General features: G+C 36.9%; 3 protein-coding genes across 3 annotated transcripts; 2 read left to right on the forward strand and 1 right to left on the reverse strand.

The window, feature by feature from the left end:
* Positions 1-10194: 10194 nt before the first annotated feature.
* On the forward strand, positions 10195-20920 carry klhl20 (kelch-like family member 20). Its single transcript, XM_065276604.2, has 12 exons — positions 10195-10318; positions 11216-11582; positions 11685-11891; positions 15111-15269; positions 15442-15536; positions 15707-15822; positions 16019-16202; positions 16875-17018; positions 17118-17251; positions 17489-17697; positions 18839-18945; positions 19031-20920. The coding sequence occupies exons 2-12, from the start codon at positions 11247-11249 to the stop codon at positions 19113-19115; spliced, it is 1776 nt and encodes a 591-aa protein (XP_065132676.1). The 5' UTR covers positions 10195-10318; positions 11216-11246; the 3' UTR covers positions 19116-20920.
* On the reverse strand, positions 19483-23968 carry cenpl (centromere protein L). Its single transcript, XM_065276605.2, has 5 exons — positions 23937-23968; positions 23432-23591; positions 22628-22879; positions 21988-22539; positions 19483-21896 (listed from the first exon to the last, which is right to left on the reverse strand). The coding sequence occupies exons 1-5, from the start codon at positions 23951-23953 to the stop codon at positions 21822-21824; spliced, it is 1056 nt and encodes a 351-aa protein (XP_065132677.1). The 5' UTR covers positions 23954-23968; the 3' UTR covers positions 19483-21821.
* A 282-nt stretch (positions 23969-24250) lies between these two features.
* dars2 (aspartyl-tRNA synthetase 2, mitochondrial) lies at positions 24251-41393 on the forward strand. The gene is made up of 17 exons (XM_065276606.2): positions 24251-24725; positions 24862-24961; positions 25201-25267; positions 25725-25820; positions 25913-26008; positions 27412-27535; positions 27623-27669; positions 29497-29603; positions 33578-33647; positions 33837-34016; positions 34308-34415; positions 34812-34874; positions 38193-38345; positions 39827-40045; positions 40190-40300; positions 40685-40760; positions 41074-41393. The coding sequence occupies exons 1-17, from the start codon at positions 24527-24529 to the stop codon at positions 41268-41270; spliced, it is 2013 nt and encodes a 670-aa protein (XP_065132678.1). The 5' UTR covers positions 24251-24526; the 3' UTR covers positions 41271-41393.
* Positions 41394-72089: the final 30696 nt, after the last annotated feature.

Below are 72089 nucleotides of genomic sequence, written 5' to 3' on the forward strand. Positions count from 1 at the left end.
CAACCTACTACAATGAATGTGCACTGGTGTGTGTGTGTGTAAGAGCGTGCACATGTGTGCTGGGTGTACATGTGTAGCAGTATTTGTACGTGCGTGCGTGTGTGTGTTCAGCTGGGCCCATCATTTATTTCACTTGCCTGGAATAATATTCCTCTCCTACACAGGGCTATTATACAGAAATTGGTGGCAAAATTATAAAAACTTGCAATGTCTTATGGAGGTTTTTATCCCTTTGTCTCGTTGACCTAAAAGAGAGCTTATAAATAACATATGCGTGACAGTGGTGAGGACACTTTTAGTAGCTTTCACAAGCATGTGGTCATTCGAAAAATTCCTACTGAGCCATATTTAAAAAGGCTCTCAGTCAATGACAACTACTACACACATAAGAAAACAAGTAGCCACCCTTGGATCTTACATGGCTGAGTACTGAGTTCAAAGTGAGTGGCTTTAAAGTTTATTTGTTAACCATAAATTGTAGAGCATTTTACAAAAACATACTTTCATAATCTGAGATTTAACTAAATGAATAGTGAAGTATTTCATTAATGTGTTATATGATCATCTGAACCATTTGTCAGGTTGTGCATTAAAGTTAAAAAACACACATTTCTGTTTTATTACGATGTCATAATCATGTAATGCACCATCTGTCTCTCACCTTTTGTGCTTGAATGGTGCAGGGTGCAATGGGTCCATTTGGTCGCTGGCATACCAACATCTCATTGACTAAATGCCAGTGGGAGGGGTACAGAGACCACCCCAATGCAGTTCACCATTCCCTGTGCCATCATTAACACACTTGACTACAGAATAGTATTTTACAAAAAAGATTTATCTGATTCCTATCACATTATAAGTTGGCAATAAAGTTTTTTTTAAATTGCACATCTTTTAAAGGGGACATATCATTAAAATGTGACCTTTTTTATGTTTAAGTGCTATAATTGGATCTCCAGTGCTTTAATAAACCTTGAAAATATTAAAGGGGACATATGAAAAAAATCTGACTTTCCATGCAAGTGCTATATTTGGGTCCCCAGTTCTTCTATCAACCTAGAAAATTTGATAAAGATCAACCCAGTAATTTAGTTTTGGTACAGCAAACATGTAAAAAATAGGTAATTGAAATTTGTCTCTCCTTGTGATGTCAGAAGGGGAAATACCACCCCTTAATCTGTACTATCCAACGACGGCACTGCCATTTAGTGCAGGGATCAGATCATTTCATAGACTGTAAAAAAAAGATGGATGACGCGACGTCGCCTCCCACCATTGTAATGAATTGAAGCAAAAAATGTCCGACCACGGTCGCCGCCATGTTACGTAAAAACGTCAGTTTGGAGCCAAGGCATGCGCGAAAGGAATCGTCCGTGGAGCCAGAGGCAGAGCCACGATATCAAACTTCTGCCCAAACGCCCGCGCGACCAATTCAACCACGCCAATCATAACGTCACGCCCCGTTTCTATTGCATCAAATTACATGCTAAAATGAAACTTACCACAATAATGAAGACTTGAACATATATCAGCGTGATAACAACTACTTGAAAGCACCAAAACCATCTTTCGGAAACTTTTATTGGAAGTGTAAATAATTTTTTTATTTAGAGCAGAGTCCCATTCGTTTGAATGGAGTGGGCGGGTTTATGACTTGTACTGCAGCCAGCCACCAGGGGGCGATCAAAGAGCCAAGGCTTCCATTTTCAAGGCTTATGAGGCACACCCGGATCATTTGCATTTAAAAGGACACACCCAAAATGGCACATTTTTGCTCACATCTACAAAGCGGACATTTTAACATTCTATAATAAATTATCTATGGGGTATTTTGAACTAGAACTTCACATATGTACTCTGGGGACACCAAAGATTTATTTTATATTTTTAAAAAGTCTTGTGAAATGTCCCCTTTAAATTTAATTGTATAATTTAATTGGGACAGAAGAAAGAAATTGTGCCAAACTATCATAGCATTGAGAATTGAAGCGGTGAAATACATTATAGTGGTGGTCATACACAAAAGTATTTGATACCATAAAGTCATAAGTGAATGTAAATTAATTGAAATTTGTCTGTACAGGTAAAACATTGAAAGATAAATTCCAATAATTTTACGCCGTGGTTTGTAAATAAAACACGACTGCATAACTGCACGTTAAATTGAGTAATGTGATTTAATAATGAAAATCGATTGCACCTCGACCTCCATAGCACATCCTCTTTCTTTAATGATAAGCTCATAGTGCCAGAGACTTTTATTTTAGTATTTCCTCAGCAGAGCAATGCCAAGTTCTAGTAATATAAACACTGGAGGGAGTCTGTTAAATATATTATTTGCTTTAACTGACCACATGTACAATTCACAAATCTTATGATCGCTCCCAAGAGAAGGACATGACGGATTATATATACTGGACATGTTATTACCCACCTAGGATTTGTTTTATATATATGTACAAGTTAAATATACTTTTAGTGGGTTACTAAATGGTTCCTAAAAATCCCAAAATTTGTGCCTGTTTTCCTATTTCAATTTGATGAAACAGTCTCATGTGTCCAGTTAAGTGCACCCATCTAAAGGTTATATTATTTTGTGATTTACATAAACTCATTCTACATAATATAAAGAACATTCTGTGAAAAAATAACCTTGATATCGTTCATATTGAAGTAAGGCCATGACAATGATTGAAATTAAAATAAAATCAATGTATGAAATCTTTAATGCTCCAAATCTCTTGATTATATGATTAACCTTCACTATGTATTAGGTGAAACAAACCTAAACTGTAAAAAACAAATCCGTAAAAATACAGTAAATTTCCGGCAGCTGCGGTGCCAGTGTATTATATAAATATATAAATATTTTTTTCTGTAATTATACATTAACACTGGAAAAAAATTATTTAAAAAAACGGATAAATATAAACGATAAAATAATGGGCACAATAAATTACAGAAGTTTTCTGTAGTACAAAAATATTTTTTCCCCTGCAATTTTACATTCACACAGTAGAACAAATCTGTCAAAAAAGATGAATATAAACAATAAAATAATGGGCACAATAAATTACAGAAGTTTTCTGTAATAAAAAAAAATATTTTTTTTCTGTAATTTTACATTAACACTGGAAAAAAATATTTAAAAAACTGATAAATATAAACGGTAAAATAATGGGCCCAATTAATTACAGAAGTTTTCTGTAATACAAAAATATTTTTTTCTGTAATTTTACATTCACACAGTAGAAAAAATCTGTAAAAAAAAGATGAATATAAACAATTAAATAATTGGCACAATAAATTACAGAAGTTTTCTGTAATAAAAAAAAAATTCTGTAATTTTACATTAACACTGGAAAAAATTATTAAAAAAACTGATAAATATAAACGGTAAAATAATGGGCCCAATTAATTACAGAAGTTTTCTGTAATACAAAAATATTTTTTCCCCTGCAATTTTACATTCACACAGTAGAAAAAAATCTGTAAAAAAACTGATAAATGTAAACGGTAAAATAATGGGCACAATAAATTACAGAAGTTTTCTGTAATAAAATATTTTTTTTCTGTAATTTTACATCAACACTGTAAAAATATCCATAAAAACTATAAATATAAAATAAAATAATAGGCACAATAAATTACAGAAATTTTCCATAATACAAAAATATTTTTTTTCTGTAATTTTACATTAACACTGTAAAAAAATCTGTAAAAAAACGGATGAATATAAACAGTAAAATAATGGGCACAATAAATTACAGAAGTTTTCTGTAGTACAAAAATATTTTTCCCCTGCAATTTTACATTCACACAGTAGAAAAAATCTGTAAAAATAAGATGAATATAAACAATAAAATAATGGGCCCAATTAATTACAGAAGTTTTCTGTAATACAAAAATATTTTTTTCTGTAATTATACATTAACACTGGAAAAAAATTCTTTAAAAAAACGGATAAATATAAACGGTAAAATAATGGGCACAATAAATTACAGAGGTTTTCTGTAGTACAAAAATATTTTTCCCCTGCAATTTTACATTCACACAGTAGAAAAAATCTGTAAAAAAAGATGAATATAAACAATTAAATAATTGGCACAATAAATTACAGAAGTTTTCTGTAATAAAAAAAAATTCTGTAATTTTACATTAACACTGGAAAAAATTATTAAAAAAACTGATAAATATAAACGGTTAAATAATGGGCCAAATTAATTACAGAAGTTTTCTGTAATACAAAAATATTTTTCCCCCTGCAATTTTACATTCACACAGTAGAAAAAAATCTGTAAAAAAAACTGATAAATGTAAACGGTAAAATAATGGGCACAATAAATTACAGAAGTTTTCTGTAGTACAAAAATATTTTTCCCCTGCAATTTTATATTCACACAGTAGAAAAAATCTGTAAAAAAAAGATGAATATAAACAATAAAATAATGGGCACAATAAATTACAGAAGTTTTCTGTAATAAATTTTTTTTTTCTGTAATTTTACATTAACACTGGAAAAAATTCTTTAAAAAACTGATAAATATAAACGGTAAAATAATGGGCCCAATTAATTACAGAAGTTTTCTGTAATACAAAAATATTTTTTTCTGTAATTATACATTAACACTGGAAAAAAATTCTTTAAAAAAACGGATAAATATAAACGGTAAAATAATGGGGACACTAAATTACAGAAGTTTTCTGTAACACAAAAATATTTTTTTTCTGTAATTTTACATTAACTCTGGAAAACAATAATTAAAAAACGGATGAATATAAACAGTAAAATAATGGGCACAATAAATTACAGAAATTTTCTGTAATACACAAATACAGTTTTTTTCTGTAATTTTATATTATCAAAACATAATCTACAGCTGAGGTTTCACATTAAGCATTATAATGTGTAAAACATCTGTAAGTGTGTTTTGGTCTTGAAGCAGCTTTCTAATTCACTGTATACATGCAGGCCTGTTTTCACACCATTGAGCACTTGCTAAAAAAAGTCATTTATTCATGCAGATGTGTCACTACTGATTAATGATTGCCCTCTAGTGGGAGACACAAGCTTTGCCTCCAGAAACTTCACTTGTATGGTTCTCTCACCAGATTTCTCTATTATCTTTTAAAACCCAGACTCCTATTAGACTCCTATTCCATCTGGATTGGATTAGGTATGAGTTGGGTATGAGTAGGTATGACTGTTTATATGTTAAGAATTAGTAAGTTAATGTCATATATTTTATAACTTCAACTAAATGTAATTAAATAAAGGCCGTATAGTCCATAGTGCAACAACCAGATTACAATAAGTCCTATACCTAATTACAACAAAGTCCTTATCTCCTCTCCAGTTTTCTCCCCAAGAGTGGACCCTTCAGGTCCAGTGGCCCCTCCCCGTCACCCCAACCTCAGCCACCCCACCTCCTCCTCTCTCTCACCCTCATGGTCTTTTCTCCTGGTTGCCTGGGCAATGACTAACAAAGCCATCATTTCACCAATTTCCACAGAAACAGGTGCTGGCACAATGGCCGCTTCCTTCTGCACTGAAAGACAAGGTTAGTGAGGTTCATGGGAACTCGGGCGGACAATCTCGGGGCTGTCCAAGTGTCGTCCTTAGGCTCTGACATAAAAGAAGGCTAATTTGTTGTCGCTGTTTTCCCAGGAGGGGGGGAAAGGAGGGGGTACACATTTTTTGGAGAAACAGACCCTCTGATATCAATCTCGGAGTAGCCGAGAGGTCTTTTCTGATGTTGACGTTCAATGCTTTGCCCATGTAGAGTGACACATGTATTTGTACGTATGGTTTTAACACAAAACAGACGAAACAAAAGCTGAAGCTATGTCATTGCTCTGAGATATATATTTGATGTTGGTATCCTATTTACATTTTTCCAAGCGCCTACCCCGCTTCCCAGAGCTACAATCCAGAGGTTGGGTGCTGCTGGCAGTACTGCAAAGTATGTCGGGATGTTTGAGCGAGGGGAGGTTCCCTTTGCCACAGCTCTAAATGATGTTTTGTGGAGACACAAACTCTTTCAGAATGCCAAAGCTTTCACAACTGTACACCAAAGACAATAACAACTTTTAAAATGGTTTCTTTACAGCATCTTTTCCTATAAATATATTTAATCATCATAAACAGTTTGAATTTAAATAAATGCACTAATTTGTAACTCTATCTCTATGATCTGTTGTTGTATTTAATAAAGTTCACTCATCTCTATTTTCATCAAGAGAAATATGTATTGTTTTAAACTTTTTGAAAATAATCTGTAATTTTCTTATAGAAGATTTTTTGACAATATTAATAGCATTTGCACACTCTATAAATACTTTTTCCTCGAGATTTGAGGTGCTAATGCTGAGTAATCTGTGTCTATTGATAAGGTCTTGTTTACTTCTATTAGCGTTATTGTTTCCCAACAGATCAACCTCCAAAGCACTGCCTACAATTCAACTTGGGGGGCACCAATGCACAAACACTACACAAGAATATAAAACATGCAAGAGACACAAGAGCGGGGGAAGAGAGACTGAAGGAGAGAGTGGCAAAAGGAGAGGAGAGAGAGAGAGAGAGAGAGAGAGAGAGAGAGAGAGAGAGAGAGAGAGAGAGAGAGAGAGAGAGAGAGAGAGAGAGAGAGAGTGTGGAGAGTGAGACTTGTAACCTGTCTGAAAGCATTCCACTAAACAGTGTAGGATAGGCTTGAGTGAGTTTTATGTCTTTGTTAGTAAACTACACACCTTAAAGACAAAAATGCATGCACATGGCCGCTTACAAAAGGAGCCTTACAAGGAGGTTACAAAAATCTTTTCCAACATTTAATAAATAAATATAAATATAGATATCCTAATAGATCTATCTAATAGATTTATTTTGTATGCGATTAATCTTTGCACATTCAAAAGTAGTTTTATAATAAATAAATGACCCACACAGAAATCTGTACGATTATATTTAAAACACACGTTTACATTTGTCAATATATTTTCCATGTTTAAGTGTTATATTTGGGTCCACAGTGCTTCTATCACCCTAGAAAATGTGAAAATCAACCTAGTAACTTAGTTTTGGTAAACCATTCTCTGCAAGCATGTGAAAAAATAGGTAATACAAATTTAGCTCCCCTTGTAATGTCAGAAGGGAATAATACTGCCCCTTAATCACTATCCAACCACAGCACTGCCATTTAGTGCAGATAGGGAGAGAGAGAAAAAAATTTGACAGCACAACTGAGTTTCAATTTCAACAAACCACCATTATGGCGATCAGTGTTTGCATTTCATCAGCTCATTTGCATTTTAATGGACACACCCAAAACATCACATTTTTATTCACACCAACAAAGTGGCAATTTTAACATGTTATAATCAATTATTTACATTGTATTTTGAGCTAAAACATTATATGTACTCTGTGGAAACCAAATATTTATTTTACATATTAAAGTCTTGTGAAATGTCCCCTTTAAAAATGAACTTGATGAATTAAACATTAAAATTAAAAATTAAACCTGCAGCTGCTCAGTGCACTCAAAATCATCTAACGTTACATTTCTGCCAAAGTTAACAGTGAAATTCACATCCACACAATCAAATCTTAACGTTACATTTATTATTTAAAACATCTAATTGCAAACTCTTTCCAATACACAAACATCTATGATTGTTCCCAGAGGTCAACAATTCATGTTCCTGGAGGTCCGGCAGAGTTTAGCTCCAACCTACTATCAAACGTGTAGGAAGGCTGAATCCTCTGGAGGTCGCAGATGCAGTCTGCATACGTCATCAAGCCTGGTTTATTTCAGTTAACTTAACTGAGCATTCCATTCGCAAGTTTTAATCACGTTACAACAATCTATGATTAACTAAGAATAATAATCAACTTTATAAATGTTAATATACTGAAATAAGACCATGTTTATGACGTAAGCAGCCTACAAATGCGAACTCCGATTCGAGACGTGACGTATAAATTTGGTTTTGGTGATTTCTTTTGTAAAACTGTCCGTACGTTATACAAAAATGGAAACTGCTCAATTAATCTAAAATCGGGCACTTCCCCAAGATTTAATGTGTTTAGAGGGGTGCGCCAGGGTTGCCCGGTATCGCCTTATTTATTCTTAATGGCTGCTCAACTCCTTACTACTTCCCTGTTGAATAGCCAATTACAAGGGGTTCATATAGCAAATAAACACATTATTATTACTCAATTAGCTGATGATACCACACTCTTTTTAAAAAACGACTCGCAGATCCCTATCGCTCTTGATCTTATTAAAGTGTTCTCAAAAGCCTCTGGCCTTTCTTTGAACTTAGATAAATGCGAACTTCTTCCCTTAAAGTCTTGTTCTACCCCATCCCTGCATAATATTCCTGTTAAGTCTCAAGTGAATTACTTAGGTGTTACAATTTGTAAAGATGCCAATATGAGAGGGAAATTTAATTTTGATCCAGTAATTACTAAAGCTAAGAAAAAATTGAATTCCTGGCTCCAAAGAGATCTGTCTCTACGTGGAAGGGCTCTCCTCGCCAAAGCGGAGGGTATTTCTAGATTGACCTACCCTGCTCTTTCTTTGCATGTGGATAAGACATTTTTGGTTAAGATTGATAGAATGCTTTTTGACTTTTTATGGAAACACAAAAGACATTACATTAAAAAATCTGTGGTCATAAATAGCTTAGAACATGGCGGTCTTAACTTTCTTGATTTTGCTTCTTTAAACAATACTTTTAAGATCAATTGGTTGAAGCAGTTCTTGAATGATTCTGATTCTTTATGGAATGCTATTCCCAATTATATTTTTTCTAAAGTTGGTGGTCTCCCTTTTCTGTTAGTCTGTAATTATAATATATGTAAATTGCCCATCAAATTGTCTAATTTCCATAAGCAGGTGCTTCTGGCCTGGCATTTGATTTACAAACATAATTTTAGCCCCCACCGGTATTTTATTTGGAATAACCAAGATATCCGGTACAAAAATAATCTTCTTTTCAGGCTGGTTTAATAATAATATTATTTTAGTTTCTCAACTTGTAAATTCAAATGGGCATTTGTTTTCTTATTCTGAATTCTTAACTAAATATTGTATTCCTGTTACCCCACGAGATTTTGCTATAGTGATGGATGCCATCCCCAGTGGAGCTATTGCCCTTTTGAAAAACTCAGGTGACTCTTTACTTTCTTCTACCTCTTGGATACATCCTTGTGAAACGGCAATAGGGAAGATCTGTTTTTTATCTAGTCCCTTTGTTAGGAATAGAAAGATTAGACAACTTTTTCAGAATGATATTATTACTGTCCCTGCTATAATATCATATTGGAACAATTGCTTTAATAATATTCCTTGGAAGGAAGTGTGGTCTCTATCCAACAAATATTTAATCACTAATAAGGTTAAAGAGGTATCATTCAAGTTGTTACATCGATTTTACCCAGTCAATCTTTTTATTAAAAAAATGTTTCCTGAATTGGATCCTCTATGCTCCTTCTGTGGAGTGGAAGATGAGTCTGTACCTTACCTTTTTTGGGACTGTGTTCATGTAGCTACCTTTTGGAAGAAATTTTGTTTATTTGTGCGTACTTCTTTGTTAGTCAATTTCTCTTTGGAGTTTAAAGATGTCTTATTTGGTTGTTATAACTCTGATAAAAATTTAAAAGACAAATATTTTCTTGTAAATTTATTTATGTTTCTAGCCAAGTTTTTTCTACACAAATGTAAATTTTTATCTGTCAGACCTCTTTTTATTATTTTCTGCAATGACCTGAAATCTTATTTGGGTACTATCTCTTCTTCCAACAATGCCAAAGCTTTAAAGTCAGTTACATTGTGCTCAAAGTATAATATTTATTCTTTTCTATAATGAAAGCCCAAGGATCTCAAGGCACTTTTATATTTTGATCTTATTTTAAATTTTATTTTTCCCCTGGCTTAATTTTATGTTATATTATTATTTTTGTTATTTTATTTATTTATTTTTATTATTACTTTATCCTTTTACTTATTTTTTGTTTTGTTGTGTCTATTTTAATTGTTTTTTTTCATTGTACTCGTTCTTTATGTACTGTTTATAATTGTTTTTGTTGTTGAATTTGTAATTGCTGCTATGCTTCTTCAATAAAAAAAAAAAAAAAAAAAGATTCGAGACGTGACTTTTATTTTGAAAGATGTACTTCCGGTGGCCGTCGGGAAATTCTTCGGGAAATAAAAATAAAAGTGTACGGTGTCCCGCAAACCCAGGGCTTGTCTTCAATTATCTGGCTATCTCTTGACGACTTAAAATTCAATCTGGACCGATTTAATGGACAGTTAAGGTAATGGAAGTATGTAGTTTATGTAAATGCAATCTTAATAGACGCTATTAAAAACGACAGGGACAGTAAAATCCCAGCATTTGGGGAAACTAGAGCTAGTTGTCACCGAGTTAGCATGATTATGTGTGTACATTTCGTCCCCGTTACAGATATGCTTCAATACAATTTAATGTGCACAATTAATGATTAGACAGTTTAATTATTTGTAATTAAAACAGCGTCTGCACTTGTGTACGGTTAGCATTAGCAATATTTTGCGCCCTGTCAGATTGATCAACAGCTTGTATGTAAGTTTATCGCCGCATATAATTGCCTATGGCACCCCTTCAGTAACGCCATGTAGTTCATCTGCGCAGATATTTGTTCTTTTTTGTAGCAGTAATATCCGACACATCATTTTAAATAAACAATTCACTGTTAAAAGGAAGCAGATATTCGTTACAGTATGTAGGAAGAGATTGTGTTTTTATTTTACTTTGTTTAATAAAAACAAGTCAGACTACATTCAAGATAACTGCTTATTTTTTACCTTAGTGTATTTTTCTATAGTTTAAAAATAAAGTGTGAGTGTCACATTTCAGTGTCACTTTTGATCGTGATTTCAAATTTGTTTACATAGCACATGGGTGTGTATTGCTTTTCTAAAAATATCTTCTAGTTCTCATTCGCCTGTTTTCCTGCTAGAGTTTTTTCCCTGTTTTTAAAAGTATCTTAACAATTACAGCTCAATGCATAGATCATGCATTCATAAGATTATTATGCTCCACTTGGTTTGCACCGTATTGGCGCATTAGCTTGTGTTGAACCAGCAAGCAGCAATCATTTTGCACAAATCATAACATTTATTGCAGGAACTTGTTCTTTTGACAAATAAACCATTTCTGTTTGTTTTCAAAGGGGTACCAGTGCACGCCAAGATACCACAGGAATGGATATCACGAGTCGCTGCACCCTGGGTGACCCCAACAAGCTCCCAGAGGGCGTACCCCAGCCCGCCAGAATGCCCTACATCTCGGACAAGCATCCTCGACAGACCCTGGAGGTCATCAATCTGCTTCGGAAGCATCGGGAGTTGTGCGATGTGGTTTTGGTGGTGGGAGCCAAGAAGATTTATGCGCACCGGGTGATCCTGTCGGCCTGCAGCCCTTATTTCAGAGCCATGTTCACGGGGGAACTGGCAGAGAGCAGGCAGACGGAGGTCGTCATTCGGGATATCGATGAACGTGCCATGGAGTTGCTCATCGATTTTGCGTACACCTCGCAGGTACCTATTTGATGTCATTAAGTGTTTAACTGTGCAGTGAATTTAAGATAACCAGCAAAGGCTGTAGCAAGTTCAGTATTATACCTCTGTGATGGCCTGCAGGTGACAGTGGAGGAGGGTAACGTCCAGACGTTGTTGCCCGCTGCGTGCCTCTTGCAGCTGGCAGAGATTCAAGAAGCCTGCTGTGAGTTCCTGAAGCGCCAACTGGACCCCTCCAACTGCCTGGGCATCAGGGCTTTTGCCGACACTCACTCCTGCAGAGAGCTCCTGCGAATAGCTGATAAATTTACCCAGCATAACTTTCAGGAGGTAATGGCTGCCCTCTACACACCCTCCATTGTGTTGACTGTGAATGTGCTCTGACTTTGATCTTGAACCTTTCTTCTTTGTTTGTTTTCATTTGTTTTTGCTCACATTTGGTTATGCGGCACATTCACGTTAAAAAAGAAACAAGACTGCATTCAAGTGGTTGTCTGGTTATATACGCCTTTAATAGCGATTTCCCCATGACTAATTTTAGCCATAAACTCTACTTATGAAGTCTCCTCAGCTAGTTTAGGGTTTCCCTGATGACCGTGCTATTTTTGACTCAAGGAAAGAACTCTTACTGCTAGTGTCAAATTTACGCCATGTAATATCTTAAATGTTCTCACCCCCTTAAAGGAGTTAGAAGAGCAGTCCATTACTTAACTGTAGCTATACTTGAAAAGGTTTAACCACAGGGTTAAAGAATTATACATTAGTTAATCTTTACAACAGTAGACCAGTTCTAGATCAACGTAATATATTTTTTTTATACTGGCCCGGTCAGGCGTGGTTCAGGTTTTCACTTGCCCTGCCAAAATTTTCACTAGAATTTTCACAAGAATGTCACTGTCACATATTTTAAAATAATAATTCAAAAGTCAGATATAATTGTATACATTTACAACAGACATGTTCCAACGAAAATGGTTACCAACTTTTCCGCTTTACCTGTAAATTGACAGCAAACTGTGCAAAATATACCATCGATTCTTTCGTCGTGTTTTACCCAAGTAAATGTCTGCTTCCAAGATGGTATTTAATATACATTGATGAAAATATATTTTTGTGATTGAGGGTGAAGCACTGGCCCGATCGGGCAAGTGTCAATACTTTTTACTGGCCCGAACGTCTCTCACGCTTGCCCCGAGCAACCGGGCAGTCCTTTATGTTGAGCCCTGCTAAAGTATATTTTTCCTGCTATGGAATCTTTCGGACTGCTTTGCTCGGGTATTTATTGAAAGGAATGATTACTGGGACGATATCCAGAGTCCCATTTTTTGGACTTTGAAGTATGGCCAGTCTTTAAAGTGATGTGCTCGGTGATGTACCCTTTGTGCTGATGGCTGATCTGAAATCGGTGCAAATAGCTGCAAAATTCACACAGTGATGGGCGATACAGAAAACATTCAGACAAAAATCTACCCCAAACAATAAGCTTTTGTCCCTATAATCACATTTGCAAATACCTGCTGCATACTTGTAAGCACATCTTGATGTAAATGGCCATGGCAGAAAGACGAGTACTGGATTAGTAACTGAAATGTGCGCAACGCAAAATAACAACATAAGTTAAATAGTTAAAGACTAAACTTATTAGCTGTTTGTGATGTTAATGTGAATAATCTAATAAAATATCACTGTGCTACGTCCATACTTTGTTGGAAAACAATAAAGACAGATGAATACATTTCATGTAAGCAATGGAGAATATAACACATTTTTTTAAAATAACGATTTGACTAAAAGTGCACATGGGTGTTTTTGTAAATATCTGGCATAGACAAGCGGCACGAGTCCGTGTGGATTTATGATTGGCGCTGTTTCATAACATGCATGTCATTATGAAATATGCTGTTAGGACTGTGATGAAACTCAGTATTACTGTTGATAGAGCAATGACTTCATGAAATAGTGCTCGGATATCCGATATGTTGGGTGCCATGATTAGAGCTTTGTTGTTGTCTGTTAGACGTATACATTATGTAAAAAGTAAGGCTAAGAGATTAAATCTCCTATGACAACTTGTGGGTGATTCTCACGAAAACTTGGTTTTAAAAATGTCAAGCATGAAAATGTAAAAATGGCTTAAATTTACTTTTTTCCCACCAGACATTGAAAAACAAAGTCTGGATTAAAGGGGAACATTAATTTAAACACTTTTACTTATCATTTAACACACTTTGTAACATAATTAAAAAAATTAGTCCTAAAAAATCTCATTACCGCAACAGTCAGAAAACATCAACACTGACATAATTTTCAAAATGACATGACAAACCTGAAAGAACATAATTTGGAGATTCTGCACATGCATTTAAAATCAAAGTATTATGCTTCTATTAATTAAATTAACATTTAATAAGCATCTGTTGCGGTAATGATAATCAAATGTCGTGTAAGCATTCTGACAAGACAATATTTCAAATTAACTGTAAAAAAATGATCTTACCTGGTAGCCATCTTGAAGTAACTGGTCCATGTGCTTGGTCACTCAAAATCAAACTTTATTAAAATTCTGTATGTGTGCTTAAACTGTTCTCAAAAAGTGTTGCGGAGGATGAGAACATCAGGCATGGACACATCATTTTCCTAATTTTTCTTCATTATTATTATACATGAATATTCAGTAAATATTTTTTCTGTCATCTAAAGTAGTCTAGCAAAACATCCATTTATTTTTTTTCTAAATAATTTTGTGTTAATTTGATTAAATAACAACATAACGCATGTTCAAACACAGCCGGACACATTGCGGTAATGAGAATTTCAGCGAAAAATGAGATAAAATTGACAAATTATAAATTCTTATGTTGAAATCACACATTGTGCAAGGTAGAACACAGTATTGTGTTAATTCTGATGCTTTTTAATATTACTATATTACACATTTTATAGCTAAAATCATTAGTGCCGTGGTGTTTCAATGGTTTCGTGAGAATCACCCTTGTAATGTTATATACAATCGAGGGCAAAAAAAGCAGGCAGTCCCACAAATATTTTGGGTACTATGAAAAGGTTCCTGCGGTGCTAAAGGCTTTAATGGGTATCGTTAACTGTGTGCTTAGTTACCATTATTTATCAAAATATCTTCTTTTGTATTCAACAAAATAAAGAAACTCTACAACATGAGGGTTAGTAAATGATGAAATTTTTAAGTGAATTATTTCTTCCCCTTAGCATTCCTAAAAAAGGCTATAAAATTCATAAAAAGGACACAAATTGTACCTGCTGTGTTGATTGTATTTTAAAACAGTTTACATAATTCAAAACACAAGAATGCTTTTCAAAGATATGTGTCATGTTTAGCTTTTTGTTTTTGAGGTGTTGTAGTTGATGAAGTTTTCTATCAAATAAGGTAGTGTCCTCACGTTACACTGGCATTTTAAGGGGTTAAATGTGTACTCTGTAAATCTGTTTGGATCAAATAATGGTAATGGTATGCCTGGTAAAACTTATTGTTGGCTGTTATATTCATTTTATTCATTTTTTTCTGGTCTTTAGGTGATGGAGAGTGAAGAGTTCATGCTTTTACCAGCTAACCAACTAATAGACATTATCTCCAGCGATGAGCTCAATGTTCGGAGTGAAGAGCAGGTGTTTAATGCTGTCATGGCCTGGGTCAAATACAGCATCCAAGAACGCAGGCCTCAGCTACCACAGGTCAGACATAAACACTACAGACATACTGTTTTTTGTTGATGTTCATAATTTTACCTGGGTTTATGTGTGTGTCTGCATGTCATTTTATGCTAAGAATCAGGTTTATATCAATGAGATGAGTTGGAGTAATAAATAACATGAAACCTTTTGTGTGGTATTGTCATGGCAACAGGTGCTGCAGCATGTGCGTCTCCCTCTTTTGAGCCCGAAGTTTCTGGTTGGAACCGTGGGTTCAGATCCTTTAATTAAAAGTGATGAAGAGTGCAGGTGCGTGTACAGCCGGCTTTGTTGCCGATATGAGTCGGATTATCAGTCAGAAGTGGATGCTGTGTTTACTTTCCTTTGATGCTAAATATTTTTAATTTTATCTCTTTAAAGCTAATTTTTTTAAAGTTGTGATGGCTCACAGATTAATCAACACTTTTATTTTATTACAGGGACTTAGTGGATGAAGCCAAGAACTATCTCCTACTACCCCAAGAGCGCCCACTAATGCAGGGACCTCGAACTCGACCCAGAAAGCCCATTCGTTGCGGAGAAGTACTATTTGCTGGTAGGTGTTCAGCTTTCAGCTATATAATACACTTTTTACATAAAATATTATATTATTATGGTCTGTAACCTCTTGTGATTCATGACAATGAGTACCAAATAGCTGAAAAAAGCAGAAAATTTTACTCCAAATGTAAACCCATATGTTATTTCCTCTAGTAGCACTGTGTATTTGACCATATTGTTTCGTCTGCTAGTGGGTGGTTGGTGTAGCGGCGATGCCATTTCAAGTGTTGAACGTTACGACCCCCAAACCAACGAGTGGAGGATGGTGGCGTCCATGAGCAAACGGCGCTGTGGAGTTGGTGTTAGCGTACTGGATGATCTTCTGTATGCTGTTGGCGGACATGATGGCTCATCGTATCTTAACAGTGTGGAAAGGTTTGCAGCTCGATTTAGCCTAAAATAAACAAATCTGTAAATGAATCACACTAAAGCCCAGAGTATGGTCTGTTTTTTTATGTGTACACGAACGTACACAGCCAGTTGAACGCACGGCCTTGCAAAGCATAGTTTATTTGACGTGTACATTGCAACACATTCGACACATGCACATTGCGACTTAATGCAATGCACGTCCTGGGCTACATACTATATTTTCCAGTACACAAATGCGCGACATACGCATACAATGTATGTGGAGTTTTATAAATGCGGCACTGCACATACCCTCGTGGCCCCCTGGGACGCTTAAAAAATTGACCATACTTCTGCCTTAAAGTCGAAGGCTTATTTTACTTTCCCAGTGGTGACGTATATCCAAGTGAAACGGCTTCTGAAATGATAAAAAGTTAGGGTTGGGCTTGAATTCGTTCATTGAGAATTGATTGGATCTTTAAAGTTGGCTCATGTTGCAAATTACTGTGATCTTTTCCTGGACTCCGCCCACCTGCCTTACCGTATGACCGGAAGTAAAGAGAGATTGTTATGATTATGAGGGCACATGAAAAAAAAATGAATCTCACAGATAAGTCATTTGTATAAAAAATACCACAATATTCTAAATCATTGAAGGCAAATGTAAGATTGCTGCCCTCTGCTGGTTTTTGACAGGTATGACCCTAAGACTAACCAATGGAGCAGTGACGTGGCCCCTACAAGCACTTGCAGAACCAGTGTGGGTGTTGCTGTACTAGGCGGGTACCTGTATGCGGTGGGAGGTCAGGATGGTGTCTCCTGCCTAAATATTGTAGAACGGTCAGTAGATATCTGAGTATTCATTATTAATGCGGTATCTGATAACTACTTGACAGTCTGAACAATAGGGGATGTAATAAATGATATGCTATTTTGCAGGTATGATCCAAAAGAAAATAAGTGGACTCGTGTTGCTTCTATGAGCACTAGACGGTTGGGTGTGGCTGTTGCCGTACTAGGAGGTTTTCTTTACGCAGTAGGAGGTTCAGATGGCACTTCTCCTCTAAATACAGGTAAAACTTACTGAAGCTTGAATTAATCCAGATGTTGCATGTCTTTATTAGAAAGAATAATAATAAATATAGGTGAGGGTTTTGACAGCATCACATTATCCAGATGAATTTCACATCCCTCTGAAATATTTGATTCCTTTATTAAAATATAATCTTTAATTTTGACTGAGTAATGTGATGCTGATGTAGAATTGTGTATATGGAGCAAGTTAAACAACTATGTTGCCATCCCCACAGTGGAGCGTTACAATCCTCAAGAAAACCGCTGGCATACGGTGGCACCCATGGGCACCCGACGGAAACACCTGGGCTGTGCCGTGTACCAGGACATGATCTACTCTGTGGGCGGCAGAGATGACACCACAGAACTGAGCAGTGCCGAACGATACAATCCTAGAACCAATCAGTGGTCCCCCGTTGTTGCCATGACGTCCAGAAGGAGCGGGGTACGTGTTTGGGATTCTGAAACCCAGCCCATTCTCATGATTTCCTTATAAATAAAGTTGTGCAATACATACGCCAAATTCCAATTTTGTGTGCATCTGATATGCCAGTCTTTCTTTTTTCAGTCGTTCACTTAATGGCGCATCTTTTTTTATTTTTTTTAACAGCGCAATCGCACCAAATCGCGGAAGTGAACCACTGTTAATTACGTATTATATGGAATGTCCCACCAAAACAGACGTGTGTTTGTGTGCGTGCACTTACCTTGACAACAAAATGCATAGAATGCTTGCTTGACTTTTGTTCTTATTTTTTTAAACCTTTGGTTTTGTTTTCAAAGAAATAATACAGAAACGCACTTGCGTCTTTCTGGCCCAAACATACTAAAGTCTGTCCGCCGACGTCAATTTTTGCGGAGGCATTCAGAAATCATCTCTCTGCTTGGAGTTCGTCAATCTTGCTTGTCGTCTTCCTGTTTTCCAGGGTTGCCAAGCAACATGAGAACGCGCCGGCGGCAGCTTGATGATGCAAGCGTACCGCGGTTCGGATGCAAAAATAATATGTGAACACAGTCCATGGGGGGCATGGGGAGGGGGAAGCAATCGAACTCTGGTTCGGACCAGGCAATTCGCACCAAATGTGAAACCGTCCTTAGTTTTGGTAAACCATTCTGCAAGCATGTGAAAATATAGGTAATTGAAATCTGTCTCCCCTTGTGATGTCAGAAGGGGATAAAACCTGCCCCTTAATCTGTACTATCCAACCACGTAACTGCAATTTAGTGCAGAGATCAGCTCAGTTGCATTTAAAAGGACAAGCCCAAAAATTGCTCACACCTAGAAAGTGACAATTTTAACATCCTATAATAAATTATCTATATGCTATTTCAAGACAAGAACTTCACATACGTACTCTGGGGACACCAAATATTTATTTAACATCTTTAAAAAGTATTTTAAATGTCCCCTTTACGATAACCGAAAGGACTGGTGTATCATTTGCATGCAAAACTGGAATTTGACACATGAATTTCACGACTTTCCGCACTGCATGCTATTTACGCACACTTCATGAGAATAGGTTGCTGAAACCACAACTGTGATGTTTCAATATCAGATAAAACAGTAATTCCCTTTCATTCAGGTTGGTTTAGCTGTAGTAAATGGCCAGCTGATGGCGGTCGGAGGATTTGACGGTACAACGTACCTGAAAACGATAGAAGTTTATGACCCTGATGCAAACACTTGGAGGTAAGTGTGTTTGCTTCTAAAACACAAGCTTTAATCGCAGTGTAAGGGACTGGACAGTTTCCTAACGGTTTGTTTGTCTTTCAAGGCTCTACGGTGGCATGAACTACAGAAGGTTGGGTGGTGGAGTCGGCGTAATAAAAATGACTCACTGTGAATCACATATATGGTAACGCCGTCAGCATCCATCCCACAGATGCCTCACCATAGCTTGTGCCTCACAGAGACATTGTGCATCATGAGAGAGTTAAAGACTGATTTCCGTCTCCGGTTACTGAGATGGCATAAGCCAAGGAACACCATCTCTTAAAGCTGCTCTGAGGAGACTCATCTGTACAGCCATAGACCATCTTATTTTTTTTAAATCTGGTTTCTCTTTCATACTTGAGCATAGCCAAAGGCAACTTCTTATTGGAGAGAGAAGAAAAACAAGAATTCATTAAGTATGCGACAACACCATGTGGCGGGCTAAACTAAACATTTGTTGCCCTGGAGGGAACTAAGTTTTCTGGGCTGTTTGACTGCATTGAAGAATAACTACAGAAACACAAAACACATTACTTGGAAGTGGTGTGAACGCTGCTTGTTCCTATGTACAAGCATTGCCTAATTGATGTTCTGGTTGTATGAATTGGATGCACTGTGATAGCTTTACCGTTTCTTTCATCGAGTTGTACACTGCGCATTATCTGTTCCTCTGCATTCTTACCAGATGCAAGCGGATTAGTCGATCCTATATTTTATCTTCTCCTGTCCTAAAAATGCAGTTGCTCCCGTCTAATGAAGGCTGTGCGAAAGTAATAAGTTATTTTAAAACAGATTTGATCAATTTGTTTACTTTTATAAAATAGAATGCATCAATGAATCAGTCCATGCACTTTAATCCACAATATTTTCTTTAAAATATTGATGGATATGTTGTTTTATGCATTTTGTTTGTTTAATGTTTATGACCCATTTCTTAAAATTGAGCTTAAAGGAAAACACCACCGTTTTTCAATATTTTACTATGTTCTTACCACAACTTAGACAAATTAATACATCCTTATCTTTTTTCAAAGCGTGCACGTAGTCTTTGTACAGCGCGTCGTGAATGTGTTAGCATTTAGCCTAGCCCCATTCATTCCTTAGGATCCAAACAGAGAAGAATTTAGAAGCCACCAAACACTTCCATGTTTTCCCTATTTAAAGGCATGAGTAGTTACACGAGTTAGTATAGTGGCACAAAACAACACGTGGCGATTTTTTTAAGCTGATAAAAATGACCTCGGGCACAGTAATATTGACGGTTTGATCAAGAGAGGAGTAGTCAGGAGTGATGATGTTACTGCGTGCCGAGGTCGACGTGCTGCAAACTAAGTGTTCTTCATCCATACAATATAGTTTTCATTTTTTATTTGGTTAAAAAATTACCACGTTTTATTTTGTGCCACCATACTTACTCGTGTAACAGTCTTTAAATAGGGAAAACGTGGAAATGTTTGGTTGCTTTTAGATTCATTCCTGTTTGGATCCTAAGGAATGAATGGGGCTAGGCTAAATGCTAACACATTTACGACGTGCTGTACAAAGATTAAGTGTACTCATTGAATAAAGATATGTATGTATTAATTTGTCTGAGTTGAGGTAAGAACATAGTAAAATATTGAAAAGCGGTGTTGTGTTCCTTTAGACAATGGGGTTGCGGTTGTGGCCTGCACAGATGCCATAAACTAAACATTGGTATTGTTACAGAAAGTTTATGAATATTTTAGAAGTGGGCAATTGGCCCTTTTTGTCATTTGTACATTTTTTTATTGGACAACATTATTATTATTAAAGAATCCAATTCCAAGTTATGTATTTTCCCACATTGTGTTCTAAACATAGTGTTGAAATACACATGGTTAGATGATCCTACACTATTTAATTTTAAAGATCTTTACCAACTGTCTATACATTTCAAAACATTGAAAGATAAAATAAAATGAGAAAATAACTCTGTGTATTCCTGTCACTTTGATGAATCTTAACCATGAATTTTAGAGCCTTCAATTGATCTTTTAATCAAAATGTCTTTATTTTTCTCTTTAGAAATTGGAGGATACAAATAGAGGAAATCAAGTTAAGTTTGGCTTTTACTTGGAGACTAATTGCATTTCATGCACATCCTGTGTGATCATTTTATGATATAAAAATTACGACTCCCACAAAAAAAAAAGACAAACCAGTCTTAAAATCCCAGTAAAACATTTTACCTGCTTGCAACACAAATGCATGCTCACAGATTCTGTTTTTAGAAACATAATGAGCTAACAAGTGTCCTACTGAAAAGATTTTATGCCAGTAAGTTTAAATGAGCTAAAAAATAAAATGCAATCAAAGATTACAATGTGATTGTGATTTACATACTTTTCAGGACTGCAGAGGTCTATATACAGTTTAAACATGGTACTATATAAAAAATTCAAATGCGAATAACTATTTATAAACCTATACATGCAAACGTAGTTATAGGGAAACCTATGTACACAGCTGACAATCATTTTTATTTATGACAAACTAATAGTCTTACCAAGGCTTAAGGACAAATATACTGTTAATTTGCATTAATAAAACAATAGCCATTTAAAGGGATAGTTCACCCAAAAATGAAAAATCTGTCATTCACTCACTCTTATGTTGTTTTAAACCCGTTTTAATCACAAAAGAAGATCATTTGATTGTAAGCACACAGTTGACGGTAACCATTGACTTCCATAGTATTTGTTTATTCCCACTATGAAAGTCAACAGGTACCGTCAACTGTGTGAATAAAAACAAAAGCTAGAAAAACATATACATATTTTACAGAAAAAATAAATATCAGAATATTCTTAAAAAAATATATATGGCAGATATTAGGTTGGCATTTTCAAAAGGGCACATTCTGTCAGCAGTGTTAGTAGGGTGGTGATGTAGTCGCTATTTCCGATCTAAAGAAAGAGAAAGAAATACGAAAGATTACAAAATCACTCATCATAAAACTGTGTAAATAAATAAAAGAATACAGTAATCTAGCATTACCTTAATTTTCCCATCAACATGCACTGATCCAAGAGCAGTGGATACCTTAACAAGCATTCCAGCAGACAGGTAGATCTTAAAATGTCTAAAAAAATGTGTCTCCAGCCCATTCATGAATGACTGAACCTCCGTGATATCAATCCTGTCGTCTGCGCTTTCCTCTGGGTGAATGCTGTTCCAGAGCCCCCATGCATCTTGTGGGTTTATGTTGTACGAGACATCCAAAGGAGGCTGAGTTGGTAGCTTCCACTCCAACTTCAGATACCTGATATTACAAGTGGGATGGCAGCCGGTCCACAGAGCAGCCATCCAATTGAGAGTGGTCGAATTCAAGCTCAAAGAACCGAAGTTACAATCGAAAGCCCTTTCGAACCAAGACTTAACCAAGGCAGTAAGAGACTCTGGTCCACTGGTACAAAACAGAGGTAAGCTGACAAAATCGGGAGGCAAGGACCTCAGGTACTCCGGATCACCGTTGACACATGTGAGCCAACCACGCCAAACCACTTTTGGTGCATCTCCTGCGGCAGCAAACATAGGCTTGGATTGGATCTGAGAAATAAAATATGAGAATCTAAATAAGATTATCTGGTGCATGTTTTGTTTAGAGAACATCGAGTAAAATACTGCACACACTGACCTGAATGAAAACAGTCTCAGCGTCTTCCTCTGTCTCAGCCATGCCAATAACGGCAGTAAAGGTGACAGTAAATCCCACCTCTAAACCCACTTCAACTGCAACTCCTTGCTGTTTCTCTGCCACGATAAATGCTGAGAGATGTCTTGAATATAACTTCAGTTGTGTATGTTTAAAGTTATGCAAGGGGGTGACATAAGACAGCTTCCACTCATTTTTCACCAAAAGAGCAATGTGCTCCGGATCAACTTTTTCCTGTATAAAAAAAAACATACATTTAACGCTCAAACCACTTAACGAAGAATGCAAGATTATTTAGGTTTTTACTGCAAATGCACTGATACCGATATTCGATTACTTGGAACGACATCTACCAATATTGAAAGTGTTTCAAAAGTTGTGAAATCCAATATGACGTTTTTCCACACCTTTTAATTACCAGGATATAATCTGCTCGGATCATCGGCTGTTTTAAAAAAAAAATCGTCTGATGACCAATAGTGGAAAAAATGCTTTTATCCGTCGATAAAGTTTATAGGCCGATTAATCGGTGCATCAGTATTTACTGAATTAAAAGTACAATTTGAAATTTTCTGGTAGGGATGCCCCCTTTGATTTGCATGTGACTGATGCATATTTTAACTTGCAACTATTGTCCAATTCTGATATCATTCCTGTGATTTGTTTTGCAAGTATTATTTATTTTATCCAGAAAAAAAACTTTGGATTATAAAACAAATATTCAACTCGGTGCCTTAGTTATATTGGCTGATAAAAAATACAGATTTCCAATGTAACTGAGCTCACTGTAATGATTTGTGATTTTGCAGCCCCTCTGCTGGTTGGGACCCTCAGGACTGTTAAATGTCCTGGTGACTGCCAAAAATATGAAGGTGCTTCCACACAGCTCCGACCATAACTCTTGCTTCTTCGAGTCCTAGGTCTGCAGGCAGGAGTATTGACAGCACTGCATGAAAATAGATAACAGAGCACATTATAAAGTATACTCATACCATACTACTAGAGCAACCTTCTGCCTTAATAGCAGTTAAGTTAAATAAACAGTAATTTATCCAATATAATATACTTACAGACTGATCTTTAAAATACATTTCATTCAAACACAACTGTATCAGAATACAAAGCGCAGACAATCGCTTCGGTTACCAATTGGCTTACGTCCAAACAACCACAATATAATTAATGTATACGTAAGGCACTCATACGTGTTGCGCCCTAAATTGCATTTTAGAGTCAAGTTATATGATAAAGCACATTATAAAAACAAGTTAAAGACTTTAATTCACTGTACCTGCCTCTCCCCTCCATGATAAACACAAAACAACGAACCAAAAAACCGGAAGATGATTTGAACGTCCCGCTTTCCCATAATGCAAAGCGGCTAGAAAGGAATGCTAATCGATCGCTGCTAGCGGGGTTAAAGTCTGTTATATATTGCTGCACTTAGTCAACTATATATCAAATTTAACAGTGTTAATAAAATGTATCAACACGTTTATATTATGATATACGCGTATAATATACATAATTCGTTATCATGTTTCTAAAATGAATATCGATTAGCTTGAGATCTACTAATAGTGTCTAGGCGAATGAATTCTCATTCACAACCGGGGTGGTTTGTCTTTGCAGAATATCCGTGCATTTGCAAGGTTGTCGCAATTAAAACCTTTTTATCAGGTTATTTTTAAATGCCATATTAATCGAATATTAATGAATATTTAATATTTATCGTATTTATGGCTGTCGTCGGCACAAAGACATAGAAAAGAGAGAAAATGAAAAGATTACAGTCAGTGTATACATTTTCAACAGTCAATACTTTAAACATGTTCACACTTTGATTAGCTTGAAACAACAACACCTCTCATAGACGTTGTAATGGCACATAAATACAGATCGGTTTTTCTCAGATCAGTTCAGCATGTGTTCAGGAGTTCACACAGAGAAGTGTGTGTGTATAACAGAAGATTATTGTCCGCAAACAACAACCACGTCTGCTTCATAAAACCAAATCAAACTCCAAGATCATTAGCATGTGCTTATACCTTCAATAGAAACAGCTCTAGTCACACTTCAGGTAATGTGACCTTCGCATATCATATCTATTCATAACAGCCCGAGACTAAAGTATAGTTTTAATGATATTACAATGTTATCTTATGAGACAGTTATTCAATATGAAGTGTGTGTGTGTGTGTGTTATTTTCTTGTAGGCCAAAGCAGTTTTTCTTTGAGAAGCCACACATGTGGAGAACTGTGTTCCAGTCATGTAGATAAAGAAGTTACTCTATGTGGCTGGATACAGTATTTGAGGTTTGACACATTTACATTGGATTATTCAACATTTTGGATTGTACAAAGATATGTTTTAAGTAGAGCTAAAGATTTATGAACAGCATTTAAGAAGAGAGGGTTATTTTTAATAATGAATTGTTAAAAGTGTGCAATAGTGGGATGTTTATGTGAAAAGTTAATGGTAATTAATTTTTATATTTGAGCTATATGTCTACATACGTTAATCTGGGATTTGTTTTCTCTACTTGACATTGCAGACAGGATCTTTTTGTGATCTTGAGAGACTTCAGTGGATTGGTGCAAATTCTTATCCCACAGGATGAGGTACTGTAGGATGTAGAGCTGCCTAATGATTAGTCACGACTAATCGTTTGCAGAATAAAAGTTTTTGTTTACATATTAAATGTGTGTGTAATGTGTTTAATAATTATGTATGCACACACATGCATGTATACATTTAAGAAATATTTGCATGTGTATAAACATTTGTAGATTTACACATAATTTATTTCATATATAAATATAAATATTTATTATATCAATAGATTTTTTCCTAAAAATTATACATACATGTGTTTGCATTTATATATACATAATATTTGTTGATGTGCTGTGTATAATAATTAGGCAAACAAAAACGTATTCTGCAAACGAATAGTCTTGACTAATCATTAGGCAGCCCTGTGCCGTCTTGTAACTTATATACTTTCTTAAAAATTCAGTTTGAAATGTTATACTTTACTCATATGTGTTGTTTTTCTTTGGCGCTTTAACCCTTTAGTCTGAGTTGAAGAATGCTTTTCTTGGCCTCACAGTGGAGTCGGTCATTATGGTGAAGGGAAAGGTTCGGCGTAGACCAGAGGGACAGGAAAATAAGGTTGTGATCTGTATTAATAATATGTACATAATGAACAATATTGGACATGTTTTTTTCTATGTGTGAAATGGTAATTTTGTCTTCAATATTAGAAAATGTTCACAGGAGAAATTGAAGTCTGTGCTGAAAGTATGGAAGTGTTGAATACCTGCCGAAAACTGCCTTTTGAAATAAAAGACTTTGTCAAGGTAAGTGTCTTTCTGAATATTTAAAGGAAAGTATTACACATTTTATATTTTGTACTGTATATAGTTAGTAAGTTAGCCCCCCCCCCCCCCCCCTAAACATTGCTTCTTAGGTCAGTTGGCAAATGCACTTAATGTTCAAAATGATGTTGCATTAACATGCTTGTTATATAATAAAGATAAACAATTCCAGCATCATGGATGTGACATTTGCAGTCAAAATTTGAAAAAAGCATGTGTTTATATTATGATAAACCCCTGAGTTTAGACATCATAAAAATAACATTCTATTTATGAGTTTTCTATTTTTTAGATGAGAGAAATGTGCCCATGCATGCTTTATGGATGTGACAAAGAAGAGTTTTTGGGAGACAAGATACTTTCTAGAAATTCTAGAATTAAAATGCACAGACCAGAAGCAATAATACCCAACAAATGGAGAAGGGATGGCTCTTTAAATTTTTTTTTATATTTATTTAAATTTTTGTATGCACATTTATGAGGAAGAAACAGCTTTATGAACGATGTGACATTTCTAAATTTGCACTTAACTATGGAAAAAATGCTTTAAAGGGCACATTTCACAAGACTTTTTTAAGATGTCAAATAAATCTTTGGTGTCCCCAGATTACGTATGTGAAGTTTAAGCTCAAAAAACCCCACAGATCATTTATTATAACATTTTAAAATTGCCACTTTGTAGGTGTGAGTTGATCTCTGCATTAAATGGCTGTGTCATGGTTAGATAGTGCAAATTATGGGGCGGTATTATCCCCTGACATCACAGGAGGGGCTAAATTTCAAATTACCTATTTTCTCACTTGCTTGTAGAGAATGGTTTACCAAAACTAAGTTACTGGGTTGTTATTTTTCATGTTTTTTAGGTTGATAGAAGCACTGGGAACAAAAAAAAGTCAGATTTTCATGATATGTCCCCTTTAAAAAACTTTTACAGTGACTTTGCATGGGTATTTAAACCACCAAATATAGACATCTTGGGTAAAAACTTTACAATGTCATGTACATTTGAGATAATTACTTTTAGATTAAAAATCTTAATGGTCTTAAATGGTATTAATTTCCTTTTTTTCTTGTCTTTTACTTTCATCTTTTCTTTTTGATATGGACCTAAAGGTTTGAAATAATGAATAAATGCATGTATGAATGCATAAATGAATAAGTGGATGTTCTTTACAGTCCTGAGAGAGAGAGAGAGAGAGAGAGAGAGAGAGAGAGAGAGAGAGAGAGAGAGAGATTGTAAGATTCATCTTCATAAATAATAATTTCCTCCAAAATGAGAAATAAATATAGCTTTCAATAGATGATTTAGTAATGTTATTCCAGGGATTGAGAGTGAAACATATCCTTGATAGGTTTTATGTTTATATCATATGTTTGCCTTACAGAAATCAGAAGCCCTCCGGATGCAGTACCGCTATCTTGATCTTCGGTCATCCATGATGCAGTACAATTTAAGACTACGGTCACAAATGATGATGAAAATGAGGGATTACCTTTGCAATTTGCACGGTGAGGATTTACACTGACAGTTTAATACTTTCCTCTCTTGTTACAATATATTCTAATAGTTAATGGGCATTGTGTGTGTTTTTAAAGGATTTGTGGATGTGGAAACACCAACTTTGTTTAAAAGAACACCCGGGGTAGGTATTTATGATGTGTAAATTAGATGTTGTTATTATTACTACAACATAACTGTAAGACCAGGGGCCCGATCTTCGTACGTCGCTTACTACATCTGAGACCAAATGACCCATCCGAGATGATTAGTAGTAGTAGTATATTGAATTCTCTGAGATCATTGTGCATTCGTGCACCTCATGAAAGGCAATGCATATTGATAGTAGAGACATTGATCAGCAACGCTATGATTTTCCGGTTGTTACAAAGAAGACCAAAGAACACGCCAAATGTTTTTAACCCCTGCAGTGCTTGAGCTAACGATTGAGGGTTATTTATTGTAAACTTTTTTTATGACACTAAAAATCTTTTAAAAACAGTTAAATGCTGTTTTGTCTGTTTATAACAGCAACCAAAAAAGCATCTCATGTTATGTCCTGGCAATAACTGTCTAAACTGACAAAAAATCTCTAAAGTTTTTAAACCCACAGCCAATGCAACACTTTTATTACTTATAAATAAACTTTATGAATTGTAGTTTATTATAAGATGTTGTTTTCCCCTCTTTTGTGTAGTTATAGATAATGCATCAACACTTTCAGCAGTTCCCGAGAATGTGGTAAATGAATGTTAAAGTTTAAAGTGCAAATGTTTCTGAAATCCTCTCAGATGACAGTCCTTTAGAGAAACTACCTGCAAGTGCCTAAATAAGTTTACTTCAATTGCATTATTGTCACGTACGAAGAACGGGCCTTAGCTATAAAAAGTTAAGATCCATGCTTTATTGATTTTGTTTCTCCAGAATCTATGCTGTTATGCTTTACTTTGTATTTTTACAAAAAAATCAAATAACTCCTACAGCTAATGTGAGAATAATGTGCTGAAGCTTAACAGCAAGAAAACTTTTTGGTTATTCAGAAACAATGCAGAATGATCCTGCAGTCTTACGTGGAACAAGTTTGAATGGAGTTCCCAAATATCAATCGATACGACAGCGGGTGCAGAATATTTCTGCTAGATCAGAACCAGAGACTGTATGACGTGATTCATACTCTTTGTTGTGCTGGAAACTTTATTATTTGTTTGAATGTTCGATTCATATGCATAAGTGCTGGACAAATTATTTATCGAATCCTACTAGAATGTGATTATGGATGGTATTCAGTTCCTGAAACAAACTTTCATCCATCTGTCTTTAACAGCGCTGTAGAAAATACCAGTAGATATTCTTGTTTACTGTATGCACTGTCAAAAAGATTTGTTGTTTCAAGTTAAAAAGTTGATGTGTTCATGCTGGCTTAAAATTTTGAGTTAATTCATTTTAAAAATAGTTGTCAACTTAAAAAAAATAAATGTGGATTCAACTAATATTTTTAAGTTGAATTAACTCAATATTTGAAGGCAGCATGAACATGTATATGCTGCATAACCTTTATTTTTACTTGATAAGCACTTAAAATATTTCTTTATGATGTATTAATTTAGTGATATATAAACAGACAGATGGATAGACAGACAGACAGTAGGTAGATACATTAGGTAGATATATAACATAACACCACCTTTTGGGAGCATGTTGCATTTTATAAATGGTTTATTTATTTAAGTCGGTGTCAGTTGTAATTAAGTCTGACAGAAACTAATGCACACTTGATCAGGTTGTCCTAGTTCACTGAATGTCACTAAGATGTTTTTGGCATGGGATTTTCTCAACCCTGCTAATTTATTTTTGCTCTTTTATTATGCGAGCGAGTCATTTATCAGATTGGCTTGAGATTTTGGCCGCCTCAGTTCTCAGCAAGACGCATATAAATACACAGAGTTTATTCAACCATTACTGTTTCTCTCAGGGTGCCAAAGAGTTTGTGGTGCCATCTGGAGACCCTGGAAAGTTCTACTCTCTTCCACAGAGCCCGCAGCAATTCAAACAGCTCCTCATGGTGGCAGGCATAGACCGGTAAATGTTTTCTTCCATTTCTGTATTTTCCTGACATTCATATACTGTTGTCAGATGCTTGGCAGGTTCATTAAACCTGGCTTTCGCTGACTGACAGCACAATGGAAACAAATCTACATCGTGTTGGCCGACAGCTCTCTCAACGCCAACTCACACAATCAGACCGTATTATTCTTAGCTTTGAACAGCTTTAAAATATGATGTATTTATTTATTTATATGATTATTTATTTAACATTTATAGAAAAAAATGCTTGGATTTCACCCTCTTTTTATAGTTTATAATTCAATGCAGAGATTGTGAGGTGGTGTTAACTTGTATGTCACTGTGCAGATTAGATTAAATATTTGACACCATCGACAATAATAAAAATTGTTGACGTTTTCATTGTCGGTTACTGTAATTGTTCGATCTCATAGGACCTAATATATGATCTGTTGGTTTATTTGGACATCTTAAAAATGCTGGGATAATTTAATATAAGCAAAACAATAGACTTAAACTGAAGGAGAGACCCAAGTCATATCTATAGATCATTAGAACATGTATATCACAAAAATTATAAAGCATGGGCTGTAAGTAGCCTCCCAGCAACATGTTTACATTTGTAAACATTTTTATCGCAGTGGCAGTTTTGCACCAGCACACATTTTACACAAAAGGTAAAGACCTACGCTGCGCCCGAAATGCTTACTTTCTTACTGTATAGTAGGCAAAAAGCAGTAGGCTAGGCGCGTAGTGTGTCAGAATTTATAGTATTCAAAAAACAGTAGGCAAAAAGTACATGGATGACCTGCTACTTCCTGCAAGATTTTCATGCGATGGACACTTACTATACCGTGAACTAGAGGTGAAATGATGATCAGTTTTGCCAATTAATAGGCACCGATTAGGGCTGTGACAGATCACAAAACTCACGGTTCAGATCAAATTACGTTTTTTAAGGCACGGATTGGATAATTTTTTGGATCAGCAAAAAAAAAGGGTGGGTGGGAAAAATCGAATAACAAATAAAGAAATTACAAACATTTATAAAAAAGAACAAAGATGCACATTAAGTAAGGTCTAAAATTAGCATAGGTACATACTTCGAATTAAATAAATAATAACACTGTCTTTATTGTATAAATTAAATATTATTTTTTTTGTCTTGGGTTGTTTGATTAACTTTAATGACACAGACTTAAGTAGGTTAAAGGTACAATTTGTAAGATATTTGCAGTAAAATTTTCAAAAACCACTAGTCCGGTGTTATATATTTTGTCCAGCTGATTACTAACAATATCTATAATGTTTTCAACTACTTGTAAATTATGAGAAAATTGCTGCCCTAAACAGTGACATGGGGCAGTGCAGTCCTTGAATTTGAGGGGGATTTGCACCTGGAAAGTCCTTGAAATGTCCTTGAATTTGAGGTTAACAAAGGTGTGGGAACCCTGGTCGTCCTCTACCATGAACCCCTAGGACAGGAGTTAAACAACCAGTTAATAGGGAGGAAGAAAGAGGCGTTGTTTTATAAAAAAATTCAAATGCAAATCCATATATTATACAGCTGTAGGCAACAGTACTATATGAATACTGATAGAATGAAAGAATTTGGACATATTACATTCACCATGTTGATACATCACATGACATAGGTCTTCATAACAACAACTTAGTCATCAACTGGAATGACATTAACCCTTAAACAGCCAAGAGTGGAAAACGATGAGCAAAAAAATCATTTCATGACATTTTTTGTATCATTTGGACTTATGTAAAAGATATTCATTGGAATTTTAAAAATATTTGATATATTCAGGATTTTATGAGTTGTATCTTCCAGGATACATTACATTGCCCTATAAAGGTATAAAAAAAGGATTAAGTCATCAAAATGTATTTTTTATTTGCAGCAAAATTTATGTGATTCTGACTTCCTCTCTTGCTCTAAAACATGCCATACATATTTTTTTAACAATGCATGTAAATAACCCAACTAAATGTAAGTAGGCCTAACTAAGAATGAGCAGTTTTTAAATGTCTTCTTGGCGTCGTTGGTGCTTTTTCTGCTCCACCTGCAAAAAATATATATTTTTTAGATAATAATAGTTTGGTAAATTATTTAAGAATTGATTAATTTTGCATACTACCTGAACTACCCCTCAATGTAAACTATATGTGTCTATATGTGTTTCATGCAGAGGCCTCTTATTGGCTGCAATTTAGAGGAATGCCTGCCTGGCATGGGGAAAATTACCTACATTTCTTGGTTCTAATACACCACTGTATTATTATTATTTTTTTGTCACAAAAAATTTCATCTTTATCACTTTTCTCAAAATCTGAAGAATTCATTGGTATCGGCTCTATAACTCAAATTCCCTATCATTTCTTATACCATAAATTTAGCTGTTGTGAAGCCGCGAAAGAAAATATCCAGTTAAAATGCTAAGATGCAGTCACCTTAATATACGAATATCAGTTTAACCTGCAAATTTGATCATTAATTACATTTTTCAACTCAAAATACAAAGATAGGCAATATTGTGGTTAATCCCTTTTTTATACCCTCATCAGGCAATGTATCTCAGGGGATTCGTATATTTCAAAATGTGCTAAATAACAATATAAACAACATATTACTGAATTTTCTTCTTCAGCACCTTAAGACAATGTTCACAATTAATATTATCAGTATTAAGATTAATATTCTTTAAAGTAAGATTAATATTCATTTACTTACCACAAAATCTGACTGTCCTGCAAAACTGGTGGCCATGTTGGATTTAGGTCAGGCTGACCAATCGATAAAAAAAAAACTTGAAGCAAATAATGTTACCCACATATTCAAGACAGAACAAGGTTTGATAAGTGATATAAGGATTTGATTAAAAAATCTTTTTTATGCCCCAAACAAGACACTGAAGAGAGCGTATCCCGTGGTGCACATTGCCTGTTTAAGGGTTAAACAACCACATAATATGAATACTGATAGAATGAAAGAATTTGGACATATTACATTCGCCATTGTTGAAACATCACATGACATAGGTCTTCATAATGTTTAATGTCATTCCAGTTGATGACTAAGTTGTTGTTATGAAGACCTATGTCATGTGATGTATCAACATGGCGAATGTAATATGTCCAAATTCTTTCATTCTATCAGTATTCATATTATATAGTACTGTTTTAACGGTCATCAAATTCAGTACTGTTGGTCTCTACACCAGACAAAATAAAATATTTACGATCCAGCCCCAGACGCCAGATCACGTAGGAAAATATAAATTTACTCGTTTAACAGTTAAGAGGTTGATCGATCATTGCTAGAGAAAACAAGCAGCATGCACTGTTATATCAAAATTGCATACTAGCAAGATCCCATAGACCTTGAGCTTCCATAAAAATTCTCTTTATCTATCAGCTCATGAGACAGCTCATGAGGCTTCACAAATATAAGACGAAACAACCATGTAATTAATAAGATATAAAATATAGAAATATAATGAATGACTAAATGAATAAATAATAAAATATAGGAATATAATAATGAATGAATAAACAATAATATAATGATACAAAGGATAATAATACAATTAATTAATAAAAAAAGAATAATCAAATAAACAATTATATGAATAGTTAATAGTTAATAAGATGATTATGATGATTATGTAAATAAATGATTAAAAATAAACTAAAAAAACACAATAATAAAAAACATTCTGCACGTGAGGATCTAAGGTGAGATCCTTCGATACCTACTGTCACAGTATGTGATTTCGGACACAGTGTTAGTTTGCAAAACAGTATTATTGACCACAATATTTTCATTTTGGCATCATGTCTGTTTGAATGAGTAATTGTGCTAAGCCACGTCTGGAGGCGTGAGTTTATGAAAAACCTGTCAAAGGAAAATGATAACGCTATACATGATATTAAAATGTAAGTCAATATTGGCCGCTGGTTATCTCTTGCAATCTTAGGTACTTTCAGCTCGCTCGCTGTTACAGAGACGAAGGCTCCAAACCCGACAGACAGCCTGAATTCACACAGGTAATATATGTGAAGAAGGTCATAAACAAAAACAATGCATCATGCCTGACAATATCTGCATTTCAGTTCTCATGCAGATGAGCTTTTTTTAATGATGTGCCTCATTCATACTCCCACATGTGCTTGGGAGAGCTGCTAATAGGCTTGAATTTTTCAACTCCCGTTTTTCTCCTCTGTACTGACACATAGGTGGATATTGAGATGTCCTTTGTAGACCAAGCTGGTATCATAAGTTTGATCGAAGGCTTGCTTCAGTACTCCTGGCCAGAAGACAAAGGGAAGATCAACGTTCCCTTTCCCTCCATGACTTATGAGGAGGCTATGCGAGACTTCGGGGTGGACAAACCGGATACAAGATTTGGAATGAAGGTGAATGCGTGTTTTTCCTTGTTGCACATCATCTTAGATTAGGTGTGAGACAGGAGCGAGGTTGTTTGCGTGCTGTCTGTCCTTGGCACCACGCTGCGCTGGAACGCTGTTTCCCCACACATCACAGATTCTCATGCAGCGCTCAACAATTAAAAATGAATCTCTCATGATAACAAGTTGTCATGCACCGCTGTGTGTCCTGAATGCATAACTAACCATTGTCATTCTCTCATCTCCTGCTGTTTGACGAGTTTCTGTGTCTTTAATTCGGATGCGCTTTCTTGTAATCAGCTCGTGGATGTCACAGCGGCTTTCCAAGGCACACGGATCGAATTCATCAAGGATGCGCTACTTAAACCCGCAGGCTGCGTTCAGGCCATCTGTGTCCCGGAGGGAACGGTAAGCGTAGAACCTGATGCGTGAAACACTAAAATGTGTTTGATAACCGTGTTTTCATTTGTATGCCACAAGTTAAGTTCAAATCAGTAATCGTTAACTAAAAAGTATTTTCCAAGCATAGGTATAGGATCTATGCATATAAAGTTGTGCATAATATAAAAGTCTCTGTAAACTGGTTATTTCGAGAAGTATCGTGTAAGAAATACAGCTTCCGTCTGCTAACTCTTACAAGTTTTTATATGGTTATGTTTTTATTTATTTATATGGTTTTATAAATCTAAAACATTTCTGCAAGTATACAGTTTTTTTGCACTTCATCAGCTGCTGTCAGGCCTGTGGTGAGGTTGAAGTTGTTTAGTATTTGAAGCCTAACTGTGTGTGGTATTTCATCCACAGAAACACCTGAGGGCCAAAGACTTAGAGTTCCTGAAACAAGCAGTCATGACACAGTATGGTCAGGTTAGTTCGGTCTTTGTTTGCCTGCTCTCCTTAGGCTTTTGGTGTGTTGCAAGACTCATGAAATGTTTATCTGAAAACAAATCAATGAATCTGGGTGATTTTGGTGGTCAAAGCTTCAAGTTAGTGGAACACATCATACTTAACCTGAGGCTGGGCCAGAGCCCACTACAGGGAGCCAGCTCTGCATTGTGTTATGGGCGGTCTATTATAATAGGAATATTTAATGTGTTCTCCATCATGTATCCATATGATGTAGTTTTTGTTTAATGCTTATACTGTAAAAGTTCAGAAAGTACTGTAAAACAGTTCGTAATGTTAGTTTATAAGTAGTTTCTCTTTTTGTAATAATGATTGATGTCATAGCTTTCTTGATAACTTGCTCTAATAATCATTTGTACATTTGCTTATACTTGGGGATTTCAACAATTTCCTTCCCTCCTCAGATCATTCAGGTGTTAAACTTATATGATACCTTTAATAATGCACACTGCAAAAAATGACTTTTCTTCTTAGTATTAGGGATGCGCCGATACCACTTTTTTGGAATACGAGTACGAGTACGAGTACTTGCATTTCAGTACTTGCCGATACCGATACTGAGTACTTAATAAAAAACATGATTCAAATTTACAGGTAACAGCTTTAGTCATATAATTTAACAAAAAAACAAGTGACTAGTTTTCCAGTTTGTTGTAAACTCTGCCTCTTTGGACAACACAAGAGGCATTAACCCCTTACACGCCACTCAAACATAGACATTTCTCAGACCGTGGTATCGATCCCTGGTATCGGGGGACTTTTAACGAGTACGAGTACTTTAGAAAATGTGGTATCGAGGCCGATACCCGATACCAGTATCGGTATCGATGCATCCCTACTTAGTATTTTTGTCTTGTTTTTAGTACAAATATTAAAACATTCTTACATCAAGATGCATTTTCTTGATGAGCAAAATGACCTAGATAAGTCTAATAAAAATAAAATATCAAATTTAAGTGAATTTGTGCATAAACAAGCAAAAAATCTGCCAATGGGGAAAAGCTGTTTTTTCTTGAGTTGTCCCTGAATTTTTCTTGAACTTGTTTTATTTTTCTTGTTTTTTTGAATTAAGTGTTTAACTGTTTTCCCGCCATTGACGAGTTATCTTGCCAATTAAGAGAAAACATTTGCATAAAAAGTGTTCCTGATGAATTTTTATGTTAATCTGAAATATCGTGATTATTACACTTTCCCAATTTATGAAAAATCTGAAGCCAAACGTGTTTTGAGAACATGGATCCATCATGTCTTGTTACCATTGTGCAGGCTGGTGGTGGTGGTGTAATGTTGTGGGGGATGTTTTCTTGGCACACTTTAGGCCCCTTAGTGCCATTTGGGCATCGTTTAAATGCCACGGCCTACCTGAGCATTGTTTCTGACCATGTTCATCCCTTTATGACCACCATGTACCCATTCTCTGATGGCTACTTCCAGCAGGATAATGCGCCATGTCACAAAGCTCGAATCATTTCAAATTGGTTTCTTGAACATGACAATGAGTTCACTGTACTAAAATGGCCCCCACAGTCACCAGATCTCAACCCAATAGAGCATCTTTGGGATGTGGTGGAACGGGAGCTTCGTGCCCTGGATGTGCATCTCACAAATCTCCATCAACCGCAATATGCTATCGTATCAATATGGGCCAACATTTCTAAAGAATGCTTTCAGCACCTTATTGAATCAATGCCACGTAGAATTAAGGCAGTTCTGAAGGCGAAAAGGGGGTCAAACACAGTATTAGTATGGTGTTCCTTATAATCCTTTAGGTGAGTGTATATATATGTACATATACAGTGGTGTTAAAAAAATAGCAGTGCAACATCAGTAACCTGATAAACCACTGTAATTAGTAGTGGTAATATTTCTGCATTGGAAATGATTTACTTACAGATGTAGTAGTGCAACAGAAAAACAACAGAGCCATTGGTATTGATATCCACACTACTTGTTTTGAGTTATATACTTATTAATTAAAAGTGGCTTGATTAAAATAATAGCAGTGTGAAGTTAAATTAGAAAATAAGTTCATTCTGTGAAAATAAACATCTGGTCCTTTTTGTCCTTTATTAAGAAAGAAGAAATGTTTCGCCCATTGTTATAAAATCTATCTGCTGTTGAATTTCTAAGTAAAATGGGCCGCTCCAAACATTGCTCAGAGGAAGAACATACTTTGATTAAATTGTTGATTTAAGGGGGGAAAACATATAAAGAAATGCAGCAAAGTTTAGCATACTCAGCTAAAATGACCTCAAATGCTTAAAAATGGCAACAAAAACTCAAAGCACATGGAAGAGAATAAGCAACTGCTGTTAAAACAGATAGAAGAATAGTTAGAATTCAGTCATTCATCACCTCTAGAAAGATCTGCTCTGCGTCGTGCCTAACAACGCCCCTTAGCTGTTATAAAATGCACTGGTAACCCACTGCTTCTTGGGGTTTATTGCTTTAGTATTGGGATGTTTGTCATACTACCGTGTTGTGCCTATTTATTATATACAAGGGAACATGGATCACTTTGAATACATCGGAATACTTGAAAAGATTATGTTGTCCTTTGCCGAAGAGGAAACACCCCAAAAATGGGTGTTTCAAGAAGTCAACAACCCCAAACACACAAGCAAGAGGGCAAAATCTTGGTTCCTGACAAAAATAATTGAGGTTATGGAGTGGCCAGCTTAATCCCCTGATCTCTACCCCATTGAAAACTTGTGAGGTGAAACGCAGTTTCTGAAACCAACCTACAAGTTGACAGTAACGGTGGATCCTGGGTTGAAATATCTGTTTCTAAGTGCTAGAAGTTGGTTGACTCAGTTTGACACCGATGTGCAGCAGTTATCAACAACAATGGTTATGCAACTAACTATTAATAATTCAATAGTTTAAAGTGAAGTTAAATCTTAAGAAATTTCTTTAGGTGTCTACAGAGAAAAATGTTGACACTGCTATTTTTTTTTGAACAGCTTAATATTTGTTTTCTTAGCTGCCCTTTAAAAGAACACGACAGACTTGTAAATTATGTTTAATGCTTTGATTTGCAATTGAATGTGTCATGTTTTCAATGCATTTTGCACTTTTACTTTTATTAATACACTGCTATTTTTTTGAACACCATTGTATATATTTGACACTTGGCTTCATTTTGGTCTGAGATTGTTGGAGAGACTGACGATTGCTCAAAGGCACAAGTTGTGCACTGTGTTGATTGTGGAAATGGACAACGTAGACAGGTGGAGAAAATGGATAATCATTGCTGTTTTTCCTCCGTGTGTCATGTAGGAGGTGAGCGTGGCTTTGGTGAGGGCAGATGGTTCAATGAAATCCCCTCTCAGCCGACTGCTCTCGGATTCGGCCAGACAACAGCTGCTCCAGATGGCACGGGCCAATGCTGGAGACTTGATCTTCATCACAGCCGGACCCCGGGAGAACACGGTGCGTAGTGCCCAAATCCTGTTTCACACCCATGCAGGTGCCCGTGTAACCACCCTGGATCGGGCTAATATATAAATCATTAGGGTTTGGTAAAGATATATTTATTTAAACTACAGGCATGCTTGGACTTCAAATACATCAAGCCATCTCGGGTTGTATTCTGGTGTCATTTAGGATGTGGATTTTGTTGCTGATTTCAAATTGTAAATATTGTTTATGTTCTACATTAAAACTTTGCTAAAACAACAAAGCTGGTGATGGTGGCCTAAGACTTTTGCACAGTACCCATTTAACTTTGACAATGAAAGGAGAATATAGCCAGCTATTTTTTACTCTGCTCTAATCTCAATCCAACTGTGGTGAAAACTTAAATTCCCAGCACCCCCATTTTACGGTCCTCCAGTACCTTCTCATCAGTTCAGTCATTGTGCCCTGAGGTGATTGATGACTAAGGATTTTTCGAAATATGGCTTTAGAAGAATGCTGACATGATCTAATCACTTTTAAAGAATATTCATCTTTTTCTCGCTTCAGCCCTCGCTCGAGGCCGGTGCAGATGGTGAGCTTGGCACAAAGCGAGACGGCTGCTTAGTCACAAAGCTGAGAGTGGGAGATGGTTGAGAATAACTGTCAGGATTTGTGTGCTGAGGTTGCGGTGTCGGATGGTGATACCGGTGCAAAAAACTAGAGATGTTTGTGCTGAGGGGTATTCATTTGCATGTAGATGCCTTTAAACACCTTATTTAAAAATTTTATTTGTCTGCTGCAGCCCACCACTGTTAAAAAAAAACTCTTTATTGCATGAATTAAAAACAAGGAGAGATGTGTTCAGCTCTATTAGTATTTAGATTTTTGTGTAAAGGTTAGATTCTACTCTCTAGTGAGTAGAGGTCCTTTCAAAGCCATACGTGATTTGCCGTTGAAATGATCGTGATGTTGTAGTGTCTTTATAGTTGTGTTGAGATTTGGTGCTCATGTAGAAAAGGGAGGGAGGTTGAAGGTCCTGATATTATTCCCCCATTCCCAATAATTTTCACTTGCCTACCTGTATGGCCCTGTCCCAAATGGCACACTTGTGGACTTCCTCAAAGTCTACAATTTGATGACATCATGTAGTGCATACCTTAGGGACCGAGGGCGCATCAAAGTCGTATTTTGGGACAGACTCGAGCGTCATGCCGGAAGTGTGCCCATCAGTGAGAACTCCTCCCTTCTGTCATCTGATTGGTCTGACTGCGCTTTCGTAAGGACTTTTGGGTTGGTAAAGTGCGTCAAGCCTGCTGCAGTGCAGGCTGTTTCTCAAGGGTGCAAAGGGGGCACTGATGAGCACACTTCCAAGCATTAACATGACAGATGGGACACCCTACGGACTCGTAGACTAAGCGAGTATGCACAATTAAAGGCCACGAGACCGAAAGTCCACATGGGGACAGGCCCTATAAGGTTTAAAATAAAAATAGCTCTCTTTCATCTCATCTTAGTGCCCTCTCCTTGGGAAACTGAGACTTCAGTGTGCAGACCTGCTTGAGAGCTATGGCGTGCCTGTCCGTGACCCCACCGTCTTTCACTTCCTGTGGGTGGTGGACTTTCCCCTTTTCATACCCAAAGAGGATAACCCAGAGATGCTGGAGTCTGCCCATCATCCCTTCACCGCCCCAGTACCCGATGATTCCCATCTGCTGTACACCAATCCCCATAAGGTTTGTATAGTGTTTTATCATTGCTCTTTTCAATGCAATGTCTTTAAAAGACCTCGCAGAATCAGTTTTAAGAAAGGCTTAAATGACAAATAAATGATGTCATTCAATGTTACTAGACGGTGTATGGTGTATCTTCTTCATCAGGTGCGAGGCCAGCATTATGATTTGGTTCTGAATGGCTGTGAGATCGGTGGAGGCTCCATTCGCATCCACAATGCCCCTCAGCAGCTGTACGTCCTGGAGTCGATCCTCAAGGTAATGGAAGCAAAGAGTGAAAAATAACCCACTGGGCAGAGATCATTTAATGCTACTCCAGCAAAGAGTAAAAGCGCCTGCATTGGACATTTCCAATAGCACCATTTTCTTATTTGTGACTCCTACGTAACGCCCCCACACCTCCGACCACTAACCGCTTGGTAGCCGAGCCATCCATTAGGCTATATTTAACCATCTTTTAAAAAAATGCTTTCGATCTTAAAAGCCAAGGGAAAGAAAAGTTGTTTTATACTGAAGCACTATAGATTTGTGCATTCTGTACATGCAGAGACCATGAACGATTCCCTTTCAAGCTGAGAAGGCTGCAAGGTCTACTAGGCAATTCATCTGATCATTTGTTTTCTATTTGTGTCTGTGTTACAGGAAGACCCTTCCCTTTTGGCCCATCTGTTGGAGGCTCTGGAGTCCGGGGCTCCTCCGCACGGCGGTATCGCGTTAGGTGAGCGAGCATTCGATGCATTTTACCTTGGACGCCGTCAAGGTTGTGGAGGTACCACTGTGACCGAAGCAGCTGTTGATTATAATCTCCTATTGGTTAAAGTGGAACGGTCACGGTCAGAAGCTGAAATTGCTGGCCGTGTCTACAATGTGTAAACTGATGCATGAAGTGCCCTTGAATTTTGGTTTCTTTTTGATCTGTTTTATTTTGTGATGCACAAATTGCAATGTTCATTCATTTGTAGGTTAGGAGTATAAAACATAACATAAAAAATTGATGCATACATTATGAAATGGCTCATTTTATTTTGCAGGGCTGGATCGACTGATCTCCATCATTGTAGGAGCTCCCAGTATAAGGGACGTCATTGCTTTTCCAAAATCGTTCAGAGGCCACGACCTCATGAGTCACGCTCCAGACTTTGTCTCCGAAGATGACTTAAAGCCCTACCATATATCAGTGATCTGGCCCAACGTGGATACAAAGGGTCAGCAGGATAATTCAGCTTAAGCACTTAAACTGTATATATGAGGATGTTTGCGATTTCCGTGAGGACTATGTGCTTGCTGTTTATGTGGGCTTTTTCATTAGTGCAGACAAATCAAAAGTCAACAGATCGATCATAGGTCCTCATCAAAGCTGTATTTAGTGTTTTCAAGTTTAAATCTTTTAAATTAAAATATTTCAAATCTTTAAAGCAGCTGTCCTGGCATTTAATGACACCTATCTGATGATGGTTGTACCCTCGCATTGTTGTGTTTAAGGGTTAGGTTTAGGAAAGACTATTCTTATGTTTATTAGGGAGGTTGCAAAATCTATCAGGGTAGCACAAATTGTCCAGCCCCACTATTGGATATTGAGAGTGCCTGAATATTTCAGTAGGGGGCAGTGTTGTTCCACTGCAACTGTTTACACTCATTTCCCCCCTTCAGATGCCTTGCGGCGTAAGCATACCATATCTTGCATTCTTCCACATACCGAATAAAGCTATATTTCAGTTTTCCTCAGTGATGCCTTATCTGCAAAACCAGAGGCTCATTTTTCATGCCCGGGTACATCTACTCATTACATCCGGTGTTATTTTAAAGCAGACCTTTGCTTCGGAGCAAAAAAACGGCCACCCGGCTGTAAACACAGTGTTGTGTGTGCGACATACAGCTTTTGCTGGTTTTCCTAATGATAAGTTAAGTACGCACTCGCCGCTTGTTTACACGACCGGGTGTACTTTGAAGTACCAGCCCACGTCGACAGCAAAGCAGGTAGATGTTTATATTAATGCTTTAAAGAAAAATGTACGCTTTCAGAAAAAATGGCCCTGAGCTGTCAAAAGGGCAGGACAATTTTAAAAGCTCTTAAAGGGACACTTTTTTTAATATATGCTAATTTTCTAGCTTCCCTAGAGTTAAACATTTGATTTTTACCGTTTTGGAATCCATTCAGCCGATCTCCGGGTCTTGCGGTTCCACTTTTAGCATAGCTTAGCATAATCCATTGAATCTGATTAGACCATTAGCATCGCGCTCAAAAAAATAAAAAGTTTCGATATTTTTCCTATTTAAAACTTGACTCTTTTGTAGTTAGATCGTGTACTAAGACCGACGGAAAATTAAAAGTTGGGATTTTCTAGGCCGATATGGCTAGGACTATACTCTCATTCTGCCATAATAATCAAAGACTTTAAAGTGCCCGTATTATGAAAAACTCACTTTTTCTGGGTTTTGGGTTGTTCATTTGTGTCTCTGATGCTCCCACACGCATACAAACTTGGAAAAAAATCCATCCATGCTGTTTTGAGTGAGATACAGGTTTCTGAATGTCCTCTGCCTTGAGTCTCAGATTGCAGGAGTTCAAACTCAGCTCCGTTGTGACGTAACAAAAAGTTTCGTCACATTCAGTTTGAATTTTCCCGCCCACCACCCCACTCGCAGGTCTCCACCCACCAGGTAGCTAGAGAGCATAGAGCAGTCACTTGAATGAGACCCTCTGTGCTGTTATCATCTCTCACGGAAATAACAGCGCTATTTGGATATTATGGATTATACTCCCACCTACTTTTAAAAACAAAGTTTTAACGCGTGGTAATTGGAACCCGGAGTAATCTTATATACAGTGTGTTACGACGCAAACAGTCCTCAGATTGTAGGCGATAAGAACTTCATGCGAAATCTGATGTAAACAACAGACTATGGATCTATATTTCACGGATTATAAGCATTTGTGGACAAAAAAGGTAATTGGATGTATTTTATTGGACTTTCATGGATCATTCACACATCTGAAACAGACTGGATTCAATTCGCGATCGCGTTGTTTCATCACAAAAGGTAAGAAGTCACGTTATATTTTGCATGTTGTCATCTTCTGTCACAAAATACTACATTTATGATGCCAGAGCTAAAAGCTTTTTTTTTTGTAGTGGGGCGTGATCAAAGGAGCAGCAGCTCATAAATATGTAAGACTAGCTCAAAACGGCACAATCTGAACTGCCCTGAAACAGAGGCTACTAGAGATGGGTAACAATCTTTTCCTACAAGCTATTTCGAGCAAACAACTTTTGAAACATGCTTTATGGAACTCATACACCTATATAACTTGTGGAAAAGCAGTCATAAGATGGGCACTTTAATGCTGTAACATGACTGCAGGAGGTGCAATGATATTATGCAGTGCCTAAAAACAGTCTTGGGTGTAACTAGTTACAAAGTAACTAGTTACTGTAATAATATTACTTTTTTCAGTAACTAGTAGTGTAAGGCATTACCCGTCTGAAAATGGTAATATTATTACAGTTTTCCCGAGCTAGTTACTTAAGTTACATTCGCCAGTAGCACCTTCATCACACAAGGCACAAAACACAGAGAACAAAAGGGAAGGGGAGGAGGGCGTGAATGGAACAGTGATTGGTCTAAGTTTGGCACAAGGTATCATTTACCATCACCGATTGGTCGACACCCGGCAGCCAGCAGCACAGAGCGGCAGCGGCACACTCAAAGACAGATCGGGAAAAATGGAAGCGTCAACAACGGCAAGCTCTTTTTCAGAGGAAGGTTCCCAGCAACAGAAAGCTAGTTTCGACGGGTGGAGATTCGGTCACATTTTATTATGTTCAACGGAAGGAAAATAACTTGACGGTGAAGTGCACACTCTTTAATGTTTTTCCAAACGCTGTGCCCCACGTCCAGAAGCGGGTAAGGAAGCCAGCATTTTCTTGGCCGTGGCTTGCCCAAATAAACATTCTTGTCCAGAAAAAAAATGTAACTAGTAATATAACTAGTTACTTTCTCCAGGGAGTAATAAAGTAAAGTAAGGCATTACTATTTTTGAGAGTAATATGTAATACGTAATATATTACTTTTTTGAGTAACTAGCCCCAACACTGCCTAAAAATAGTCCCCAGCTATTGAATGATACCAAGGGGACTACTTTCAAGCACTGCGTAAAATCATAATCAAGTCCTTGATTATTACGCCTGAATGAGAGTATAGTTCCTAGCTGTACCGGTAAGTTTCTGTCAGTCTTAGTACTCGATGTAACTACAGAAGAGTCAAGTTTTAAATAGGAAAAATATCAAAACTCTTTGGTTATTTTTTAGCGTGATGCTAATGGTCTAATCAGATTCAATAGATTATGCCAAGCTATGCTAAAAGTGGTACCGCCAGACCCGGAGATCAGCTGAATGGATTCCAAAACAGTAAAAATAAAATGTTTAACTCTAGGGGAGCTCGAAAATGAGCATATTTTCCAAAAAAGTAGAGTGTCTCTTTGTACCATTTAGATACAGTATAAATTTGGCATATTTGAGGGACTAATATGCACTCTATTGTATTAGTATGTACCTCTAAAGTACTAACATGAACTCTTTAAGTGCAAAGCTGTACTTTTTGAGGGGTACCACTCCAGGTACCGCTTGATTGGGGTTGGGGCTAAAATCTGCAGGATGGTAGCCCTCCAGGAGCAGGGTTGGAGACACCTGATCTGGATAGACAGTGTTTCTAATGTCGGCCACTATTGCCACCAGCATCCTCTGAGGTTTTAGCAGACCTTTTCCCCTGCCCTGGTGTTTTGAAGGCCTGCCTGACCTGATTTTTATGTTGTAGGAACCTACCTGGTCACAGTCTGCAGAAGTGATGCAACGCATTGAACGGTTTATCTCTCTTTCATTTTCATCTCCTCCTTTCTTGTGCAACATCTCTGCTTCTCCAATTCATCCGATTGGCCTAAATAGCCGAAAAATCTATGCGTGACGCACAGCAAGCGCAAAAGGGCAGATAAAGGGCAATTAAAACCATGTCGAATTTGCATCGTGGTGACTTTCAATGACTAGGTAAAGAAAGGTAATTACAATAGATTCCAGCCGAGACGCTTTTAGGCCTCCGTAATTTGTTTCTGTGTAATTTTCCCCTGTTTTGTAATCTCGGGGGACCTGCGCTCTGGGGAGAATAAACGGTTTGATGGGAAGACCCTTTAGGTAAGTTGCAGACAGAGTGGGGGATAATGAGCTCGCTGCCTTTAAAACTTTTGTTTCTAACAGCTTATTTTTTTTTCAAAGCACTCAGACTAGATCCAAAGAAAATAATTGGCTGCTGCTTGTTGCATCAATAAAGGAATACAGGTTGCCTAGCCCATGAGATGCATGTAATTTATTGCTTCAAACGTGTGACTCACAGATTTCTTTGGTGTTATTTTATCTATTTAGCTTGAAAACTTTGAGAGTTTTTCAGCAACACACAATTAGCGGCTTTAGCAGGCAAGGCTTGAGTGTTTTGGCGTGAATTGTAAATGGAGTTAAAAGGGTTGAATATACAGTGCTAGCCATTGTTTGTTGAGTAAACATCTGAAAAAGCATGCCGTATACCTTGTATAGAAGGACTGAAATGCCTGTAGAGATCTGTTAGTATTCTGATTTATCTCAGTGGCAGTTGCTTGAATGCTAAATGTAGTCATGCAGATATGTGACCTGCATGCTGCAATTGTTGCTTGAGGGCATTCAATGTATTTTAAGCCAAGCTAACGACAATCAGTAATGAAGGTTTTGAGACTGCACATTATTTTATTTACAGCTCAGATTATCGGTTCGAAAAAGTATGCGAAATTTCAAATTGTGTACTTCTAGAGGAACAGATGGTTTCTCCAGTTAATATAGACCACACTGAGCAAACCAGCCAAATACCCTTTATGTTCAAACGTGTCGTGCATCCCAATTCTAAGGCTGGATCCTTCGTAGGACGTGGACATTGAAGGTGGGGACTCGGTTTTGAATAATGCCTCATCCGAAGTCCACAAAGCGAACTGAAATAGAACAGTCTAGCGCATTGGTCACCAATCCTGTTCTTGGAGATTTTTACTAGTTCACCTCCAACCCTAATCAAACACACCTAAACCTGCCAATCATGCTTTTCATGGCTACCCAAAATGTGGAGGCAGGTGTGCTGAAGCAGGGTTGGATCTAAAGTAGATATCCAGGAACAAGGGTTGGTCCCCACTGGTCTAGCGGGACATTATTTGAGAGAATATGACACATTGATGCAGATTAAACTACCCAACAGTATATCAAATTTAACAATCTTAGAAAAATATCAATATAAAATTCAACATGCCCAGTTTTACATCAATAATATTAATTCACATCATTAAGAACATCAGTTATAATAGTAAAACAGTAACAAAGAATCTATAATTTGCAAAATATACACACTTATTTAACTACAACTATGAATGTTTATTTTAAAATACCCAGAAGTCACATGCACGCATTGAATCTATGCTTTTCTATGTTATAGATCCTTCATTTCGCTGTAAACGAAATTTGGAGGCCACATCTGAAGGCTTTTGCAGGAGCCACCGAATTGGGACAGACTTCGTCCTGGCCAGTGACGTCATTGGGCTTTGAATATGGCCTTCGGAGGACGCAGCCTTTGAATTGGAAACACACAAACCCAAAACATTTTGGTCACCCTAAATAGGACATAAACCTCGCCATCTTAAATGAATGAGAAGTGAGCCAAACTTAGAAAAGTCTAATTAAACTTATATATATATTATATGTATGTATATGTTTTCTGTTATTTTAGTTATTGCTTATTATGTTGATGTACTTTTAAGTGTTTGTCTTCCCAATAAGTTTGCTTTGTATTTATTACATGTTATTAAAAAGGAGGGTGACGACTAGATTTGTTTGTTACAGTGCGTGTCCACTTGCACGTAGTGTAGCGAGGAATTTCAATTCATTCATATGGAAGTTGAGCACCTCGCTCACGTAGTGCATTGTGGGACTGACAGCGGAGCAGAGCTGGCGTGAGAGCAGCAGAGAGCGTCAAAAAAACTTCTAGACTTTATGCAAATATAATTCGAAAGACACCAGGCGACAGCCAATCAGTGTGAAAAGTAGGCCAGCCAAGATTTTGACCTATGTTTCCAACTGTTTGTGGAACTGGTGGATTACTGAGCTGAAATCATATCTCATTTACTTAAATGTGTGTTTTATTCAGGGCTGCTTTTGGGGAATTGTACAGCCGTTTGAACTTCAGGTAAATGGACTGCATTTATATATCGCTTTTAACAAACCTATGGCCATCCAAAGCGCTTTACAAGTTGCCTCACATTCACCCATTCACTCACTCATTTATACACCGCCGGTGGTGTCATCCATGGAAGGCGCCATATAGCTCATCGGGAGCAGCTGGGGTTAGGTCTTTTGCTCAAGGAATTTATATGTAAAACCTAAAGCTAGCCAGCTTACTAGTGCTGCCTTGTATTAAATGACAGATATATGAGGTATTTGCTAAGGTTTACCTATAACCGCTTGAATCATGATGCTTACAATAATATTTATCATCGTATATCTTTAAAGTTAAAAAGGCAACAGGAGGGATAAAGCTATGGCGCCACATCAAACCATCCAGTACTTATTAAAACTCATTGTAGATGCTTGCTGGCAGATTCCTAAGGAAGGTGATTACATTCTACATTAAATGCAGCTTTATAAACTAAGACTCAGATAGGCTACCCATTTTCCCAGATTAACATTACCCTGTTGGTGTTTTGAGGATGTTATCAGGAATTATAGCTATAAATAAGTTGTTGTAATGTACTCGCAGGAATAGATGGTTTCATCTGACGCACGTGATACACGTCTGGATCCGAACTTTACTTCCTGTTTCGTTTTTTTTAATGGTCTGACTAGTTGCTAAACTGATCTCTTGAACAAATGCCTCGTCGAAAATAACAAATGTTTTGGTTTCCTAGGTAATCTATGTGTTGTTTTTCTGCTTGTTATATAAGTAAACTACATTTAAAGTACTTTGTGGTTATTTATTATTAGCGGAGTTTACCGGAAGTTATGTGCGGACCGCAACAGCTGCTTGTTTATGTTGTTACTGCTGAAACCGTCTATACAGGACTGAATGCAAGTGTTTGCGGTGATGATTATGTTTCCCAAGTGACATGTGACTCCAATGTAACAAGTCTAGCGGACCCACTGTTGACATAAATCAGTAGCATCACTTTCTGGCAAAAAAGATTGAGTATTTGTCCTCCATGCTTAAATCCATCAAGTTGCATTGTGACTTGAATAACAGATTGTCCGTCAGGCCTCCTGATGTCATTTTCTGTCAATATTGAAGCAGCTTGCGTGTACGCGAAGGGAATTGCTGCTCGGTAGCTACACGCCTGCTGAATTATTCTGAGCACAAAAATAAACACATCCAAAAATGTCTAATTTAAAGACATGCTGACTGGTTTGGACAGGGAGGAGAAATGTTGATCAGTCGGAGACATGTTGCTAAAATAGAACATGGATCGATAAAGCAAGCAGTTTTTTTGCTTACAGAAACCGCACGGTGTGGTTTGAATACATTACATTAGATCAGAAATGGAGGCAGAATTTTTCCATTTCTTTATTATGATTTTCCGAGGCACGCAGTGAAGGTCAAAAAACCTTGAATGGTTGTACAGTAAACAAGTAACATACTTTAGCCGGGCCACAGCAGGAAGAATCCAGCAATTCTCCACGTTGTAAAGTAAAGAGTGAGAACGAAAACTTAACCTCATGATCAATATTCATTTCAAGTGCCTGTACAATTTATTCACTTTATCTTGCTTGTAAATTTGAACTGTTAATACATTTGGCCGTTTTGATGTCTTGTAAATCCCTGAAACCAACAGAGACTCGTAGAGTTTTGTACATTGCAGTGTTTACATGCAAAACAGCACCATGTGTATTTATTCAGTAAATGCCTGAAGCTGCAATTCATAACTTTTGCCTCTCCATCTCTGTTTGAAAAATAAAATTCTGCTTCAGTATTTAATGGCTTAAGATTTTGAAAAGTCCTGCTGATATTAACAATTGTTTTAGCACGAGCGGCTCTTCACAGTTTGAGCTTTTGTTGTTTTAATAACAGATGATTCCCCAGATATATAGACATAATAAATCGACATGTTACAGATGGTCATCGCTTAAAACTTTACAGGTTAAACACCGCCATCTATGTGGCAACACTAAATTCTCCAGGTTTTTTACACAATGCTGGATAAATATTTAGTCAACATTGAGTTAAAAATAACCCAGCAGAATTAAGAGTTAAGTTTAAATGCTAAACAAGCTAAACTTTTCACCATGCTGATGCAAGTACACATGGTAGAAGAGTCTTCTTTCTCAGGAAAGTGATTTTTTCATACAAATTCGGATTTCCGTATTTTCTGACCTTGGTGGGATGACTTGTCTAAATCATGTAAATGTGATGAGTTGTTTTTTTTGTGAGGGGGTATGCGCTCATTGTTTGTAGAGGTGCGCTTCGTCGTCATCCAACATGTATCCCAGACATTAGGTTTGTTCGACTTCATGCGGCGCCGCAAAAAAACGACAGGCAGGTGACATCAAGTACCACGAGAGTGATTCGAGAAATCATACATTAACTCTTTTGTCACCATTGACGAGTTATCTCATCTATAAAGAGAAAACATTTGCATGCAAAAAACGTGTTCCTGATGAGTTTTTATGGTTATATGTAATACCGTGATTATCCACTAGATGGTCCACTAGACTTAACCAATTTATAAAAAACTGAAGCAAAAAAGTATTTATTAATTTTAAACTCCGTGTATGTTTTGACAATCGTTCTGAATCTGATCTCTAACAAAATTTCTTCACAAAAATGCAATGTTTTCAGCTTTTTGCTAATTTTTTTTTTTTAAAGAAAAATTTAAAGTGTTTATAAGAAGAGAAAAAAATAGACATGATGAAAGTTTTTTTCCCCGTTTTGTTTGTTTGTTGATTGTTTGTTTGAAAGATGAGGTTCAGAGGGTTGTTTCTTTCATTTGATATATTTGTATTTTAATATATTTTTAGAAGAAAATTTTCCTGGAAAGCATTTTGTGAAACTTTTGGTGAAAATCGCAACAAATGCTGACGGGCAACTTTTCAAATAAAGGCTGGGGAGGGATGAATTAAAGTAGCTCTTGCGCTACTTATATGTCATCCGCCTTTTCTGTGTTCTTCATCATACACGTGCTTGTTGAGGATGCGCAGAGCGACTACATTCAGGATGTAAAGTCAGTCGAGTATAAGAGGCTGTAAAACCTTATCACTGTAGAATTATGAGGCATCAATGATTTCAATTAAAACAACATTTATAAAAAGACTGACATTGCAAAGTGACCTGACAGAATTTTATTGAAATGTATTGGAACAAATGATGGACATGGGCTACTCCTCGCTTGTAAGTTATGTTGGTCTACAAGCCTACTGCACGTAATTATGTAAAAACTGCAAATATTGCATCAGATACTGTTAATACAAATTGGTTAATGGTGACAGATTGGCAGCTGGTCCACCCAGTCAGAAGTGACAAAAAATTTTTTTTTGGGTAAGCAGTAAAATCATGCACACATGAAATTATTCGCTTTAACAATAATCGCTCAAATAAATCAGAAATAACTATTTATGTAGAAAGTTTATCATTTGCTTGTGTTTATAAAGCTTGCAATGTTAACAGTTAAGGGATTTTTAAAATATTTGAGCGACAAATATGCCAAAGTGAGCTGTTATCTGTGCTCATAGACGTGCACACTCATGGACACAAACTCAAAAGTGCACACAAGAAGAAAAAGCCTGCAAACACAAAATTTATCTGCGCTTGACAGAAGTCAAAAGGAAAATCACTTCAATAGCTTTTAAAAAATTACATTTTATTTATAGAATGAAAACAGTGTTATATTAATTTGAATATATTTCTGCACCTTACTTTATTTGTAACTTTGTTCTTTTCTATTTTAATACGCTTGTAATTTCTTGATTTTTTTCAAGAAATTAATTATTTTATTTTCCCCCATCCCTTTCTGACCTCACCACTCATGTGTATTATTAAATATATTGTTAAAATATAGAATTAAATAATTGTTTATATTGAGTATGCCTGTACCATTGAAGGCAACTCTAATGCAAAAACAGGTGAAATATGACATGAATACAGACCATGAAATATGAGAATGCAAGATGTTTTATACTCATCTAGATGAAGTTTTAAACGTAGGTTTGGGAGGAGCCTAAACATTTAGTCATGTCAATCATCCTGAGAGCCTATTTGATGCTGGGTACACACCAAAAGATAATCGGGCTGATTTTGGGCCAATTTCCCCCCTTCCGACAATCCTAGCTATGTCCCAAGTGTCGTGATCAGATTGTCCCTTCGTGTGAGGTGTGTTAAGAGTGTCCTGATCGGATGAAAGTCTGAGCCACGCCCATCGCAATCAGAAATCCTGATGTGTGTGGGGAATACCGAGGACAAACGCGAGCATGCTATTGAGATTATTACGTGAAATGAAACCATATCCAATCAGAAAGCGAGATGAGGGAAGACGGAAGCAGTCATGGCGCAGCATAAAATCTGCTTCTCAATAAGTCGCATTTCCAGGCTGCATATACAGTCTTATTTCATAATATTAACAGTTATACAATTGAATATTATTCCTAGTTTATCGTATATTGTTCTAATATACTTATGACTTGCGAATGTAATGCTCAGTTAACTTGAATAAACCAGGTTTCGTGACGTATGCCTTGTAAAAATTATTCCAAGCACTATCATTGAAATGTCTTCCTGCATATCGTCCGCCATGCTTATTCTGAAGTCTTGCGAGATTTTGTGGGATTTCCTGGTTCACCGTCGAGACTCTGGTTAAAAATCTGTTAATATGGCACACCACACACTATAGGAGCAAAACGGTTACATCTAGGATTTTTTATCCCCATGTTTGTGGTCGATCACATTTTTAAAATCTTATAAGATGTAAAAATTATTTTGGTGTTTACCCAGCATAAGCAAGTGAGTCTTCAGGCATTACCAGTGAAGATTCATCCGGCATCCCTCCTCCTCCCCACATCTCCTCCTTTATTTTGCTTATTCCTATCTCTGTACAGTCTAACCATGGGGGGGTTGAACTTGGGGCTCGAGCCGAGCCTCGGGTTTGAGCTCCCTCTGAGGACAGCAAGCCAAGTCTTATTTTACCATCATTCAATAGACTGAATGCGCAGGTGAACAAGTGAATCTGTTATTTATTTCAGTACAGGACTTGGTGCCAAAAGACATTTGAATTATTGGTTAACCTATCTGAACAAAAGCTTCAGTATCTGCAGTGTCCAACAATATTTAAAGAGCTCAGATGCAAAACCCTGTGCGTCTTCATGTTTTCTTGTAAATGAGCATTTTTCAATTCAAAATCTCCACTTCTAAAAAAACGTCTCTAGTCACTTTTCACTGTATTGGTGTGAAGTTTAACAGACTGCCAACAAACCGACATTTCCGAATAGCCTAAATCTGGGATTAAGCGGCTTTGAAGCAAACGTATTTGATAAACGTATAATACGTGCCCAGGGCATTTGGTCAATATCATTATCTCGGTTTTGATGGAGGTGGCGTTTAGTGGCTTTTGCTTCTGAGCTTTCAAAGCATGAGAGCTCAAGCCTTCTGGCATCTCAGTCTGATCTTTGGGTAGACTGTGCAGACTGTCTGTAGAAGTAAGATATTTACAGTTGGTGGTCTGGTCATGCTACGTTTAATTTTAGATAGCAGCATGTTTCTTTTGGGGGGATGCAAGCTGTAAAAGGTTTTTAATATTTGTGATGTTAGTTTAAAATGGCAAAAATGTAAAATGCTCCCTGATTTATAAGTCACTTTGGATAAAATTGTGTGCTATAAATTAATAGGCTGTGTTTCTTAACATTAGTAAATGCATTAGCTAACATGAACAAACCATAAGCAATATATCTCTTCATATCATCATTTATTTATCTTTCTCAAGTTTGTTCATTATGCATTAACTCATGTTACAACTTTATCATTTAAAAAATGTATTAATAAATGCTAAAATAAACATGAACTAAGATTACTGCATATTGTAAATATTATTCATTGTTAGTTTGTGTTAGCTGATGCATTTATATTAACAAATGCAACCTTATTATAAAGTGTTACCGAAAAATTTAGCAAAAATTTGAATTTTGAAACAACTAGTATCTAAAATCATCTAGTTTTAATGTCAAACGCACAAGCCATGCACAAATAAGTTGCCAGAAGGCACAACTCGTGCAGAGAAAATATGGGTAAGCAAGCAAATAACATGTTGCATTTGTGTCATTTATTAAAGAAAATGTCAAAAAGTATCCTGCTGAAGGTGTGTACATGACCTTACACATTTTTAAATATAGCAAATGTATGATGGTGCATAAACAAATTCAAGCTGTCAGAACTTAAACAATGAAATTGGTGAGCATCCTTGTCCTTTATAGTGATGGAATTGATGCATGTCAAATTATGCATATCTTGTTCGTTCATGACATGACATAAAACCTTTTGACAGTCATCTAGGGTCACATCTATCGACTGTCTATGCTTAGAATATCTATAGGACAATCAAGCACTGTCAATCACATTTCAAGCCATGTCAACATGGACGCATTACTATGCAGCACATAAGAAAATCATCAAATTCTACATGCAACAAATTCAGGTCAGCTGGGTTATCTTGCACTAGATATCCGTGTGTGTTTGCAGACAAAGGTAACAGAGTCTTATCGTGGACATCTACTGGATATTTGATTAGGGACTAAGCTCTCGCCGGTATGGTTTTGCATGCACAATAACGCCTAGGGCAAAACCGCATTAATTCCTGTGTGCCAAGGATTTGACCAGAGGACTGAACCAGAAAGAGTGACTTTGTCCTGAAAGTCACATGGCATCAGATTCCTACAACATATCCTCCAACTCATACGGTTGCTTTGGTCGTTTGTCCATTTCACTAAATACGACCAATAAATGCATTTACTAAATTAGCGCCTCTACCGGCAGTAGGTGAAACTTAATATATTAGGGTATAAAATTATATTTTAGGGGGGTCATTTTGCTATGATGACATGTACTGGAATAAGATTTTTAATTTAAACCGCCAGGATTCATTGTATTTTATTACACATTACACTATTCAGGCATTTAGGGCAAATAACGTACCCATTTATTTATGATATAAACACAGCATACAAAACAGTCACAACTTTTAAAAAATGTTCTTAAAATATACCAAGTGTACCGAGGTCAAACGATCGATTTATTTGAAGAAAAGATGCAAAAGTGATGACAATCTGCTGTAAATATCAGATCCGGATGTACACTGATTCAAAAACTGCCGTGATGCTACGTCAGCTATGATTGTGAAAAGGCATTGGCGCTCGTATGTCTCGTGACCAATCGCATCATTACGTTTGCTAAGAATGTGAAGCGCTATTGGCTCTTGTGACCGACTACATCATGCTGGTTTATGTTTGAATGAGATCTGACTGTGCGTTTTGATCACAGAGTTGTTCATATAAAGTAATAGTATGGCTTCAGTTCGCAAGGTTTGCAACGCGAATAGTTTGTAATACTTTTGTACTGTTTTATGCAACAAATACCTGACTGTACTTTTACTTACGTGTTGTGTTTTATATGGTTGAGAAGTGGTTGCGGTAAGGGTAAGGGTGAGGGTGGGGTTAGATGCTCCAAAACATCTTTAAAACCAAAAATGTTTATGAAACCGTTTCTACATTTACAAATTCATAAAATTAAATGTGTCTATAAGGCAAAACCTTAAAACGTAACAACAGGTTGTATAAGCTACTGCCGCTAGAGGACATTAATCCCTTTATACGTCACTTTGCGTCGTAATAAAATGCTTGCACAAATGACCTATGAGGTCGTTATTTTTTGTAGGACATTCTCAATTCCTACTCGTGTTGCTATGTGTGAATTTAATTGTTGCGGAAAAGGCTAATAGTGTTTAAACCCTGACACAATAAAAATGATAACTTTGTTCTGCGTGATAATTATTTTTAAAGGGGTGTACACACCAAACGCACATTTAACGATTTGCACAAGTAGATTACTTAAGAAGTCAATGCAAAGACGCTAATAGACCCAAACTTGCGCAGGGTGATGCGAATGACGCAAATTGGGCCGCACAATTGCCACAAAAACTTGCTATTAATCTCAAAATTAATCAATGGAAGCGAAAAATTTGTGTGACACGAAGTTAAATCCCACGAGTAATCTAAAGTGAGGAACCCAATGCTTCGCATTTGGTGTGTACGCATCATAAGATCTGTTGTTTGTTCTGATTTGGTGTTCATAAAGTGGTGTATATGTATATGTAGACAAGATGTTACTTTAATCTAGAATTATATGTAATGCACGAATGATCATTCAGTTGAGGGCAGCCAGATTACAGACAAGGGTGATGTGGAAATGTGAATGCGTGAAAGAGCAAAAAATGATATATTATATCAGTCATGTTTTCAGATCAGCCCATTGGTTCGACCAGACTGTAGACATTAACATGACGCTTCAGATCGATTACTTTGCATGGTGGAAAGTGTAATGTCTAGCACCGATGCCTTCCAGCACAATAAGTAATTTACTATATAAAATCATGCTATAATGTAAAGTACATTCTGTGAAAATATAACCTTAATATTGATATATTTACTGAGTAAGGTCACGTCAAAGATTGAAATCAATGTAAAACTTTGATGCTCCTGATAACATAATTAGATTGAGACTATAGCCTAGATTTAAGATACAGGGTTACATTTATCTTCCCTATTCGGGTAGATAGGACTTGATCTTGTACGCCTGGAGGTGTTGCAAAATCCGTCTGCCGAGTGCCGAGACTTTAAATCAGGTCTTCTGTTAAATAACAGAAACATCCAAAATGTGCAGTGCTGTGGGTCCCTTGGACTGTAATTGAGAACCAATTGACAGTCCCTTGTACTCATTGTGAGAACAAATGGGTTAATAAGTGAGGCGCTTCTCATGTTTAGATTCACAGGAGCAACGGCACAGATTTAAGGTAATTTAATTAAAATCTTGCACGATTGCTCACTTGTGAAAGAAGCGAGCGAGCAAAACGCTGCAGGGATGAGACGAAGATTGCGAGGGATGCGCACAAGTGGCCCCCACTTCAGAAAGCCGATGACTATTCATCGATAGCGGTCCCTGAGCAGTGAAGGGTAAGAGCGATGCACTCTGGGAAAGAAAACCATCCGCACCAGAATTGGAATATTATTCCGTTGCATGCCTCCGATAGACGGCAGCTTCCTTTCTGAAGTGCGTTAAGCCTCACAGCCTCTCTGAATTCAATCTGTCATCGGGGCTTGTGGCAGGTTAGTGCGCCTCTCTATTGATTTCGACCCGGGGAACCAAGCAGCTGACAACACGCATTCTCAATCTCAGCGGCTCTTTTGCTACTCCGAGAAGTTGCATAAATAATACATACGATGCATTTTCATCAGCCGGCGTGTTTTGCGCGCGCCGTGACGAAGCTTAAAGGAGGAGATGTGCGTCTAGTCATTGATATGCCACATGAATAGAGCTCCTCTACTCCGCCACCATCAGCATCGTGTCCTGCAGCAATGTTTTGTTTTAAGATACATCGATACTTCATTTCAGAGGTGTGAAAAGGGCTAATGAATAGTTAATATTTCTGTCATTTGCTGACAGTGATTAACTAGAATTATTACTCGAGTCCTTACCACCGCACGCAACACTCTCCATCGGCGAATGATGGATGACGAATTCTTCCCAAGACTTGAAAACATCTCGGACATCTTTTATGCAGAGTTCAATGAGACGCTATCTGCCCAACTCATCCTCTTCTATTTCTCTGTAATAAGTGGACATTTTTCATATTGGTCTGAGAAAAAGATTTGAGGTCGCACTAATTCACTGAGATTTACAATGGAGTGACAATCCAGGGGGAAAATAAAAACAGGAAGAGTGATGGCTCTGGCGACATGCTGGATTTCTATTCACGCTATAAATCTGGCAGTGGGAACGCACGGTGTGGCAGACAATATTTAAACTCAGCTGAAATTGTCACACCTTATCTGGTATAACCTTGAGCTTGTGTCATATTCCTCACCTTCCCGGTTGCCGCTAATGAAAACTCTTAAACGGCAAGCGAAATTGCCAACGTGCGTTTGTCACGTTTTGCCTGTTTCTAATTTAAATGTGCAGAAAGTGTCACCACTTTTAAGTCTATGTGTAAAATTGTCACATGTGCAAATAATTTTCTTTCTGTATGTTAATTTAATTCCCATAGTTAATTGCCCTTCTCTGAAAATTTTCCATCTCAGGTGGTTGAGATTTATTATGTTAGGAGGAATTTTCCCAATATGTCACACTCTGCTCCCCTCCCAGCTTATTCTCACCTCATTGATTGATTAACAGGGTTTTCACATACATATTTTTCCCCTACGAGCTGCAATTACCAGGCAGCCTAATCCCCATATCTAATCCTCCTGCCATTTACTTTGGTGAGGTTGACCTGTATGACAGATAAAGAGACTACATTCTTTCTATTCCTCATTAGTAGTCTTGAGCCCAACCTGATAAACTCATCTACCTTTTTAACTGGGTTTGTCAGACAGTGAAGTATGATCATTCATGTGTTCGCTTCTTTCAGATATGACAGAGATTGGGTTTCTTTGAAGTGATGTGTTATCTATAGAGGGCAGTGTTGACCTGCCCACAGCCATTATTTGAAGATTTGGGTATGCAGTGTAATTTTTACTTTTTTAGCTATGAAGTCAGGAGCTTCTCCCAAAAAGTACAATGATACCATTGTGCACTTAAAAAAAAAACGCTAGGTTGTTTTAACCAAGTCGCTGAGTTAAGCCAGTTGGGTCATTTAACTGGGGCATTTGGTTGTTTTATGTAACCCAGTAAGTTAACAGGTTCTGTTATTTTCACTGACAGTTAAATCAGTGCACCCTGACACATCCACCCAACGCTAAAGTTACTTGACCCATCAGCCCAACTCGTATCTTACAATAACCCAATGTTATTTGACACAGGCGTTTTTAATCTCCTTAGGATGGAGAGCTTTTAGCTAAGACAAATTGTTGGATGTATTTGGAGAAACAAAGTTTGTATTACCATTTTAATGTATTGAGAAAATGCAAAGTAAGAAAAATGTAACTATTAGTAATGAGTTAACTAATATGTATGAGTTAGCTAATTCGTAAGAATTTGAACGTGCAAAAACGCACAATAATCATAAAAAAACCAAGGGGCAACCTTCTGATGTCTTTGATTGAACCAACACGAAAGTGACTAAGGGTGCTTTCACACCAGCCTCATTTAGTTCTGTTGAATCATACCAGAGTTTGATTGCTCACTTGGTGCGGTTTGTTTGGGCAGGTGAGAATGCAGCAATCGAACTCCGGTGCGCACAAAAAGCGGACCAAACAAGCGGTACGCTTTCAAACGAACTCTAGAGCGGTTAGTTTGTGGTGAGAACACGATCTGAGATCTAACCGACCTAACTGCAAAAGTACTGCGCATTTTGGACTAAACCAGCTGCCGTATTCAGCTGCGCAGTGCATTATCAGATGAGGAAGTGTTTGTTGACAGTTTCTATTAGCAATATTGGCACAATAACAGATCGCGGACATACCTGGAGGTGCGAGGAGGTGTGGGCGGAGCCTCAGAAATTTGGTGTCTTCGCCATTTGTACTACATTAAAACGTTGTTTTCAACCCGCATCCGTGAATCATTCTGGAAATGAACAGTTTGTCTAAAGCGCTGTATACAAACTATGTATAACAACCACGGAGACATAATTATAGCGCGCATCAGTCAGTCCATGGTGTCTGCTGTATTTTCCTCCTTTTTGTTTTTCTTCCGGGGAATTTCGCACATATTGATTCTGACCAGTTGAGAAGCAGTTTAGGAAATACGTTCAAATACATGTGGCCAATGAGTGATGTAGATCTTATCACTTTGACTGAATCTTGGTTGGTTTCAACAAGTGTGGACCAGATCAATTAGTGTGGTGTGAAAAGGAACCAAAACTGTGCACATTTATACGATGTATAATTTTTTGCTTTTGGTCCGGACCAAATGAACCAAACTACAGATGTGAAAACACCCTCAAACTGCAATTCATCAATTCAACTTATAAAAGGGAGTCTATCCCCAAATCCTCCATGTTAAAATGCCCAAATTACAGTAGAAAATAATGTGTTAAAGCCTGGTACACAACATGGTTTTGTCTATACTAATTTTGTCTTTTATGACAACTGTTAGAAGGGTACTTTTTTAACTCATTTGTTTAAATTATATTAACCCTTAAAGTTCTGCATAATTAGGGTGTGGCCACTTGAGTGACGGGTGAACTGCCACTGCTGTCACTACCGTCGAGCTATGCGGGTGTGGTTTCAGCAACCAGCCACCTCAGCTTCACCTACGTCCCGCTTCTTTACCCATTTTCAGTTATCCGTGAGTGACGTGCAGCCAAGATGGCGACGGCAAGCCCCGCCAACTATTGCCTTCAAAAAAGCTCTTCACAAACCTATGGGTGCCGTCGCAGACACTAAAGCTAGATTCAGACTAGCAGCAACTAGCAGTAGCAGAGTGACGCGATCTCATTGATTTCAATAAAAGATTGGCGACTTTCAGCGACATGAGTGAAAGTGACCACTGGCGATTGTATGGGGCGTGTCCAGCCGTGTAACAAAGTTGAGAAATGTTTAACTTTATGCAAATTGTGAGCGACTTTCAGGAGCGACTACCAATGAGAATGAAGCAGTGGAGTTCCCATCATCCGCCTCTTGTTACTGGAGTGGACGGTACTCATTTGTTTATGATAACCAGATATAGAAACACCTCTTTTGAAAGAGACGAGCGACACACAGCGACAACGTCGCTTATAATGTCAATGTACCTTAAGTCCATATTTTTTACAGTCTATACTATGGTATGAACATGTAAGCCTTAAGAACATCAATAAATTCACAAATTTAGGAGGATAAAGGTATTTTAAACTTCCCGTTTGTCACTTTGTTGTTGAAGCCACAATTGTTGAGCGATGGATATACGGAGGAACAGTTTTTATGACCTCATTCTGTACTTCCAGCCTTAATTCATATGTATTTTACAAGTTGCTTAAAATGAATAAAATTGTACAAAAACTTATGATTCTCATAAAAATTACAATGAAACTTCATCCCTAACCCCAACGTCACAGGGGCGAAAGCAAATCTTACAAAAACCTCATAAAATACGTACATATTGGTATAAGAAGTGCGAGTCAAGTCGACGTCAGTGAAGTTTTTTGGCTGTTAGTATGAACATGTTACACATAAAAACATCAATAAACTACAAAATTTTGTTTTAGTTTGTCACTTTGTTGTTGTTGCCACCACTATCGTTGACCAACCAATATACGGAGGATCGATTTTTATGACATCGTATGCTTTATTAGCAAAATATTTTTAAATAATGTTACATGACCTAATACACTCTTAAAAATAAAAGTGCTAGCCATAGAAGAACAATTTTTGGCTAAATGGTTCCATAAAGAACCTTTAACATACAAAGAATGTAGTATTTATAATTCATTAAAGGTTTACTAGTGGCTGTTCCTTGAACTTTGAGATGTTGAAGAAGAAACCGCCACTTAATAAAGTTTTTAAAACACATAAGAGTTCATGATAAAACAGAAGCACCACAACTCACAGTACAAGCGTCAGAGGTGTTAATTAAGCTGATCAATCACTGACACATTGCACAGTAGTTTAGATGGCAAGACAGCTTTTGTCATTAAGCATGCAGTCTGTTGATGTTATCTAGTAAGGTCATATGTAATGAACTGTCAGGAGATGTTGTATATCTCACTTCCATCTGCTATATGCTTAAATGTTAACATATAAACACACAGGAAGAGTTAAGAAAATGGCAACTGTACTTAATTTTCCTCAGTCGTAATGCAGTTGCTTAGTGGTACTGCTGAGAGTAGAGGAAAATCTTACATCATACCCATCGCATGTCCCTACGGTTTGTACCGAACAGGCTAAACTGTACTGTGGATAACAATGTAGAGGAGAGCTTTGCTTTTGTTTTGACAGGTGCTTGGACTGCTAATAGAGAGCTTTGGGTAGTGTCGGGTGCTTTTCATAGCCACATGGTCTGTTGATGGGTATCTTGGGAGCTTTCAATGACTTGCAACAAAGCTCTCGCAACACCGTCTAACACAGCACACATCCATATCATGTTAGTGGTCATTGACAGCTAAAATATCACTGGTTTCTTCTTGTAAACAACATCCACTGGTTAGAGTATTTTTATCATTCCAGTCATGTTTATGTTAATAGTTATGGTTTTACCTTAAATGCACTGCATTTTATATAAGTGAAAAATCCAGGACGTATACAAAAGAGAAGTTACATAAAAATAAAACGAGAATAATTTGAATAATGTATTAAGATTAGGGCTACAAAAACAAGAAAAAATATATACATAAATATCCAAAAAATATAATATAAATATTTGCATATACATAGAAATCCTGTTTGTAGAGAGGAGTTTTGGACAATGAACGCTAAATAATTTAGGTATTAAATTAGTACTGTAACTGTTTTTCTCTACTTTTGTATTACCTTTGGAAGAAGACACAAACGAGTACATTAGAAATGGCTGTAAATGCTCAATAAAATGCAGAAAAAGAAGATTAGGGTCTCAATGGCCATTAGAGAAGCAAAAGGCAAACACAAAGCAAAAATAGGATGTATATTTCAGTGAGGCACATAATGTAAATTTGAGTTTCACCCAAGCCAAGACTATTTAGTTTACTTATTTTCTGTTACTCTGGAAGAATAAATGGCAAATTTAACATTGAGGGTGTGAGAGAGAGATGTGAAAGGGTAAACAGTGAGAGATTTGGGGAGTAATGAGGTCCAAAGGTCTCGTATATATTCTCACGATCGAGATAATTATCTGACTGCATGGACAAATCTCTCATTTAGGGATTTGTAATAGGTTAATTCTGCTTATATTAAAACTATATCAAATACTGTAAATAGTTCCCGGACATTACTGCATTAATTGGATGCTGTATAGAGGTTACTAATTTAATATGTACTTTAATCCCCGTAATACAAAAATCTATAAGATATAATAGAACATGATAATAAAAACGCATCAATTTTTAATGCACAATAATTCACAATCCTGAAAAGTGGATAGTACCTGCAGGCATGGCTTTCCAAATTTAAATTGGCTTTTAATTGGACTGCTATTTTGTTTCCAGTTAAACTTCTCTATTAAAGAGCACCTATTACATTGCTAAAAACAATGCTATTGTGTGTATTTGGTGTAATAAAATGGGTTTGTGTTTTTAAAAACAGATTATTTTCCACATACCTATATTATTGTTGCTCCTCATGCCCTGCCTCCCTAAAATGCGTTGATTTTGTACAAAGCTCATCGCTCTGAAAAGCACAGTGTCCTCTGATTGGACAGCTTTCCAGTACATTGTGATTGGCCTGAATACCTCTGACGTCAGCTGGAAATGTGACGCTTTTTACCTTGTTTGTAAAATTAGCTCACAATGCAATGCTGACAGGAGTTAATATCGTCTTTACTACCTCATCAATACGAGCCGAATCTATGCAGAAAATGTAACAGATTGGATCCTAAAACATTAAAACCATGTCTGCATTTGTAATCTGAGAAATGACAAAGAAGCGCTACTCTGCCCTGCACAAAACTACTACATACAGGCTGAATGTCAGATGCGGGCATAATTATGATAATGACTGTTGTGTCCACATCAACAGGCTTAAGAAGTGAACTATTGCCTACAGTGTTATTTGTATTTTCAAGAAAAGAGATTTACGTTGGAAATGATTACTAGCGTCATGTTTACTTTGGGGTTTGTACCTTTTGCATATGGTTAACATGTACTAATATACACTTACACACCAAAGGAAATGTAAAATCTTGAATCGGATAATTGGTGCTCTTTAAGTACGAATTTTCAAGTGTTTACAAACTCATTTCAATATTAAGATATGGGCTGATAAACTTACCTATACAATTGCAATTATTTTTACTGAAAAAACTCATTTAACAAAGCATATAAACAATGTCGCTCTCATTCACTGGCTAATGCAATTTTTTCCAATTTTACATAAACACTAGCCTGACTACGTCAGACTTTGTATTTCTGCAAAATTTAATTACGCTTCTGTACTCAGTCTGAGATACCTCCCATTCTAACTGTTTTCCTCCGGTCTCAAAAAGGCCGTCCAATCAACGAACAGAGGGCGAGCTGCTAGCCGTGACGTAGACGCTAAGCGCCGAATGTACGGTTGTAGTTTGTAGTGGACATAGAGGCACAGAAAGCTATTTGCTCTGTTGTGGAGAACCGGCACTTGCCAACAAAAAAGTTGAGCCTGATATACCCTAATATGTTGAGTTTGTGTGTTACGCTAAGACCTTGCTTATAAAGTTGAGAAACGCATGCCTTGCCTTGTTATTTAAATACATCACAAAAAGTATGGAAACGGGCTTAGGTTTGACAAGTAGATACATGTAAAACCTTAAGCTTACCATGAAATGTTAACAGCATGACTTGTTAGTTACCTTTAAAAAAATATTAGCGTGATGAGCCTTCAGGTGCAGCTTAAGGTTCTTCCCACCTAGTTTGTGGCCACATTTACCGTCATCTCCCAATATGCATTCCGCTTTTCTTTCTGATTGATTATACTGAAAGCCATAAATCATCTCGTCGTTTCCATTTATTGGCAGTGTTGCCAACTATTTTCAATGGAAAGTAGCTAAAGCTTGCTTGGAAAGTCGCTAAATGTCGCTAGATTACGTCATTGCCTCATTAGCATACCCGTGACATCACGTCGTATTTGCATTCTTACTACATTGGCTGTTTCACGTTTCTCTTTCTCTCTGAACTTTCAAAAATTTAATTTTAATACACCTAAATGCCTTAAAATGTTTTCTCGTTCGTTTATCTGCTTCTGTTCTTATAAAACGAAACGTAGGTATGTTTATATTTAAATGTCCAAACAGTCCAGTTTCAAAACATATGAGGATACGCTGATAAATGATGGAAAACAATTCTAGGTACATAACTCATTAACGCGTTGATCAGCTCCATAACAGTTTGTCTGTTCTGAATATGCTGCTGCTGAGCTCACTCAAATACATTTATTTTTTTGGTACAGTGATTTTTTTTATTCAAAGATCATTTTACATTTACACCCTGCCATAAATATAAGTCATTGCGGGATCAGCCAATTCCGGCTTCCCGCATGCACGATTATGCCGTCTGAGCCTCGTGCCGCACGAATGCTTTGGGATGGGGGTGGAGCCTTCCGAAGCGGCGGCAGCTGCTCGTTGAGAAGAGTAAACGACACGTGCTTTCACATCAAAAGTCTCCAACAGTGCCAGAAAAAGTCGCTAGATTTGTCGCTAGTCGCTTTTTAAAAAATAAGTCGCCAAGGGGGTCTGAAAAGTCGATAAATCTAGCGACAAAGTCGCCAAGTTGGCAACACTGTTTATTGGCGTCACCGCCACGGTCCTTCGAACTTGCCTCAGCCGCAGGTGTGTTGTTGTTGTGTGAAATCTGGTGTGCGTGCGCGGCATGGTGGCAGCCGGGTGGTGGCCGTGGCCAAAACAAGGATAGGAAGCGCCAGCATTGCTGATACTTTTTAGCTAAAAACAGACAGATTTCACACAAAATAGGCAGAAATTACATGCATGGTGAAGGTCAGACTTATAATCATTTTCGTTCCGTCTTGTCTCGTCAACGAAAACTCGAAAGCGTCTTGTCATGTTTTCGTCACCTAGAGACATTTTTAGCTAGTCATCGTCGCGTTAGCATCATAAAAAATAGGTCCGTCAATGATATCATTTCGTTATAGTCATCGTTGATGAAAACAGTTTTCAGCCTAGTACAATCACTTTTCAATCACAATTAATCTTTCATTCTGGAGTCCATACTACAGTCCTATAGACTGGCATCTGCAAGTAAAAGCTTTTAAATGGACAAAACACAAACCACAAAGCTTTTAACTCATTAGGCATTTACTTCAGAGCCCGCATCCTGTCTCTTCAGACCAGCATAAGACCGACAGGTACAGTATAAGTGGAAGAGACCTAAAAGCCTTCTCAACTGAATACCATCTTGTTTTTCTTCAACTTTCAGCGATTGAGAGATGAGAGAGAAGTATTTAGAGATCTCAATGGGCCTTGACTCGAGATAGGGTGGGGATTTGGTTAAGCGTGAATGTTTTTGCCATCGTGGAACATTCAGAAAGATATGTTTTCGCCCCTCTGTCTCAGCGTTAGATGCACCCATCCATCATGGCTTTTTTCTTGTGTAGAGATCTGGCTAGTGTTTGATGGAGCAAGAAGATGGTGTGTTTGTGAGAATTAGTCATGTCGTTTTTTTTAAAGACGATAGATAACTGAGATGTACTGACAGAACAACGTATTTTCTTCTGTCATTTCTTTATCCATCAGCGTTAGAGCAGTTTAATTGTCTCTGTGGGGTACATTACGGAGAGCAAGAGTATAGCTCATTTTGAGCAGATTGAATCCTGTGTGTTTATAATAAAGCATAAAGCAGATCTGACAGATCCTTTAAATGACAACACAATCACTGTTCACTCTGAGCTGTGTCATTTTTAGTGTTGACAAAAATACAGCTGTTCCTTTGTAATATTATGTAATAAAAGAAGGGGTATGTTATTTGCCCTTATTGTTATTGTTAAAGATCTATAGTCTGGCCATTAAAAACAACAATGTACCGTTTGATGATAAATTAAAGACAATTAATAGACAGATCAAAATTGATACACAAATACGTTTCACAGTATAAATCTATTAAACAATTATTATTGAAAATAAACATTTAAGTATATCTGCAGTACGTCTTTGCTACTGTATTTAATATTTCTTATTGAAAACCTGCCTCTATGACAGTTCAATTAAAGTGAACTGAATGTGTTCCACGAGTGAGACTGTAATATATTTCGGCTCATGATTACTCTGGAGAAATGATTATTCCACTCCCATTACCTTTCTCATATTTATAATTCCCTTAAATTCAAATTCCAGGTCCCAGGGATGTACAGTTTCCTGTGCCGAAGAGCTGAAAGGATGCTATTTCCAGCTAAACGGCTCTGTAGCGAACTCTCCCTCGGCTTTGAGACAGCAGAGAACTCCCCGAGCTAATCGGACATGGTGTTTGAACAGTAAGACCGCATGTAGGAACGTCCTCCTGTGCCATTTTGTCTCCATCACTGACTGACTGGGAGGCCATTTAAATCCGACTCCCAGCACATTTCTGCCCACTCCGAGATCCGCCGGATAATTTGGAGCGGTGTGGTGAATTATTATAGATATTACGGCTTGATTTAAACCTTATTTAGCCTGTGCTATCGATTTTCACTTAGAGCCCCCAGAAGTGCGCCGCCATAGAGAGTTGCGAGCGGAAAATGGCAAGTCAAATTCAATCCTTATTCAGCAGGTAAAATGACCTTTATTAGAGGGCTTTAAGAAAGCCGGCGAAGATCCATGCATGTTGTGTTAAACAGCGGGCCACTTTGCAGTCGAGGCAGAATAGATGAGGAGGAGGGATATCGTTTATTGTGCACTGCTGAACCATAGGTAAACTGACAGAATTAATAATCCCATCCATTCCTACACCTTGATTTTAAATAGAGGCCACATTGTTGGATGTTGGATTCAGATTTAGTCCAGTTTCTTATCTAGGGCCGAGCAAATATGCCATGCCGCTTTTTATATATGTAATAGATTATATACATGGACACTAGATTTACTAATATTATATTAGACTGTTGAAAAAATGTAAGATTTTTTTAAATTTCAACATGTGTATAGATTTATGGGAATCAGTGTTGTTTTTGTCAACGATGACGATAACGAAATGATTTCGTTGACGCACCTTTTTTATGATGATAACGCGACGATGACTAGCTAAAAATAGCTCTAAGGTGACAAAAACATGACGAGATGCTTTCGAGTTTTTGTTGACGAGACGAGATGAAACGAAAATGATTATAAGTCTGACGTTCACAATGCATGTCATTTCTGCCTATTTTGCGTGAAATCTGTCTGTTTTTAGCTAAAAAGTATCAGCAATGCTGCCGCTTCCTATCCTTGTTTTGGCCACGGCCACCACCCGGGTGCCACCATGCCGCGCACGCTCACCAGATTTCACACAACAACAACACACCTGCGGCTGTGGCGAGTTCGAAGGACTGTGGCGGTGATGCCAATAATCGGAAACGACGAGATGATTTATGGACATACTTTGAGTATAATCCATCAGACAGAAAAACGGAATGCATATTGGGAGACGACGGTAAATGTGGCCACAAACTAGGTGGGAAGAATACCACCAACCTCAAGCGGCACCTGAAGGCTCATCACGCTGATATTTTTTAAAGGTAACTAACAAGTCACGCTGTTACACATCATATACATTCAATTGTACTCGACATTCGGCTTCGAAACATTTCATGGTAAGCTTAACGTTTTACATGCATCTACTTGTCAAACCTAAGCCCATTTCCAATACTTTTTGTGTTGTATTTAAATAACAAGGAAAGGTATGCGTTTCTCAACTTTATAAGCGTGGTCTCAGCGTAACACACAAACTCAACATGAGGGTATATCAGGCTCAACTTTTTTGTTATTACATGCGCAGAAGGCACAACGACTAAATTAACGGCAAGCCCTCAGGGACATTTTAATAGTATTAAATACACCACACTTTTTAACCTAAATTATTTTGTTAAAGACAACCTTTTTTACTAAAATGGACTTAAACTTGACTAAAACCTTTTTGTGTTTTCATCGACTAAAACTTGACTAAAACCTTTTTGTGTTTTCGTCGACTAAAACTTGACTAAAACTATCAAGTTTATAAGTGACTAAAATGTGACTAAAACTAAAAAGCATTTTCGTCCAAAAGACTAAGACTAAAACTAAAAGGGCTGCCAAAAACAACACTGATGGGAATTGCATGAATTTTCCTAACACTTAAAATCCATTATAATAATGTACAGTTGAAATTAACATAGAATTAATCTGAACCCACTTTTGCAATGCCTGGCACTTAACTACCAACATAAATGGACATGACATTTTCATTTCAGTTAAAAATGATAAGAAAACGCAAAAAGTAATGTGAGAAACAACTAGCACAGCTTTACTTTGGTTTCAACTATAGGGTGGCCATTTGTGCCAGTTCTGCCGGACACGTCCCGAACAGGATTTCGGTTGCGTTCTCCGGAAGTCACTTTGGTCGACTGCATACGTCATCAAGGTTCAATTTCAGAAAAGCAACCGTTACATTTCAAGGTAAGAATGAAACTACAATGATTGTATGTTTTAAAATAAATAAATCTATTAATACATTTTCAAATTTATTTTAACTGAAAACCTCGATGACTTATTCCGTTGAGCAAAGCAACTTCCGGAGAACACACCCGAAATCCTGTTCGGGACGTGTCCGGTGGAACTGGCACGAATGGCCACCCAAGTTGCAACACAGCGGTCATTACACAAAATCAATGGGTAATAGCCATATAATGGGTTAGATTTTTATTTGACAAAATACCTTTGTCAGAAAATACATTTTTCGAATTACTGTTGGTAAGAGAAATTACATTTTTATCGCTCATGTTACACATTGACACAGCCGCTGTAAATATCACCCTGGGTGCAATATCTGACATCATCACTTATACTGAAATTCAGCATCTGGGATCAACTCCGTTGACACATTCTCAGGCTTAATTTTATGATTTTTAGGTCAAAACTTTTGGAAAGTAATAAAAAATCAATATAAGTAGGAAAAACTTGGTCGTATAATCCCCCAAAGAGAGACTTACATCATCTATGCTACTGCAGTCAGAAATACTACAGTTTTTTCCACCACAGTTAAATGAGAAAAGCCCCCGGCATTGCTGATTTTCATGCTAAGCTAATAATGAGGGAAGAGAATTTTCAAGATGACTTTATAGTGTCATTTCATAAAATAGAGAGATGAAAACTGGCCCTGGGCCTTGCTGATCAAGATGATAATGCTCATAAATACCACAGATTATGCAGCATATTCCTTTACTTGTCAACAATACATTCAATTCATTTTTGGAATCTTCTTTTTTCTTTTTTTCACAGAAGTGAAAAATGAACCATATCTCTGATTACGTAAATGATAACCAGAATAAACCCATTATACTCACTGCAGAAAGGAGTTTGTGATTTAAGCACACTTTAAAAAATGCTTAAAATGGTCTTTCGGGTCATTTAATTGGGTTATTTTCTCAGTCTTGGGTAGTTTTTTGAGTAGTTTGGTGTAAGCCAATCATTTGGGTTAATATTTGGGTCTGACAGTTGAGTGAATGCACCCCTCTTGCGACACATCAACCCAAATGCTGGGTCAAATGAACTCTAATGGGTACCTAATGGGTGGGTGTGCAGTGTTGTTTGAATTTACTTCAAACAAGAGGATATGTTTTTTTACTAGTGATGTTAGGTTCTGGAACGAATCGTTCTTTTGAGCCGGTTCTCAGAAGGTAATCGGTCGATCCGGTTCACAAATCGAACTGAATCAAACTTTAGTTTTGGGCATAGGTTCCGGGTTGATGACGCATGACGCACAGCCGAAATAGCACGTCGGACTCAAAAAGAACCGAACGAAGTTTGTCGATGATTGCCGAAGCGAGGATTGCCGACGATTCTGACGGATGAGTTGCTGACACTGCGTATGAATCACCGAGGATTTGAATGAGCCTGATGCGCAAAGTTTCTTTTTTTTATTAGTTTATTGATATGCTTGTTTTATTAAAAAGCTTTAGTTTTGGTACGATTTATTGTGCATGCAAATCATATTGTAGTTTTAATGTGTTGATACAAACTACTTTATTTGAATGTTTCATTGATATAGTAAATGCGTAGTGATGTCATTTCTTGATGACGCCAGGAACCGGTGAATCGGCTTTTTGAACTGGTTCAATGAGCCGAACTGTCCGAAAAGAGCCGGTTCGCGGAAATGAATCGGACTTTGCATCACTATTTTTTACACTGACAGATTTATGTGGACAAACAGCGTTCATACTAATATATTTATCCATAAAACCATTACTGTTTACTAGAAAAAGCAAACATGTGTGACAACATCAGTCCAGTTTACATGACGTGAAATGTTTTTAAATGCACCACTATGGTCATTAGCGGTTAGCTTGTTTGATAAGTTTCGCCTGGATTGTAAATACGTTGGTTACTCTTTTTGGGTTTAAAATGCCTCATTTAATCAAAATCTGACATTTTCTTCATAATTATATGACTTATGTGAGGTTTTTACTCCATAGCCTATAAAAACATAAGCAAAAAACATGTTAATGTAATAAAGGAAGATGAATGACGCATGATTGTAAACACACATAATCAGCTTTTTCAGAATAACGTTTTTAACCATTGCATAAACTGCTTCAGCTCTCACAATACATTTCTGAACATCTTCTTGTGTCCAGGTAATAAGTTAAAGTTGCTTATCCTGCACCTCAACTGTGTACTATCCGCTGAGTCAAATAAACCCCACTGTTATGAAGTTACCTGTCGCGGGCATTTTGGACCATAAAGACTCTAGTCAGCACTTTTCAAGAGGATATACTAAAGTTATCATTTTTTTTTTCTGGTGAAATAAATGTTTATAAATGTATTGTTTTGTGATTAAGTTTTATTCTAAGTTCTTAGATATGTTTGATTGAGATATTACAGCACATAATGTTAATTTAATAAAAACGTAAAGGGGATATCATCTTGACATGTGTTTTTAATCTGGTATATTTGACAGCGGCAATATAGCAACAAAATACATAAATAAAATTAATATTAAATAAAAAATTATAATAACCCATTAATAAAGTAAAATTAACCCAATGTTAAATTAAAAATGAAACCATCATTTGGGTTAAAAACAACCCATTTGCTGGGTTAAAATTAACAACCAAACTTGATGGGTCAAGTTAGCCCAAAGCATGTTCTGTCCTATATTTACCCAGTCGTTGGGGTAAAACAAACCAATTTGCGTTGTTTTTAACCCATTTTTTTTTTGAGTGCAGACCTTTTTGAAGGATGAAATCCAAACGCAGTAATATTGATCTGCTATCAATGCTGTCATAAGAATCTCATTGTTTTTACCCTCATAAAATCGTTTTTATTGTTCATGCATAAAGACTTCGTGAGCTGGGATGTATTTTACTTCAAATAATATGCAGCAGATGGCTTTTATTTCATTACTTCTCCATTCCAATAAGGGAACCATGACACTTGTTGGATGATATGAGTCTGCAATTTGTGTTTTATGTAGTGAATTGCAGAGAAATATACAGCATCTTAAAGTACATCTTTAAAACTTGTGGGCGACTTTATCTCTGTGTAATCCACCCTGACACAATATTATCCTAATGTGCAGTTAGCAGAGTACAGAGGAAGTTTATTGCTTTGTTTGCAAATGGTGTTAACACATTTCTCTTGGAGGATGAAAGAGGTTTAGAGAAATATATCTCTATAAGCTCACACTATTAATTTTGAACTTAATCATTGAAAGCAACAACAAAAGGCATCAAGTAAAATTTATAATAGGCTGTGTACCTATGCTACACTTTATACAGTTTGGGTTTTAAAAAATTAAGGCCACCTTGTAAACATAAATTTCCTTATTTTATTTGTGACTCAATGACTGAGGTAAATTGTTTTGGGGAAAATGTGAATTTTGTTGTATACCACTTGTGTTGTATTGTTTAGTTTTTTTTTATGTGTATCCATGATGGTTAAGTAGGGCCATTAAAATTCAGGAACATTCCTTTACTCTAAAGGTCCAATGTATTTTTAATTGCTTTTCATATCTGTTGAGATTCTCTTCATTGATTGACAGGGTTTTCTCATTTCTTTAGCTGATAGATTT

This window comes from Paramisgurnus dabryanus, chromosome 6, assembly GCF_030506205.2.
Source record: "Paramisgurnus dabryanus chromosome 6, PD_genome_1.1, whole genome shotgun sequence".
Taxonomy (NCBI): domain Eukaryota; kingdom Metazoa; phylum Chordata; class Actinopteri; order Cypriniformes; family Cobitidae; genus Paramisgurnus; species Paramisgurnus dabryanus.

Bases quoted from the DNA above. Each gene is read 5' to 3' on its own strand.
- klhl20 (XM_065276604.2), top strand. From the start codon at position 11,247: ATGGATATCACGAGTCGCTGCACCCTGGGTGACCCCAACAAGCTCCCA. The intron at 15,537-15,706 runs GTGCGTGTACAG...ATTTTATTACAG, and splicing joins AAAAGTGATGAAGAGTGCAG to GGACTTAGTGGATGAAGCCA. The intron at 17,252-17,488 runs GTAAAACTTACT...CCATCCCCACAG, and splicing joins CACTTCTCCTCTAAATACAG to TGGAGCGTTACAATCCTCAA.
- dars2 (XM_065276606.2), top strand. From the start codon at position 24,527: ATGGCACATAAATACAGATCGGTTTTTCTCAGATCAGTTCAGCATGTG. The intron at 24,726-24,861 runs GTAATGTGACCT...ATTTTCTTGTAG, and splicing joins CAGCTCTAGTCACACTTCAG to GCCAAAGCAGTTTTTCTTTG. The intron at 38,346-39,826 runs GTGCGTAGTGCC...ATCTCATCTTAG, and splicing joins CCGGACCCCGGGAGAACACG to TGCCCTCTCCTTGGGAAACT.
- cenpl (XM_065276605.2), bottom strand. The intron at 22,880-23,431 runs GTGAGCTCAGTT...TTTTTTATACAG, and splicing joins CAAAATCACAAATCATTACA to GAAAAAGTTGATCCGGAGCA. The intron at 21,897-21,987 runs GTAATGCTAGAT...CTCTTTCTTTAG, and splicing joins ATGTTGATGGGAAAATTAAG to ATCGGAAATAGCGACTACAT.